The following is a 71,129-nucleotide window of genomic DNA, read 5'->3' as shown; positions in this document are numbered from 1 at the left end:
CCCTGGAGAGGCAGTGACTAGACAACAGATTTGGTTGAGAATCTGAAAAGTGATCTTTGATCTGTATCTAAGTTGCTTAATCCAGTCTTCTGTCAGGCCTGAATGCGTGCTGTGTTCCACTCCTCTCATCCCCTCATCCCTTCTTGATGTTTATCTCTGTCTCCTCTCCACTTCTCACCTTCTTCTTCAGCCTCTTTACCTCCTCACTCTGTGGGCTCTTTAATTTGAAGCCACCATTTCTTTCCTCCAACCTTTTCTTCCCTCTGACACTCCTTAACCTCCACCTTTCCCTGCTGCTGTCAGACACTGCACAGGAAGCCAGGGGCAGATGCCTGCGGCTCTGTCCCCCGACAGAGCTACTTTCTCTGAGATATACAGTTTGGTATGCTCCTTGTGAGATATATGATGAGATGTAATGCCATATTGGCCTGCGAGGCTCCAAATTATACAAGCAGCCAACAGGGAGGGCTGTTAGCTGACAGATGGCTGAAGCGTGAACCTGCATTCAAGTCAGTGGAGGCTCCAGGCTTAAGGCTCCACATGCTTACATGTGATAAACAGAAGATGTGTGTATGAGTGTTTTTGTGCTTCTGCCTTTACACACACTGGGTGATGTGTAATGTAACTCAGCAGTTCTACATGCATGTTTTGAAGAGTGTAGTGCAGTGCATATGTGAGCATGTGTGCGAGTGTCTTCGGGTGTTTGCCGGGCACAGAATCAGCAGAATGCCACCAGAATGAAAATAAGTGTGGCTTTGCCATGGCAACAGAGGAATGCCAGAGGAATGCGGTAGCAGCAGAATTAAAGCTCAGCGCTCATCACAGCAGGAGGAGAAGAACGGAGGACCTGATTAAACACCACCGTCTCTCCTCCTGGAGCCCTCAGCCTCCACCCTTTTCATCTTCCATTTCAGTCTACTGTGAGATGCTACAAAGTGAAGTCAGCTCAGACGCCCGCACAATCATGTACAGTTGGCACACAGCTACTAACAAGCAGGAACGAATTTATGCTGATGTTTTTTTTCCTTCCTTTTATTTTTGCACACTCATGCAGTTTGCAGGGGCACAAACACAGACGCTAGAAATACAGCTGAAGCCCGAGCAGTGACGCATCACACGCCTGAGTGCTGCTGTGTATCAAGGTACATGTCAATTTGATAAGTGATTCACAGTTTAAACTTGTCTCCTGGTTGCATCACAGAAATCTTTGATTGATTCCTTGGCTTGATACCGTGTAACTACACACACACACACACACAGCGACTCACATGATGCAGTGATTGATAGCTTTCCGTGTACTGCACAGTAGTTGGGCTAATTGCTAGAGTGTGAACTTAGTAGCCGGGTTCTGGTTCCGTCCCTTGTGTTCCAAAGCACACAGGGCTAATCCCTTTTCCTTTTTTCTGTTATTTTAGGGTCAGTGGGGAGGTCCGCACCTCTTCTTTTTTTTCACTGAGGCAGCAGAAACACGCAGGGGATGTGGAGGACACAGGGTTGAATGTCATCTCAGGTCAGTAGATTCCTAAAGCAAAGGTCTCGACCTTTTTCCTGTATGACCATCCCTTTAAAAAAACATCCATTTAAAGCTTTTCACGTCACAAATATAGATTTACTTACAGGCTTTTATCCTGTTGACACAAAAGATAGATAGTAGTTCATTCTTTTTTATGTTTCATCAGCCATACTCTTTTTTCTGTCCAATACTGTCTTTTTTTTTTTTTTTTTACTTAAGACCATGAAAGGAACGGGCCCCCCCTGAGGCCAGTCCAATGATATTAGTTTGTCCAATGATATTAGCTGGAAGAAATTAACAATGCCGTCAAATTAAAAAAGATCACTCTGTGACCTTGCAAAGACAATTATAGCTGCTCATTCTGGTCATGCTGATGAGTTTCTCGTAGGTTCATCATCATAAGCTAAATAAAGTGGGGCTGAGATCAAACGACCAACGCTTCTTTAATATAATTCATTTTGACGTCCATGACGTAGTGACCGTGGAGAGTCAGCAAGGGGTAAGCCAAACAATGTCCAACCCAACACGCAGCTCTCCATTTCCATTTTCTTATAGCTGGTCCTGTCAAAAAAATTATCTATATCAATTACTTTTATTATGTCTGTTTTTAGCGAGGCGCAGTTTGAATTTTCTGGTAATTACACGTAGCACTGTTTCATCTTCCCGCTTCATCTGTCCTGCAGAAACCAATACTAAAGTTCTGTTGCTAATAATGGAGTTCTCACTGGCACCGCAATCGCTTGTCTCAAAATGGCTTAATATGAATGATATATAATTCATCACATCCCTATTCCACCTCTCAGCAGCACGCATGCATAAAGAGACAGTATTTCTGGAAATTGTAAGGTATTCTTATGATGATTTCATATCCTCAGCTTGCCACCTATCTCTCTCTCTCTTTCTTTTTTGATGCACCCTGTAATTTCACTTGTGATGTGAGAATGATCAAGTTGTGATAATGGCACGGTTTCATTTCATATAAGACAGGAAGACTCATTATGGGGCTTGACATGTTTTGCTCGACAGGGGGAGAAAAATGCTTCCTGTTATCTCAGTTGTCAGTCTTACATTCCCGTTTCATCATCACCTCCATCTTGATTTTCATTAGCACTGGAGCATGAGTGTCGCAGAACTCAGTAAAGCATCACTAAGTATAACACACGGACACCTGTCTTAGATGAGAGGTTGTGCTGAGCAGCTTCAAACATAGATTTGCCATCATCAGCAAAAGAAATGCAAGGAGGTACAATTATTAAGATTGGTGGTTTAAAAGAAGTTTAAAACCACTCGAACTAAAACTATTGTGAAGAAATAACTATAGCTATGATACTATTTTTTGCAGAGAGGTGGCATGCTAGCTTCTGTCGCCAAAGGATGTGTAGCATCCGTTTTTGAAGTGTAAACTGGTGGATTTGCTTGCTGTGTGAAGTTCTACACAGACAATGTTTAAGTAGAGTTTGCCATGGTTGCCATGGTGACGAGTCCTGTCCTATTTAGGATATGATTTGCAGCCAGAAAAGGAACAACAAATTGGGAGTGAGACCGCCCTTTAGGCCGCTTCAGATCATCCACGTCCATGTTGGTATATTCTCGAAAAATGTTGGACTTGTCACAGTGTTAGCTTAAAACCTGCAGTTGCACCGTTTCCATCCCTCCAAACTCAAGCTTAATGCAGACTTTCAGGGATATGTAGCCCATTACCCCTGATGCCCCTTTGTGGGTCATCTACTATAACCACGTGTTCAATTATTAACTGAATATGCTGCTTAACTGTGAGGATGTGTTGAGCATCGTAATGTAAATTATACCTTTGAGAAGACATTAATGGTGAAAAAGCAGGGAAATTAGAGTCATCATCAGAGTTATTGTAAATCTATAAAGAAAACTCAAACCTTGGCAAAAACTCTGTTAAAGATTGAGAAAGATGAAAAGATGCGATTAAATGAAATCTCACTGGAGCTGAGAGTGCCCATTTGAAGGCTGGATTTTGTTTTTTATCACAGCATCAATGGTGCACCTATAACATCAAGGAAAGATTAAACAGGGAGGCAACATAGCCAGCAGCATCTGAGCCTCCTTATTTCTGCCGAATGTCCTCTGAATCAAAGCCAAGTCTTTTCTCTGTGGGGTTTACAATAACATGAATCGTGGCCTTAATAACCTGCACAGGTCAGCACAAGCACATAACACTCCTCTATCCCTCTCTTTCTCTCTCCCGACCCATTTCTCAGCTTCTCTCCCCGGAGCATTAACACAGACAACGGACCTTGGTTAGGTCATGGCCAACACGGACCTCATTTGTCACAGAGGATGAACAACTATGAAGCTGGATTGTTAATTATGGGAGTAAAATAAAGACATATGAGGTATGAACACAGACTCTCACACACAGCCTGCACCTTGCACACTAGTATGCCAGCATGCAAACACACACACACAGAAAGAGCTGGCTGCACATCATTGACCAGACACACGCACACACACAGTTGCACCATTACGAGCTGTATAAAGATATATGAATCGGTGTGTTCAGCCCTAAGATGAGATGAGGAATTCTTAACCAAATGAGCTCCCTGGATTTTTTTCTTGCATGTTTGTCTATATTAGAAGTCCTAAAGTTGTTCAAATGAAGGCTGCTGCAGTGGAACTAATGCCTCATCCGGACTTAAAGCCGGTGTGAACCAAAATCTAGGTGCTTCAACAAATGGGTTCAAGTCTGTGTTAAAACAACAGTGCAGAACTTGGAAACATGCAGCTTTGTTCCTGCAGTCAGTCCCACTGATGGTATAGGCCTGTGAGACAGTAGTAAAGCATCATCTCTCAGCGATAGACGGCGTTCCGCTACCGAACCCCAATTTTAGCTGCAAATTTAAACAAAGACTTTGACAGCTGCCACATGAATAAGTTACATTATATAACCACTATTGGCAGTTTAATCTTAAGGTGGGACTTTTGTCTCAATGTGTCTGATGAGAGGATGAGAGAGACTGAAATAAAAAGGGTCAACTCACTATAAATGCAGCAAAATGATATGAAATAAAGCAACTTATTTGTCATTAAAAGACAACAAAACAAAACAAAATCAGCAGTAAAGGTTTAATGTGAGTATCTTCATCGCTTTGCTAGCCCACACAAATAACCTTAATTTTTAACCAATGCATCTCAGTTGAAATTGGAAATGGTGTCTCGTATCTACAGCAGTGATTGCAGACATGAGTGGAAATAGAAGTGACAGTCGTGTAGCAGAAAAACAACAGTACCACAGGGTGGATGCAGACTCAGGACTCCTGGGGAAGGTCTGCTGGTCCTACCTCCTCATCCAGGTTTTTGCAGTTATAGATTGAGAAATGGCTTATTTATGTATGTGTGCATTAAAAAGTAATATAGCTGGATGATTCGTATCAGTATGCATAAAAACAATAGATTACAAGACAAGAATAATTAAGTATTGGGATGGGACTATATTGCATAATGAAATCTGGGTAACTGTCCTCCAGGATGAACATAGTGGCCAAATTTATAACCGCTCTGATACCTGTTACGTCAACAAATCAGGTTAGGTTAGGCCGTCTGGAGGTTTTGTGGGCAGTGTGGGTTGAGATGGAGCCTGGATTGTCTCAGTTCTTCCCTGCTCACAAGGATGTAACAGGCATACTGACAAATGGTCGGACAGGAAGGGCCAGCCGGAGCCACAGACTGACTGGCAGACTGATTGACAGCCAGTCAAGAAACCAGTCAGATACCAACTGACTGACTCGCTGAATGGCTGACTAAAGGCCAGTAAAAGAGCAGCAGTCAGACAGAGAGTAAGTGTTTTGAACGTCACCCAGGAAGAGTAAATAGCTGTCCTGGTGACACAGCGGGCTGGTGGCACGGGTGGAGGCGAAATGGAGGGAAAGAGATGGGGCGTAAAGAGAACAGGGTGCAATACTGAGGGGTGCTGAGGCGGTGAAATGAGGGGTTTGAACTGCTGATGTAAGCGTGGACACACTCTCTTTGTCTTTCTTTCCCTTGCACTCACACACACACTCACACACACACACACACACACACACACACTGCGCTGACAAGCTGTTTCTACCCATGGGAAGTCATTCAGGGTTCAGAGGTCCAAATGAAAACGAATAAGAGCGGCTGGACGTATTGCTCTTCTTCTCTCTGCTTCTTTCTTGTTGCAGTCGTGATCAAGCAGTTTCTTCCATTTGCTGCTCTCCTTCTTTCCTTCATCGCCCTTTTTCTTCAGTCACCCTCGGCTCTGTGTTTCACACATCCTCCCTTTTAAATATTAACGGCTACAGTGTGAGGAGTGCCACTGTACGATGCTCGGCGCTCAGCGTTCAGAGGAGCAATTCTATATTCATTTTAATCAGCATTCAAAGAGCAAAGAATTCTCTATTCATTCTAATCTGTCTTGAGCATTTTAATAAGGACCCTTCTTTAGGACCTGTGCTGGATTCCTTCAAAGCGTGACTCTCTCTGGGTGAAAGTCTGCATTTGTTGGCATCTGTAATTGGTGTTTTTTTCGTTGGGGACCGCGTGCGTCGTGTGACAGTGGTGATGCTTGAATATTCCATTTTATCAGGCGCCGGTTGATGCTTTTAAGGGCGGAGAATGTATTTAATCATGAATTTGACACAGCAGAGCAGCTCTTTCATCTCAGATCAATTAACAATGGGATCCACACAAAGATGGGAAAGTTTACGACTGACTGATACTCCAGCCCATAAATATACATGCATATCACAAAGGAAACCCCAAATCACTGATGCTCATGCAAATATTCTTAAGAGGGTTGTATTTTATTTTCTGTGTGTGTCAAGGTTGTACACCAAAAAAAATCACACAGCAATATCTGGCTTAATAAAATATGAATCTGAGGTGTCCTGAGAAAATGTTGCAGTTTCTTTCATGAATCTGTCTTTTTTTTGACCCTTTGATTTGTGGCCTTCAGTAGGTGAGAACACACTGGAGGAGTAAAAGTTCTACAGTCTGTTTTTTTTTTTTTGAACTTCATGTCTTCATGTTTCTTCCAAGTAGGTAGTTTACGAGGTAAGAAAAAAAAGCATTAGTGCAGCCATACCCCATAGGAACAAGTAGAAGGCTTTAGTTATTGACAGTTTTGCAAAAGTGGGTATACATTTAAGCATACAGCTGTAGAGAGGAAAATACATCTGGGGCTCCAGTATAGAAATATATGAAATCTTTACTTCTAAGTGTAAATAGATGACTGAAAAGTCAGCAGTTTGTTGGATAGATGTTTGAGATTTTTTGCAAACCAAAGTCAAGGTCTGTTCACAGGCTGTTTCCAGGACTTTTACCTGGTCTTCAGTGTTTGTTGTTGGAAAAATTGTTGGCCAGCTTTTGGAGGACTTTTGATACAGGTTGATATTTCAGTCCTTAAGAAAATGGAAAACATGTTTCCTGTCACCATGGTAACAAAACAGGCATGTCATGTTTATTGTTATAAAGCAAAACCATGTTGAGAAAATTGCTCTCAGGCCCCCCCCATGAACAGCAAAATACATGCTTATTTACATACATGCTCATAGATTAGGAACCAACAGGAACAATGTCTACAGATACATTACTCTATAACTTGAGTAACTTGGCTTTCAAACATAAACTGAGGAGTAGACATCTTCACTGACACAGCCTGTGATGGGGCGGCCCTGGCACTGACTCTGGAGGGACGGTTATCTGTGTTACTCATTTGCCTCGTGCAGAGAGGGATGCACTGCTCTGCAAATCAGTCGTTTCACACATGTCTTCCTTACCTGTTGCATCCATACATTTATACTAACAATCGTTCACTTGCACACACACATTCTTATAGAGATAGATAGAGAAATGAATCCCATACAGAGGTTCTCTATCATGTATACACATGCTCATACACACAGCGCAGTGAAAATCCAACTGTCCACACCAAGTGTTTGAGTGGAGCGTTACGGCTGCTCGGGGTGTTTACCTGTGTGGTCCTGGCCCTTAGACTCAAACAGAGGCTACACAGCCAACAATCTGCAGCCAAACAGAACCTTCCACCCCCCGAGTGAAAGCCAGGTGTCAGGTGACTATCCCAGTGTGTTCTGGGTGTTGAGATTTTACTTAATTCTTTAGCAGGAGAAGGAGAAGTATCCACTCCTTTTTTCTCTCTACACCAGGTTTCTGAGAAGAAACACCAGAAGAGTGGCATAGGGAGGACATGAAGGGTGTCCTGGGTGAAGGTTTGTTGTGAGTTGGTGCCATCCACAGCCCCACCTACCTCCTAATGTGGACTTTTGTATCTTTATACCTAGAAATGGCAGATTTGTGTGTGTTTGATTGCATGACTATTTCACATAAGGTGATGAAATTGTGTCGAAAGCGCACTGCTAACAAGCCCTCCTAAGGACTCCTTGTTGTTTTAAAGTAGTATTCTAGAAAGAGTCAAATGAGCTAATGGGAGATGCTATCATCCAAACATTGCTAACAGGGTCAACAGGCTGTAGCAGGTGACGTTCACATAAGAGTGCTGTTATGTAGTTCTGGTTGCACAAAAGCATTTATATTATTGTATGCATTTAGCAGCTGTTAAACCTTGCTCCAGTTTGTAATATTCAGCTGTCAGTCACAGCTCAGTTGAAAACAGGTTTATTTGTTCTAATTTTATGCACTTGTCTTCACATTTTTTAAGCAGGTGTCACTTCAGTTTTGCCCTTGAAGCTTTAGAGGTATGTGCATAAAACAAAGTGCTTCATGTTTTTATTGATCACAACAGGAATCATTTTCTTAGACTATTTTGGAAATGAGTTCATGTTTTGTGTTGACTTTGAAGTCTTTCAGCGTGTTGTCATGTTTTTTTTTCTGTCTCGATCTTGATTGACCACTCTGTAAAAAGGAGTTTATGTTGCAGTGAAAGTGGGCTGTCACTCATCCAGGCTCTAATTCAAACACACGACTGGCTGCCTACGCTCAGCACGCATAGCTGCAACCTCACAACGACCCAGGGAAGGTGTTAGTGTGTGTGTGTGTGTGTGTGTTACAAGATAAAGTGATGGATACCGAGTTGTCTAAAAGCCCTGCTGGGAGTCATCGGAGCGCTCAGCCATGTGATGCTCTTAGTACCACTTCTAACAACAAATATACACACACATGCTGTAGACAAACATGTAAACACAAGATCAGAAACAGACCTCACATCATCTGTGGACACTGTGCAGCTCTGTTACTACAATCCTCATCACCCACCCTCCTCTTATTTAACAATGAGGGGGTAGATTTCAACTAATGGCTGACTCATTCAGATTTTCTGCCATGCGTAACATTAACGTTCATACTTAGAAGTCACTTCGCTGTAATGTGTATTTAATGCGTGCTGCCATAAGACTGTCCTCCGTGTTCAGCAACGTGCCCTTTTATGAATTTTCAGTTGTTTTTTTTACTCAGGTGCAAAAAGCTTGAGCTTTTTTTGTGAAAGCAGTGACAAGTTGAGATGTAGTGTCCTGACAACATCCTTCTTAGAGACTTTCATTTGATGGCGTGTTAGAGTAAAGTGAAGAGAGAGAGAGGAATTGTGGGAGGGTGATTCAATGCACAGAAGATGTCGTGAGGTAGATATGGTACAGATAACTTTTCCCCACAAAAGAAAATGGGGACACGCTTCACAGATACGTCTGAGTGATGGATTGAATGATTATATTTCCAACCTTTCACAGCTGAGAATTAACGTGTCCGACGGATGACCTCGCAGTGCCGCGATTGGATGTTTTTGGCACAGGAGGTGAGAATGGAATCTGTGAACAAACAGGTTTCTCATTGGCCTGACAGCACCATTAGGACCTGTCCGGTAAATGCCTTCTGTGGGAGCGTTTGGACGCAAACAAGCATCTGTGCGCTGATTTCCATTCATAAGCAGCACAGTTTCTAAACAGCCATATGCTGCTGAGCCCCCCCTGCAGCAGACTGTGTGTTGTTGACTGAAGCCACCTTACACTGCTTTGAGGCCAGTGCTTGCATACACGCTCTTTCATACGTGTTTGTGTAGTGTATTCGGAAGCCTGCATATATTCCACTTCACCCATTTTTTTTTCTGCAGCCGATTAAAAATGAATGAGAACTTTATTTAGTCTGAGGCAATTCACTCTGCCAGTCAACCGTGGTGCTTGAATGAATGAGCTGTGTGCATGCATGTGTGTGTATGTGTGTGTGTGTGTGTGTGTGTGTGTGTCTGCGGTTAGGTTCCTCCTGAGCTCATGGGGGTGATGAGACAAGTGGATGAGAGGGGTTACCACTGGGTTAAACCAGTCTACTGTCAGGTCAGCCAGAGTTCAGCAGCACAGAGACTGGAAGAGCAGCAGCAGCGCAGCTCAGGTAGACGGGACGATCGCTGTGGTTTCAGACAGATGAGACCACTGAGGTGGAATTCCCCCATAGTGACAGAGAGTTAGACGAGAGCAGATACTGAGGTTTAGGAGATCGCAATTAAAACCACGGGAAATCTAATCCATTGGAAATGAAAGCTACAGATAAGAGCTCCCTTCAGGAAGGAGGAAAACAAAGTGACACCTTACTGTAACAGTGTGACATTACTCTTCACCATGGGAACGTAGTCAGACTTACTGCTCTGCCTTTTGGCCTTAATGAGACATTTTTCCTGTCAGTTCCTCTCTGTCTCAGATTTTAATTTCTGAAATGGAGATCAAGAAAAGAGCCAGCAGTAGTAAATTTAACACTGACACAGCTAGAGGTAAAATAAATGTGCTCATCTGTACTGAGCAGTCTGGGTAGACTTCCTGGAGCCTGGGATTATAAATTAAAAGGGAATAAATTACTAGTTTGTAATCTCACCCTTTGGGGAAGTTACTTATTTAATCGTTGTCTTTATGTCCTCATGAAAAAATGCTGTTGATTCCACATTCGATCTGATAGGAGGCAGTTTTAGGATGTGTGGGTCTAGAAGTCAGGGGTTCGAATCCCCTGACACCACAAACTGTTTTGTTTTCACCTGCGGTTGGACTTAGCCATAAAACTACTGGTTAAGGCAAATAAATAACAATAATTTTACCATTGTCGCTAATTGTGTGTTTTCAGAGACTTAAATATCAACCTCAGGTTATGTTTTCCTGGTTGACAACAGACTGCTTCCATGGTATAGTGATTGGCATAGCTGTAAGTACTGTAAAGCAGTGATCTGTTCAGTTCAGTCCAACATCTCAGTCCTTTGTGTGCTGGTAAAAGTAGGCAGCTCGCTGTGTGCCAGTCCTATATGTTTCTGCAGGAAGTCATGGAGCCTGTCTCACACACATCAACCAAGCAGCTGCTGATTCTGAAAAGTTGCTGTTGATTAAACTTCCCTAACAGGAAGCGAAATACTTTTCAAAAGATTCAAAACGTTTTTATTTTTTTGTTTTTTTGTTCTGGTGGTGTCTCATCAGCATCCACATTCTGTTCTGAAATGTATTTGTGTTACACATCAAGAGCAGAAGGCTGCCTCTCATTTAAAATGCAGCAGTCACACAAAGCCAAAAAGCAAACTGAAAACTTTTTGTGTTTTCTCAGACTTAGGAGTAATTACTGTACAGTGTGTGTGTGTGTGCGCTGAATCTGTGGCTGCTCACTGTCTTTGGGTTGATTGTTCTTTATTTAGCATGTCAGTCTAACCTATTCCTTTAAAATGACACGTTCTATATAAACGAAATAACCTTGACTTGATTATTTTAAAGTCTTGTTTTGAGGATCCTTTGTGCAGTGCGCAGTGAGGCGGTAACTTTTTTTATTTTTTCTGCTCGTGTAGATATTTTTGGATCCATTTTCCAGTAGAAGACGCAAAACATGCTTTAGATTAGTGAGTAAATTGGGTCATAACTACCCTCATTTCCATTCACAGCTCTGTTATTATAATAATTGGTGTACTCTGTGATTGATTCCAACATCATGTCAGCAATTTTTACGCCTATATAAGACATCCTGCAGCCATTCCAGCATTTAAGCATCCATACGTCTGTGCTGCATTTTCTCTTAACTGAAAGGATGGCTGATTGGCTGCACCTGTGCCTGGTGTTTCGGGGGACTGAAGCATTAGCTATTGATTTCAATCTTCTTTTTTGTGCAGCCGGAAGAATATTGTTGACTCTCTGTGTTCAGGTACCCTTCTCAGTTTTTAAACATGCACCACAGATGAGATGCCCCCCCCCCCCCATCCCCTTTCCTGTAAGTGCTGTCATTTTTATCTTTTGAAAATTAACAATAGGCAATCTTGTATGCTAGTTTTTATTCATCACTGTGACAGTAATGGCTACGCACATGTCGCCCGCGTTATGAGGACAGTCAGCCGCTGTGAGGACAGAGATGGACGAACAGGAAGAGAAGATCAGAGAGGTGAGTGGAGACAGGCATCCAGAAGGATATAGCTTGATGGATAGAGGGCATAGAACAATGAAATATGCATCAGGGCTCTCGTGAAATTTTAATCCAGACTGTTGACTGGAGGTTGACCCCGTTGTGACCCAACACTTGGGGAGGAGTGAAAATATCCACTGAGGGAGACCGGAGGGTTGCTGCGGGTGCAGGAGCAAGGGCGCTGAAATTGTGAGGAAGAAGGGGAGTAATGAGGCCGGCTGGAGGTGTAGACGGGTAATTTCATCTGTCTGAGTGCCTGAGTGTCTGAGAGTCCCCTAACTACATAAGAAGCTCAGAAAATCTGCTACGGCTTCGGAAGGATTTTTTTTAAAAGGAAAAAAACATGTTTTTAATAATATACGCCAACAGTGAATCCGCTACAGCGCTCAGTAAAAACCTTGTACGGGTGCACACTCTGAAAGATTTTGGCGTGTTAAAGGTGAAATCCTGGTAGAAAATCACACAGATTCTTCTTTTCTAATAGAATAGTTCAAAGGGAGCACAAACACTTCTCTCCCACAGCACTAACACTTTAATCTGTTATAATATAAAAGGGAAAAAAGCCTCTATGCACACACACACACACAAAGGCTTTATCCCTTTGTGCATATAAGAAGCAGAGCATCTGACCACATCCCCAGGACATCAGTCTGTCAATAAAATAACCAAAATATGTTGATATTTGCATAAATTGATTGAACCGCACAGGATGATAGGGCTGACTTATGCAAATTCAGTTTTTATTTTCTATTTGCCTTTTTTTTTTTATTCAATAACTCGCTGCTGATGCTTGAACTCGGGTGCTTGTTGTCCCTTGGTATTCATTATCGCCGTTTCACTGGTTGTTTGCGCTTCTACAAACATTTTGTGTTTGCAGGTGTAAAGAGCAGAGCGCAGATCTGTGCAGCAATTATCAGCTCAGTTCTTCAACCGCAAATGGATATTTGTAAAAAGATGAAACTAAAAAGTGTTCGAGGTCCCATTTCATTACGTCGCAATCTTGTTTTTTGTAAATTCAGTTGGTTTAGAAAATGAGTTCTCTAAGTTCTCTAAAAACTTGATTTTCAGATCTTCTGGTTAGAACTGATTAAAATTCAAATTTTAAAAACCTAAAGTTTTAATTTGTCAAAGTAAAAAAGTGAAATTTTATTTACTTTCTTCAGTTGTGATCACTAACTGGAACTAACACACAAAATGCAAAATGTGACTACAAATTATTGAATAACTATAAACTTTAGCAACTGCAACCTGATTTAGGTATAACTTTAAAAAAATCAAGTTCAATAATTATTTAATTATTTATACCTTTTTACTTTTTTTTTTTAAAGAACTGATTTTTATTCTTCAAATGTGTGTTGTATAAATACCACACTTCTGGCATAGTTTAGCATTGCTGCCCTAAGGTTAGCTCCACCACTCGGCTGTTTCCGTCCTCATAATGATGTGGATTTATTTCTACCTCCACCTTCAGATTTCCTGCAAAATTTCCTCTTGTGATTTGCTGTTTGTTCATAAACATCTGTGTGCCTCCTTCAGTTTGTGTGCGTGCGTGCTTCCTATAGCTTTAACCACTCCCTCAACCTCCTGTGCACCGGCCCGTAGCCTCATTAATAACCTCTGCGTTTGCTGAATGGGGCCCGGGCGATCTATTGCGGTCTATTGCGGTGTTGTTTTTGTTTGGCCCTGGTCACAGTGATTCCTGGGAGATGGCAGCATCATAAATCTACAGCTTATTCATGGAGCTAACCTGACCTTTACAGCAACGCAGAGAACAGAGGGAGAGGCAGACAGAAGGAGGGAGAACAGCAGAAAAAGGTCCGGGTGAGGAAACGGAAAAGGGAGGGAGAGTGGGAGGTTAGAGGGTTTAAAGGTAGAGCTGAGGGGATGAGAATGATAAGGAAGGAGGAGGAAGGAGGGGGGACAAGAGGAGGGGAGGGTGGCCGAAGAGCAAAGCACAGCTGAGGAATGAAGGACAGAGGAGGCTGTGGGAGATGTGAACGATAGAAGAGGGGGAAAGAAATTCAGTGGAGAATAGGAGAGTGAAGCGAGAGAGACAATGGCAGTCAAAGGATGGAAGTGGTGGGACCGAGAGGTTATTACAGGATGAAAGCAATCAATGAGTGTGAAGGGACAGAGAGAAGGAGAGAGATGGAGAATTGCATTCTGGAAGTGTGTGTGTCTGAGTAAATGGAGCCCATCTCTGCTCCGTCACCTGTCGAGTCTTTAATAAAGTCTCTGTGTCGGGGGTTTCGTTGACTCCCAGATGGCACCTCATCCCTCTACATGAGCTGTCTCACACATGACCAACAACACTATATACTGTGTTTGAAAGCACATCATGTATGTAGCGTGTGTGAAGGAGGTCTGCACTGCATTAGAAGCCTCTTTTACATGAAGTCCTTTATGGAAGTGTTTGAAGCAAAACTCTGAATTAGAGTCAAGTACGTATTTTATCTCACACACATGCAACACTGAGTAGAATGCTTGTATCAGAGTGATTATTCCAACATTTAGTGCAAATGTGGTTAATGGCAGCTCGCCCACAGCAGAATGTGGGGGTGAACAGGTCAATATTTCAGTCCTTGAATAGAGCATGTGTGCATATTTTTCTGGCCACATCTCTGCCTGTTCATGGGGTCAGAACTCGTTACAATGGTTTGTTTTCCATCTACAATCTGTTTTACTATTATGAATATCACCTGTAGTTTTTTTCTTTATGTCAAAATGAGCCCTGAATAAAAACTTAATGGTGGGTGAAAACTAAACCACTCACGGTATCAGCGGGATTCTAACCTCAGACTCCATATGTTTTCTGAGCATAAACAGAATGTTGATGCATGAGGGTGGGTGGGTTCTACTGACCAATCAGAGCAGCTGATTTTTACAGAAACAGATCCATATGCCACTTGACAATATAAAAATAACAGCCACAGATTTTACAATATTTTTACTGAAAATATTTCTATAAGTCTAAATTAAAAAGTCTTCTAGGTTACGTCCTCTATTTAGCACTTTTACTTAATTGAGCAAATGTGATTACTTCACCCCAAAACTTTTTTCATTTCATTCAGCTGTAATGGACCCTTTTTTCTTTATTGGGTTTCTTCTTAATTTTCTTGTATAACAAACCATACAAATGAACTTGCTAAGTAATTTATTCACACCACCTGAATATCTAAAAAGGTGAAACAGCGTGACCTAATATTTTTCAATAGCAATAGCATCCCTTTAAAGCGCTCACACACACACACACACATAATTTGAAGACGAACCTACTCTGTTATCATGTCTCATTATTATCCAAATGATATGCTAACCATTTGTACCTAATTGCTTTGGCAATATTATTTCTGAACTTTCATTCCAGTTGAGCTCATTAAACTGAAATTGCACAGAGATAGAGGTTGATTTGTGAGCCAGCAGCGTGGTGGACTGATAAAGCCATTCCTATGGAAACTGCTCCCCTCATTGGTATTCTGCACCTGTCTGCCACACAGACCCATCATAGATCCAGCAAGTAAAAAAGGACCAGCAGTGACCAGCAGCACTGTAGACCCAACACACACACACACAGTCTTTAACATTCTACAGATGAAACACCACTACTTACTGTAAGCCAATTAGCTGCTACACTATTAAGTGGTTTGTGCATTTAATGTGTGGACGTAACCGGTGGCTGTTCCCCAAGAAAATGGACCCTGCTGTTTGTTTTCAGGTGGTGTTTATGTGGAGAAAGACCCCGGTCAGGTCTGAGAATTATTCTCCCTCAGGCTGTTGTCTTGGGAATTTGGCTGTAATTTCAGTGAAATTAAACAATTTGGAAACTGAAATGAGATCTCAGCAGACTGCCAGGAAAAATCAATTGGCTGTGGTAAGCAGAAATGATATATACACACACATGCATGAATTAAGGCACCCATACAAAAAAAGCAGGTACACACACTTTAATAACAAAAGTATCCTTCAGGCTTTTTTGGAGAAAATGCCAGAAAAACATCACGGACAAACAAGGCATGTGATCTAAAAGTACCTACGAGTTTGTTAAATGAATGAAAAACAGCACTTAAAGGTGTAGTTCAACTTTTTGGGACATACTAGTTTATGTTAGATGGCATCTGGGCTTGCTGGGGATTAACACAACATGTCTCAACTCATTTGTTCCTTGCTTGTAACATGTGATGCACTAGTGCATGGTGTAATCGTTGCTGAGTGTCTCTCCTTCTCATTGGTCACTGTGGAAGGTGAGCTAGAATGGTGAACATTGCATCACACAGCTGCTGTTAGTAGTAGTATGCAGATCTATATAAACACATCCTCGTGAAAAAACATCACATATAAGCCAGCCAGATCTGGCACATGGTCGGGTTTCTGCTAACATAACATATTATTGTATTAGCCAAAGTCAGCTGAACATTGGACCAATAAAAAAAGTCTGAGTAAGAATGATGAAGTGATGATCCAACAAGGTGGACTTTTACTCAGGATTCCAAGGTTCAAGCCCCCCTGACACCATGACTGTTTTGTTTTTTCTATTGCTGTTAACTTTTGGCTAGATTAAGATTAAGAAATCTTAAATTGCACAGATACAGTAGCAGTAAAATATAAGTCTAATGTTAGGCATTAAAAACATGCTAAGGGCACATTTTACAAGAAAAACCGCTCCATTGCACAGTCGCCATTTTCAGTATGTCGCAGGGACAAGTCCACAACTTCATGAACACGTAGTTTCAAAGACTGAAATATTGACATGTTATGATTTCATGGTGAGGATGGGCCAAATCTACTGTGTTGGTACATGATGGCATGGTTTACAATGGGAAACATGGGCTAAACAAAGTTTTAGCCTCCACGACTAAAAAGTGCCGCCTGAATTGACTGTTGCAATAGCACCCTGAATGGTTCTTCATCCAAAGACTTTAATAAACTTCACTACATCCAGAACTTCACTGCCTGCCTCCTCATCTCTCTGCCCTAAAATAGCAAAAGGGCTGTTTATAGCTTAGGAGTTTTAGCTAATTATAAAGAAACTTTACTAAAGGAAGTGATCACCTGCTCTCTGTAACTGTTCTCTTTGCCTCCTTATTGTTTTTCTTCTGCTCATTTTACTCCCCCATTCTCCCTTCTCTCCCTTGTCTCATTCACCCTCTATCTTCACCTGTCCTCCGTGCTCCCCTATCCTCCTGCCTTCCTGTCATCTCTCTCGTTTCTCTCCTCAAATCTTCATCAGTCTGTCTTCCCCTTCCGTCTTGTCTCGCCTCTCCTCCATCTCTTCAAAGTCGTCTCAGTCTTTGCTGTCATTGCGCCGAGAATTACACATCGCTCAAAGCCGTAACATCTGACAAAATGTTGTACACTGACATTGTCGGTGGTAACACACAATGTGATAGGGAAGGTTCACTCAAGCGGCCATGCTATCATCCCAGCAGACGCACACACACAGACTGTACCTACACTTTGACAGTTGTAGATACATCCAATTTACCTCGTAGTGGCCTCCCGAAGGGACGGCGACAACTGAACAGTTCGTAACTCAAAATAACGAACACAAGTGAGCGTGCAATGCATCACACACACACACTTTTCCTCTTCTTCTCTCCCTCCCACTCTGCATTAAGTGCATTCGAGTGGCTGGTAACAGTAGCAGCATCAGGCTTTTATCGCTGTAATTTGCAGCCATACATCAGAGTGACAGTGGCCGGGGCAGGACGGTGTCGGCCCGCTCACAGACACTAAACTGCACTCACTACTGACACACGCCAAGGGCAGCCTCATAATCTAGACGTATGAATTAAACAACACAACTTTGATGTTGCAGATCACAATGCATCATTCATTCGCATCCACAGTGAGACACAAAAGTGAAGGATACTGTTCATCTGCAGCCGCGAGGATAAGATAAGGGATGCCAGGGATAAGTGATGCAGTAGTCATGGCTGGACTTCAATCAGTGAAAATATATACAGCAAGCTATTTATGCAGTGGCTCACATCTGCATTCAAAGGGAAATGGCCAAAGGGAGGTGCTGAGAGAGAGAGAGAGAGAGAGAGAGGGATGGTGATACAGAGGGATGGAGAAGAGGATGAGAGGGGATAAAATGTCATAGCTGGGGTTGATGGACGGGGAAGGTCCATCCACTCCATCTCTGAGTATACGGAGGGATAGAGATGAAGAGGAAAAGAAGGGATGAAAAGGGAGCAGAGAGAGATCGCTGCAAGGTAAAGAGAGGGACTGTATTAGAGAGAATGTGAGCAGAGGGAGCAGCAGGACCAGAGAGTGTGGAAAGAGAGGGAAAGTCGAGGGATTAGGGAGGCACAGAAATGAGGGGAGACGTTATAATGGTTTGCCGGTACAGGAGAAAGAGTGAGGAAAATGTACAGGTTGATGAAGGTGAAGAGGTACATGTGGATTTGAACAGCTGTCTGGGGAACTGGAGAATGGGAGGATAGAGGGGCAGAGAGGGAGTTTGGTAAAGGTTAAGAGGGATTTTGTTAGATCTGTTTTTTTTATTCCATCCTGACTGATTTTAATGGGGTGTTAGAGTCGCCGTGAGGTTACCTAGGCAACTGAAATGTGGTGTTGGACCGGTGGTGGGACGATATCTGAGCAGATGGGGGAATCATCCAGAGGGGCCCGTGTTTGTGCAGTTACACACCAGTATGTGTCTGTGGAGGCATTCAGGTGTGAGGCTTGTTGTTGAGTTCGACTGCGAGTATGTGTGTGAGGAAAAGTGTGTAGTCCTCTCTGAGGGGGCCGGTTTCAGCCTCTGCTGGCTCAGTCACACCTGCCCCTGTGACGGGTACACTTCGAAGAGAGTTCAGTCATGGAAGGAAACTTTTGTAAACTTGGACACACAAGTCTGCGCTGTTGACCAACTAAAAAACTGGCTTCACAGTGTTGAAGTTTGAGGGAACATTCAATTGAAGCAAAACATCAAACAAACACTGTAATCATCACCCTGTCATGACACTCCCAGCAGCTGCTTCTGACTGGAGCTTTGTAAAGCATTTATTTATTTCTATGGATACAAAATAGAATTCATCCAACAACCAACCTGCATGATGTTCTGTTGGATAAGACTTTTTTTCTTTAGATTTTGATTATTTAGTTATTTGTGGTGGATTCAAACCACTGTTATATTTATGTTTTTCAAATCAGAGGATGTGTCTAATTTACTAGTTACTCATAAATAAATTATTTCCTTTCAATATTTTATAGTTTCTTCATTTTAACGTCACCAAATATATACATCATTCCATTCACAACTGGGTTCAGTCTCAGCATGTCGCCCATTAATTGATGAGTTTTGGGGACATAACAGACAGAGAACATCTGGATTTTCTCACTGATCAGGAGGTCTCAAGTTGTAGCAAACAGCAACTATCCTATAAGATTAGGATTAAGAAGCAGAGATAATGTGAATATGTGTGTGTGTGTGTGTGTGTGTAGTGTTGTTCCTTGAACTGCTGTGTGTGTGTATAAGTATGTGTTTTTCCCTGTCTGTGCAGGAATGTACCTTGTTTTTCATTGTACCTGTGTGTGTGTGTGTGTGTGTGTGTGTGTGTGTGTGCATGTGCAGCCATGAATCTGTCTGTCTGTGTAGCTGTGCTTGCACTATATGACAGTGCGTGAATCACCAGAAGCAGCAGAGCCATAAAGCCCAGAGCTGTTAGGCAAGATGGCTCCTGGAATGATCACAGGGCGGCTGTACTTCTATTTCCCGGGCAGCTATCAGTGTGGGAAGCTGAGGAGCTGCTGTCGCTGTGTTTGCAGGGACCTGAGGGTTAGCCAGTATATAGTCACGTCTGACAGCACAGCCAATGACCATAACGTCAGCGACAATGATTGAACACATGAAATATGTGCTCTTTGTCCGTGGTATTGGACAGGGTGGAGGTTAGAGGTAGGGTCAGGGTAAGGGTTAAGGCAAGAGGAAAATTGCCTGTTTGGAAAGAAAGCCCGCCTCACCGGCTCTGCCTCCATCTTTTATTAGTCAGTGTTGAGAGCTTGCCTCAGCGACAAACAAGAGATTTGTCAGATCTGATTTCTTCTCCGCAGCAGAACTTTGCCAGTTACCCCAACACAACACAGTAATATGGAGACATTAATAATGCATATGTGCCCACTGCCAGGGCGGATCTATATAATTGCACCAGACAAAACATTCTTCTGATTCTCACTAATGCAGCATAATTTTGAATAATAAGATAAGCTCATTTGGTGTTGGGAGTTGGGATCAAAATGCTAAGCAAAGAAAACTGGTTAGTGGTGAGGTTAAGCTAAGTTTTTCTTCATCTTAACCCAGAAAAATTATACATTTTTAATACTATGCAGCTCTTTAATACACAGAAAATCAAACCACAAACTCCATGCAGTGATGCAGCCCATTTAGATGGATGAAAGAAGGGAAAAAGCTCATTTTTTTCTGTGTTAATGAATTTACTTTTCACCCATTCATGCAGTGTTTACATTGCCTCCAATGTCACCCGCCGCTGCCATTAGAATATGGATGCTGCCATTGTTTTGCATGTTTTTACCATTTATATTAGTTATATGACATTTTGAGCCAATGTGGGCTTTTGTCATTTACCTTCTGCTTCAGCTGGAGAGACTAAATGGAAGCTCCGCAGAACATTGAATGAGAAATAACAACATTATTATTGTTAAGTGTTTCATAAGTAGTTTTGCAGGCAAGCACATCCATCAGAGCTGCAGGGGTGGGTGGATGGAGGCAGGAAGCTGGGGATGCAGGAGCCTGGTATGGGGGGGGGGGGGTGGCTGCACTGTGGTTTGGTGGTTGTTACTGCCTATATCTGACTGCTGATGACTCCAGATAGCAGAGCACAGTACAGAAGCTCACTAGTGCCATCAACAGGTGCAGGGGGGCAATGCTGCTCAATAGCCGGCATCCACTGAGGTGATATTCATCGAGCTCTTTTGGGGTGTAATGGTGAAGATTTATCAGAAATATGATCTGGTCATAAAGTGAAAGATGCCACCGTCTCTACAGGGTCTGGAGAAGGATATATGAGGCTTGGGGATTAAGGTGAAGATGAGGCTGGCTGGTGTCCAACCTATTCTCTGCCAAGGTTAGACTATCCTCTGGCCTTTAAAACCCTGTCAGCCATGCTTCCTCTCTCTCTCTCTCTCTCTCTCTCTCTCTCTCTCATATACACACACAGTTTGTCCTTATTCTGCCCAGAAGTAAGGTCAAGGTTAGACTTCAAAATCACTGCCCCACTTCATGTCACCCACTCTTTCTACCTGTTTCTTTAGACCTACACACACACACACACACACATACTTATGCATACCAGACCCGCAACAAACTAAACACACTACACAGCTGAGATTTTCCTCCATAAATAAGCATGGTCCATCCATCACAGGGGCCTCAGTGGGCCCTGCTTGCCCTCTGGCTAGTTCAGCCCAGCAGCAGCACACTGGGGGACAGACAAAGAAGGTCATCCCAAACCTCCACAAGGAGAGGAGTAATAATAATCATCATCTCTCTGAGTGATTCTGTGTGGATTCCTTGTTGGTTGGTGTGAGCAAAGTAAATGGCCTACAGCGCTTTTAAGGGAGCGCTCTCTCTCTCTTTTTGCTCTCTCAGTCCCTCACTTCTTCATATAGATTTTCCGTCTTTGACCAAGGCTGACTGAAACAGAATGAGTGGAAAGGCTTCAGCGTGTGTTGCATGTTTCTGAACAGTCAATGCAGACGAGGAGATGGAGCTCATGCTGCAGGGTGCAGATACAGATTCTCCCCTGTCTGATAGAGCCACTGGGGAATTCCCAAGAGCTAAACCGGGTGTGTTAATGAGTTACAGGAGAGTCTGTGCGTCTGTTTAGATGTCCATCCACAAGTTTGCCACAAGAGTGCTCGCAGTTCTGAAACTGAAAGTTAATGCAAATTAGAGCTCAAGTTAAAATCTGAAATACAACACTACCTATTTTCTTCAGTAAAACAACACTTTCTTTCTGGTTCTGCTCACTGAGGTAATTGCTGAGACAGCCAGCAAAAGCACTCCCATCATCACAAAGGCTGGAAACAAAGTTTAATCACACTGTCAAGTGTGAAACGGAAAAAAATGCACCTAAAACACTGCACTACAGCGACAAGGAGTATGACCGAGCCTGTGGTGGCATCAGAAGGAGGAATCAAGTCTCAGATACTAAATAGAAAAAAAAAAGCTTGTCGTTCAGATTACAGTCTAAAAGAAGAAGGCGAACGACTGTGAGGATACATGCTATAGCTTTGGAAAGTCCAAGGCTTGTGTTCAAAAATAGTTACAGAAGCACAGAGAAAACAAAAATACCAATCTGTCCACGAGTAGAGAGCCAGAATCCATGTCCGTGAGCTGCTGTTCTGATGTAACAGTCAATTATATGACCCATCCAATGAGAGCTTACCTGCAGGCACGTGTCATACGCACAGTGTTGGATACTTATTCCCCCTCAGAGTCAGAAGAGGGAGGCAAACATTTTCTGTTGAGGCTTTAATTTTTTTTCTCATTTTTTAAAACAACAGTGAAGTTGGGTGGCACTCACCTCACAGCAAAGAAGAGTCTGGGTTCGACTCTTCCTCGTAACATGTGTGGGGTTTCTCCGGGTGCTCTGGCTTCCTCCCACATACCAAAGACAGGCACGTTAGCTTAATCTGGGACTCTAAATGGGCTGTAGATGTGAGTGTTTGTTTGTCTCTCTGTGGTCTATGTGGAAGCTGAAGCCAGTTTGTCCTTTAAAGCTGCTCTGTGTGGAGCACAGCACACCATCACAAACCTCTCACCTCCCAGATCTGACCAGAGGACACCGAGTCCTGAGATGAATTGCCTGAAAGTACGACATGTCAGTTTCTCCCAGACTGAATTTGCTTCAAACTGGATAGTTTCGCTCACACTAAAATCCAGCAAACTGCTACCTGTGTTGTGTTGTTTGCAGCATGTATTCACACTTACTCTTTGACACAAGTAGGTTGCACCTCGCAACATCACGACCAAACTGTTGTGTTAAAACTGACAGAAGTGGTTCACCGTCATCACACCTTTTTTGTCCCCACAGACTAATTAGGAAGTAATTGCTGTCAATTTAGTTGAGGAATTTATGCAACATGACACATTGCAACAGCGCTCAGGGGTCTCATGTATCCTCATCTTGATCAAAAACCTAATGTGCCGCCCTGCTTATTTATGGGGGGCTCTTAACCTTTAAAACTGCAGGGAATGAGCCCAGGAACATCCAGAGACCTCGGGGATTTATGTCCCCTAGTAAAATAAGATTAGTCTCAACCTCTCTCGAGCACTCTCCCCTTCGGTTCAGTGTGATGTTGTAATTTGTTCAGCTGATAGAGAAGATTAAGGAGAAACCACCATTTAAATAAAAAAATTATATTGATTATCCTGTTATGGTTTCACTTCAGTCATTCCAGTGACTTAAAATGTATTTTACTCCTCAAGGACACGGGAGCCTTCTTTTCTTTGTATTCTATTTTATTAATATTTTAATCTTATCTTATTTTTATCTTATCTTAAATAAACACCCGCCCCCTCAACCCCTTCCTGTGAACACCTGTTTGTAAGATGAACACCCCCCCCCCCCCCCCCCCATTAGTGTGCAGCGCTAAACAGATGTTTGGAAAAGCTGCTTGTGACTCTTGCTGTTAACACCCTCAATATGACGTGCCATTATCTAACATTTTTATATAATATTTAATCATTTTCTTTGCAGCTGTCCTTCTCTTCTTGGTAATGACTTTGTTGTTTAACTTGTAAAGATCTCAGATATGGTATTTTTTTCGGTTAAGTGAATAATTATGTGTAAAAGCTCTAAGAAAAAAGAGGAGAAGCTTGTTGCAGATTCAAATCGAATGTGTTTAATGTGCCCGACAATATGTCCGCCCATTAGCATATACATAAGCATGTGTCCAGTCGGCCGGCTGAAAAGATGTTCTCTTATTATATTCCACCACCAACATGATATTTCCTTTTTTCTACCTCATATGGTAGAACATAATGTAGGAATGGATGTGAGCCTCCCACAATACATGGACGCTCGCTGTGATGAAAAGCATCTTCCTCCCAACCAGAGAGTGCTTTGAAGATGACTCACCTTTTAATCTTTGTGTATTACTGACACACGTTCTGTATCATCTAAAAAAAAAATTCCCTTTAAAGTGCAGAGTTGGACCTACTTTTTGTCGGCTTATACATTCTACTGAATGGGTTTATGGGGTGTAAAAAAATATCTAGATTAAAAGCTGTTTAAGGTATTATTGTGGGATTGTTCTGAGAGAAAACTGTTAAATGTTAAAATAATATAAATGAATGGTAGCCAAAGGCTGTCAGAGTCTGAGGATCTATTAAAAATAAAATAAAAGAGTCTTCTATTGAAGGTGGAGAATGTTACTCAGAAGACAATTTTTTTCACTTTTCTTAAAAATCTAACAGAAGGGTGGCTTTATAATGTTTTTAATTTTACAATTCAAATTAGCCATTATTTTTGTCATGAGAGTTAATTCACCAGTAAATTAGATTCTTTTGTGTCCTTAAAGAGAATCCTTGGGTAGCCAAAAGTCCTTTAACTCCACATTTTCATTCAGCAGCCCGAGCTCCTGGATATATGCACAGGAAGCACTAAAAAGGCACTTTATAATGGTTCAAGGATACTTAGCCTTGAAGAACCTAATGTATGCTTTGCTGCCAGTGCAGAGAGGACGGCGGGTCGAAGCACTGAAGGAGAGCAGAACGCAGTGTGAACATGCAGAGTGTATTTACAGTGGAATAGATGGCAGATGAGATGAGGTCTGGTTTTAATAGAGCAGAGACCTGCTCTCACAGCCAGCTGCCTTCAGAGGCCTCAGAGGAGAGGTGCCAAGGAGAGGTGAGGAGCAGTGTGTGTGTGTGTGTGTGTGTGTATGAGTAAGGTGAGTGTTTTTTAACAAGTACATGCAGACACCGGAACCTTGCAAGAATAGAAAACTTGGCTAAATAGTCACCTGTGAGGACTTTAAACAGGATCTCATTAGGGAAAATCTGATTTTAAGGGTAAAAGGTAACAGACTGAGGCTGCAGCCAGAGCTGCATGTGTGTGTAGGGGCATCTTGGTGTGTGTGCATGTGTTGACCTATGCTACTTTTGGGGACACACATCTGACTTCAGCCCAGTTAATTGGGGACAGCATGCAGAAGTGAGGACAAAAGTGTCTTCTCCAACCCTCAAGTCGCTGATTTCTTTTCATTGTAAAGGTTAAGGGAAATGTAATGGATTTAGTGTGTTCATTCAGTTTGATTTATACTACTTTTGAGGACAAACCCAAAATCTGTACTGGGGTCATAAATTGTGAACATTATGTTTATTTTGGGGTCATCAGGTCTGGGAGACATTGGGTTTTGTCTTCCTATGCAAATTCCTCAAAACTTATGCTACTTGTGGGGACAGACACCTGACTCAACACCCATTCAAAACACAAGTCTTGTCTTCCATTAGATAAATATAGATTTTTCTAGTTTCCAGTTTAGGCAAGGAATTCTGCATAAAATGTATCTAACTTAATAAACACATTGGTTTAATAACTGCTATTTTTGGGGAGTGGTTAATTTAATGCAAGTTAATTAACAACTAGGATGTCCCCAAACATAAGTATATTTTTATCCATTGTGTGTGTTTATGCAGATGGCAGCATAAGACGTGACCCCCCCCCCCCCCCCCCCAAACAATGGTAGCATAAGTTGACACAGCCTTCAGGAGTCTGAAGGCTTTTGTTTACTTTGTTCCAGCAGCCAGTGTTGGTTTCTTTGACCATGACAACAATGGCTCCAACTCTTCTGAAGTAGGCTATTAGTTAGTGTTGTTAGTTCTCCCCTACAACAACCAGTAACTCCACAGCTCGCTAATTAGCATCACGTTTGTTCATTTTTTTTTGCAAAAACTCAAGTGCACAAAAGACAATTTGCCACTTTATTAGGTGTTGTGGGTCTAACTCGGTGTTGGCTGGGAGCACTAACTTCCTGGAGTTTCCACTGGTTGCATGGCAACTGGTACATATTAATGAGTTAATTAGTGATTTTTAAGAGGTGGTGGTGGGAGGATTGTGTTACCTTTAGAGAGAGTAACAGCACATCCACTTTACCTACAATCACTGTGCTACCAGTGGAGTGTTGCCAAAACCTTGAACTATTCCTTTAGCACAAACCTCAATCATGCACTAAAAATGTTGCCTGGGAACAAAATCAGGAATGACGTTTTTGGCAAACAAAGATAAGTTCACAGGATCATAATGTGCATGTGTTGTTGTTTAACAAACTGATGATATGATATGTGCAAACATCTGCAGCCACCCATAGGAGACAGACCATAATCACACATGTTTCTTAAATGGAATTCATAAACGAGCATTCTGTTCCTCTACACACACACACACACACACAGCTGGATCCTCTCCCTTTTAAAGCTCTCTTTGGTCAAACGGGCCTTCACAGCTGTGTGATGATGACATGATACATCCAGTAACCTCCATCATGTTGTACAAACACACACCCAGACACACACTTACTCACGATTGCTCTCTGTGCCTCCACACCCTTTCTCTTCCTCTCCAACAGCAGTCTGACAGCTGTGGAGCAGCTTGCCAGCAGTGTCACACAGACAGAAAGCTTTTAACACTGAGAGGTGTGTAATATTCATAAGGAGTGCTCCACTTACTGTGTAATAGACGTTGGCGAGTGTGAGTGTGAGCAACACTGATCTGGTCCTTAGTGATGTGGTCTAATTTAATATTAATGCCAGTTGTGTGAGATAGCTTCTTACCCTGTTGTTCATTCTGCTCCATTTCTCACATGCAATGCGCTCCCACGTTACAGCAGAGACATTCGCTGGTATCCCACCTCAGGGTGCTGCATTCGCTACAATGGAGAGTCTTGGGTGCACTTGTTTTTGGGGCTTTTGTTCCTCCATACACACACACACACACACACACACACACACAACTTTTCCACAGTGTAGATGTAGAGCAGTGATAGATTGGCTTGGCACAAAAGCAAAGCCCACAATCGTTTTTGCTAACCAATTTAGCAGCGATTATCTGAGGACACAGGCACAGAAAAAAAAGTTCTTTGTTTTAAGTCGTAGTTTAAAAGTTCACTTTGCTGCATTTTTTTGTAATTGGTCCCTTTATGTTCATAGTCCCCAATTACAAGTGAACCAAAGCTTGTAAACAGGAGTCACAAATAGTTCAGCTTTATCGAGCCGCTCTGCTAATCTACCATCCTGAAAGTTTGGAGATTTAGGTGATGCAGGGTCGTCCAAACGAGTTCTTATAACTTCAGTAAAGCATGAAGTAACACTGGAGCACACATGAAGAGGCAGCTGAATATGCACACCACTACGTCCTTGGTTCAACTGGTTGTGTCTTCTAAGAACAGGTAAACGCTGACTCTCACATGAACTGATGGGTCATAAATTAAAGGAAAAGCTTGAATAAATCAGTAGATGTAGAGTAAATGTAGATGTTTCTCAGAAGGTCACTGGATGGTTGAATGAGTGTGGAAATGACTGCATTCAATGGCAGCTGGTATTAACCTGTGTGGTTGCACTACCTCACAAGGGAGGAAGCATGTAATGTTAGTAGGACAGTGAAAAATGATGTAAGTGACATAGACTAAGGTGACCTTTGTCATGAAAGTTATTGTTAAACTGTGAAACTACAGGTCTGTATTCTACCAACAATCTGGACTTATTTTCATCGACATCAAACTCTCAGGTACAAAGAAGGAAAATGAGAAAGTAGCAGATTAATAACAGAGGGAACAGGAGTCCTCCCTTCAGCCAGAAGCTGAGCACAAACACTGACTTGCACTCAGTCCAACACTCAAATCTGGTGATTTGTCTCACCCAAAACAAAGTTCACCTTGTGCTCCCTCTCTTGGAAGACAACCAGTGTTCCATCTTGTTGCAGTTATTTCATCCCACCTGAGTTTGGATCTCATTATACTCACCTGAGTGAATCACATTAAAGCAACAAACACTCCAGAAATTGAATCCAAACATGCTTGTGAACGTGGAGTGAATTAGTTTCCCCGTCTGTCGCCGTCTCTCGTTGTCACATCTTCTGTTCGCCACGTCCTCTTCCACCATTCCTCCACCCTTCTCTTTGCCTCCTGACCGAGCTCCTTCCCTTTCTTCCTCGCCATTTCCCATCTCTGTGTAACTAATGGTCCTTTAAACGCGGCTCCAGCTGTCGCAGCGTTGGGACTAAATCACAACAATCATGAGTTATTATCAGCGGCGTGCTGACTGATTGTGCTAATGTCTGCGCTGATCGTATTAATGCAAGCACTGATTGGAAAACATCCATCATAATATTTCTGGCAATGAAGAAGTAATAACTGGCATTATCCTGATAATGAAAGAGACCGTTAGGCTGAAGATTAAAACTAAACAGTGATAACAAGGGACTTCATATTTGGGAATTACTGAGAGCAGAAGGAGAAATTGCTGCTCCTCGTTCTCAAGATGTCCTTGCGTCTTTGCCTTTTACCTTTCATCCCATTTACTAATCACTAAGTATCTCGTTTTGCTTCCTGTGCATCGTTCTCTTGTCTTCTTCTCCTTTTCCTCCATCTCACACTGTTTGCTCCTCATTTCGTCCGTTATTTTTTCTGCTTCCCTCATTAACCCTCCTAATTCCTCCTCTTCCCCTTGTGTGTCCTTCTTATTTAACATCCCAACAGCTTATTCTCCCTTTCCTGGACGGTTTGTTTAGATTGCTCATTCTTCATCCCATTTGTAGAAATCCTCCCTGCTCCTTCCTCATTTTGTCTGCTTATTCTCTAACAATCCACCTGTTTTTTTTCCCCTTCTCCCTGATCCTCGACGTCTCTTGTTTGACAGCCAACCTGCTTTACCTCCTCATCCTCCAGGGCTCTCATTTGTGTGTGTGTGTTTCTTTTTCTATATCCCCACCTCCATAGCAGTAAAGAGGAGGCCTGTCCATTTATGAGAAAGAGACTGGAGGGGAGGTGTGGGAGGGAGTTTCAAGAGTTTTAATGAGCCAGCGCTCACACTTATGACAGGAGGGGCAAGTGATGGAAAATTAATCTGTTTGAGAGAGGAAGAGAGAGAGAAGCTGCGTGTGTGTGTGTGTGTGTGTACTTGAGGGAATTTTTAAGAATGTGTGTTATCCTGTGAGAATTCACTGGCTCACCAAGCAGAGACATTTTTAACTTTTACAATCAATATGAGTGGGTGTGTGTATACGTAACGTGTGTGTGTGTGTGAGAGAGAGAGAGAGAGAGAGAGAGAGAGAGAGAGAGTGTGTGTTATACTGATGAATGGCCCAGCTCTTAATGTTCTCAACCACTCTGTGGACTAACTAGACTATTTAATCACCCTCTCTCATCCCCCGCCTTCTCCTTTCTGTTTTTGCCTCTCTGCCAAAGCTCAGTGTACTGCTGAGGTTAGACAACACTTATTGTACAATACATTACTCCTGTGAGTGTGTGTGCATGTGTGTGTGGGAGAAAAGAGAGTGTGTGAGCATTAGCACAGCATCAGTCAGTGTCCAGCCTGCTGGCTCATACACCTGTCGGCTCGTTATGGAGCGCAGCAACAGACAGAGGTGGCAAACGGAGCATAAATCTAACACACACACACATACACACACTCCCACGCAAACACACCTACACAAATCCTTGTTATACTTGTGTTGACTTACACTCGCTCTCTAACTTCGCTTAACTTCTGCTGTCACCACTAATTGCCCGACTGCAGCCATTAACCTGAACTTTCACGTTTAACAGTGACACTTAAAATAACCCTTTTTCCTAATGAGGTTTAGAAAGGGCTGGTTACAAATTACTCTTCTACCCAGATTTTATAAGTTAGTGACATCACACACACGCACACACACACACACACAGAGCTACACCTTGAGGACTGCAGGACCTGTAAATGGATGTGGGTGTTGGCACGCGATTTGCGATGTCTTTGAGTTGTGTGTGTGCATGTGTGAATCATGTCCGTCCGTGCATGTGTGTGTCTGTGTGTGTGTGTGTGTATGCCTATAGCAGTAATGAGCACTGGGCTATGGGATGCCCAAAGGCAAGGTTCCCTAACAGGGTCAGACTCAAGGACGTCTGGCAGTGATCCACACACCCACCTACTGTACACACATGCACAAAGCATATTGGACCGGCAGACTGCAAGCTGATCCAGCACCATTAAACACTGTGAGGAAACAACATGCTTTTGGTACATCGCACCCACCCGTTGTGTTTTCTTCCACACAAACACACACACACAGTAAAACACCCTCTATTCGTCCCCAAACGAACGAGAGAGATTCACGCTCTGCTAGCAAAGACTCTCAGAGTGTAAGTTATTAATGAGAGCATGTCCTAACAGCATTACAGAGCTACTGCCCCATAGAGGAGAGGAGAGGAGAGGAGAGGAGAGGAGAGGAGAGGAGAGGAGAGGAGAGGAGAGGAGAGGAGAGGAGAGGAGAGGAGAGGAGAGGAGAGGAGAGGAGAGGTAACAAAATGAAGAGAGAACGGGACACAAAATGAGGAGTGGAAATTTGGAAACAAAGAGTCAGGAAAGATGTAGGAGTTGAGGAGATGTGCAAAAAAAGTAGGAGAAAACTGCAGAGGGGAACGGCTGACATGAGGCACAGGAGAGGGAACTTGGAAGAAAAATTAGAGGAAAGATGAGCAGTAATGCAGTAAAGTATGAGCAGCTATGGAGGAATGGTGAGCAGAACATAGGACGGTGGAAAAGAAGAGGACAGGACAGGATGCAAACACTCAACACTCTGAGAGCTGAGCGACCTGTGGTGTTATTAGCCAAGTCACATAGGTGGACCGCTGTGGAGACAGTGCCACCTAGTGGTTGGTATCTAATACTCTCTCACCTACACACACTACCATGCATAAACATCCTGCTCCCTGCTGCTTCACACTCAAACAATCTGCCGCTCGCGGTCATTTTTCACCCAGCTTGTGCGTCATTACAGATGCAACATGGGCCGTCACACAAACCGAGCGCAAAAACATATTTAGAATTGATAGCCAGTCTCTTGAGGCTGTTTGAGTGTGTGTGTGTGTCTGTGTTTGTGCTTGTTGGCTCTGCTTGGGTTTTATTGTGCAAGTGATCTCGGGAAGCATTGTGGGAGCAGAGCGATAAGCCTGGTGTCACTGGCGTCTAATCATACTCCGTGTTCCTTATCGACTCCAGGCTCATGAGACTGAATGAACTGTGGAGAGAGAGACTGAAAGAGAAGAGGAAGAGGAGGATACTGTGGGAATTAAGAGTAGAGGGAGAAGTGGGGTGCAAGAGGGTGGAGTAAGGTGGAGAGAGAAGGAGACAGGAGGGAGGAAAGGGAGGAAGAAGTGGAGATTTAAGGGTCTGCTGCACTAAAAGCATATGAGGAACTTGTGCCAAGCCCCACGTCCTGAGTCACCTCGCCACCCACACAGCACAAACCCACCTTGTGTAAAAGGATCCACCATCCCAATACAACTTCCCACCGTGTGTGTGGATGTGTGAGAACGAGACTTGTGTGTGTGTGTGTATGTGTGTGTGTGTGTTGGGGTTATCAAGAGTGCTAAGGATGGGTGGTAATTGAATAATGACAGTAACGCCTCTGATGGATTACCTGTCACTCTCCACCCTTCTCTCCCTCCATCACTGTCATCCCTTCCTTCTCTGTCGTTCTCGCCTCGCAACCTGCGGTCAAAGTGTCTCCAACTCGTGGCGTCACCCGTGCCAGTGCAGATAAAGACAGCCCTGCAAACACGCACCATGTCAACCACTGCATGCACACTCTTTATTGCCATTTTGGCATTTACAAGAAGTTGAAGATGTAGCAGATCCTTCAAATTAAAGATGAAACACTGCAGCTTCAGCTGCACTTTAAACAACATGGCTTTTATATGAGGTTTGCTGTTTGGTTTATTGATCTGTTAGTGATGCATGTGAGCAATCTGTAAATGCTGCAGCCTCTTCATCTCTGGCTGAGAAACTCTAACTGTAAGCTGTACAACTTGTGCTTATTCCGAGAACCAGTGATGCTTCAGACAATCGAGGAAGAAGAGATGAAGCGGCTGCAGCATCACATCAGGTCTGACAGATGCAATGCATTCTGGTACATGTAGGCCTCACAGTAGTGTGTTTTCCAAGTTGTCAGCTTAGAAAACTCAATATTGGCTATATTGGAATTTATTTTATTTATCAATTTCTTTAAAGTTCCAATTATTTGTTATTAATTTTGAGTAAACTTTGTCCTCTTTTGGAGCTCTCTGTTATCTCTTATTCTGTTTCTATGCGTGCAACATTAATTATCACTTTCCACCACTGTCTCACACTTTCTCCTCTTTCACGCCTTCACCAGGTATAGAGAAAAGTTATTTCAGTAGTTTTTATTACAGTAAAAATGGACAGCATCTGCCATCTGTCATTGCTAAATGGTGCTCGTCCACCCTGCAGACTTCATGTTATATAAATACACCAGCTGGGATGGTCAGTGCAAGTCTTATTGGAAGTTTGTTGTATATATGGGGACCACCTGCATATGATGTGTCCACCTGGGTGGTGCTTTTTTTTGCAGCCTGAGTGAGCACCTGACTCTCAGGTCTTTGTGACCCAGAAAAAGCTTAATTTCTCGCCGTAATACCTTCCCTTTGTCCATTCTCAAAAGGCAGAGGGCAGGCAGACAATTTCAGAGCGGAGGATGTGTGATTGAGCCAGAGAGATAATATCAGGCATAATTCATTTCCACACAGATATCATATAGCTGTCTTGGGATAATTAGAATTCAGAAAGGAAAGAGAGGATTATTTTCTTTATCATCATTCATTTAATTGGTTGAAAAAAAGAAGATGGTTTGCAGCTCTACACATTCAGGCAGCAAGGAGTATTTACACTGAGACAACAAACAGCACCAATGACGATGAGCATGACACACAGATGGCAAAGTGAAGGCTGTCTCTGCATCTGGGCAAAAAAAAAAAAAAAAGTTTGAAGAGAAAAAGCTTCATCTGCACGTTTATAGCTGAGCTCAGTGGAAGAGTACAGTACATGATTCAGTAGGTCAAGTAAGGCTTATGAAGCCTTTGCTGCTCGATTGTTTTATTATTAACATGAAAATAAATGTATAATATAGAAACAACCCTTTAAATGCATAAAAAAACAGGAGCAGGAGAGACATAGAGAAAAAAACTTTAGGTGATGCACACAAATGAGGAAAATAATCTTTTAAAGGTCAACCCGAGCCATAATCCCTTCACTTTCTGTATAATGTTACAATACACTGAGAGCTGGCGCGGTCCAGTCCACCATACCAGCCTGTGAGAAAGCACTGATCCAGAGCAGCAAGCTATACAAGCCATGGGAACGCAGCTATCCTACCACAACACACATACACAGTACCACGTCATCGTACACACACAGACACACATATACACTTTCTCTCACTAACTCACAAACAGTATAATATGCCAGACTGCCAATTAGGGCAATAATGGCTGTGGGAATAAAAGTATATACCCACACACACACACACATACAGTAACTGAGACTTCTAAGCTCAAAGTTAATAGCACCCAGTTGTTCAGTGCCAGAGACGGACCCTGTGGGAGGGAGGCGGGAGGGTGAGGCTTACACTAATGCAACAAGCCAAGAAGGATGCAATTTCCCGACAAACATACGGGGTAGGACTTTGTGTCCTAAATCAATTTTGAGATGGATATGTTAAATGTTTATGTGCTAATTCCGCTTAAATCCTGATCAAAATCCTGCATTAAAGAGAGATGATCTGTCAATAAAACAAGAGCCACAGCAGTCATTAACTGGCACATCTACTCAACTGTTGTTTATTCCTACCCTGTTCCTTTATATTTCAACCCTTTCTTCTCTAAAAAACTCAATTTCAAGGATGTTTTTGATGGTTTTTAATAGCTGATTAGTTCCTCTCAGCATTGTCCTACCCTGCCAGCAAGCATTATTGAGGACATAATAGGTTGGAGGAAGGCAAGGATATAATAATAAGAGATTAGCTGGTGAAATGCAGGGAGTAAACAAACATAAAAAGCAAAGCAAAGAGGAGGAGAGACAGTGAGACAGGGGGGACACAGATGGCAGGGAGGGAAGGCAGAACTGGAGGATGGAGACAGCAGGATGGGGTGGAAGTTGATGTGCTGGATGTCTTCCTCCTCTTCCCTCAGCAGAAGCCTGTTGGTGGGAAAATGTAATAATGAGAACAGCTGCAGTGGATACACACACACAAAGCAGAAAACACTCCTCCAGCCACTTAGCCGCCCACTCTTCATCGGCAAATCCACACAAACACACGTTTACTCAGAGCCACCGTCACTCTTACCCTCACACTCGAAGGCCTGCAGCATGGTGGTGTAAGAGACGCCCAGCCAAGAGGTGTAGCTACCCAGAACTCTCTGCAGGTGGTGGGTGGCATCACTGAACAGCAGATTGGATTGGCCGTAGCCTGCTGAGCTGAACAGGCTGAAGCCCTCGGTGGAGTTGCCAAACACATTCTGAAGGGGAGAGAACGTGTGTGACAGCGTTTAATGCATAAGGGCATGCATGGATGTGTGTTGGCGTGTTCTGTGTTGTGTCATGTGAGATTGTGTGTATGTGCAGCCCGAGGATCCGCACAGGACATATCAGTCATCCCCGTGTCTCCCACGCATCCAGTAAGGAAGAGGAATGACAGTTCAGCCTATACATGCAGAACACAGCCTCCAAAAAGACATGGGATTAATCTACCACACACACACACACACACACATGTCCACACCCACCTGCAAGCGTTCCAGGTATTTCCAGACGCGGCACTTGTCCTCCATGCGCACCACCACAGCATTTGCAGGGACGGCTGCCAAATGGCATCGCTCAAAGTCTTCCAGAGACGCCTCAGTTCCATCTGGACACAGCAGTTTTAGGTCCTCCAGCTCCAGATCCAGAGCCCAGGACTCCTGGTTCTTACCTAAGTAGGAGAGGAGGGGACAGAGGGAAATGAAGGGGTTACATAAATTGATTGATTCCATCTCCTTATCTCTTTGTATAAGGCAATTTAGCCAACAAAAAAAAAAACAGCCACCGTTTGTTAAAAGCCGGCACGACCCACCTGCCAACACCCCTAAACCCAGATGATCAGCACATTTTGTGGTTTTATTTGAATATAGAGGGACATACCAATGACAGAACCAGACTATTAGTTCCAGTTTCCAGTTTTTATGCTAAGCTAAGCTATCCAGCTGCTAGAGGTAGCTTTATTAAGCAGGTTCTAGTCAAGGAATTTCTTCTCTTAACTGACAGTTAATGTTTATTGCCTGTTCCCATTAGAATTATGACAACTTATAAATCGGCATTCATCCTTCACAACAAGTTCAGGTTCAAACAAACTGAATAAAACTTGATTTATAAATGAGGATAGAGCACCTTGAAGCTGCATCGTCCCTCAATAACCACAGAGACCTTCTGTGTTTTCTTGACCTCTGTTAATTGCTCTGACTCTGGACATTTCTGAAGCATATGATAAAGCATGCTTCGTTAAACAGTTACAGCGCTTGCAGAGCTGGCATCAAACTGCTCCTTCTCAGCTGTACCAGCTCAGAGTCTTTGTACCGTGACGGCGATAATGATCACCATTAATTTTGGATGTTGCCCAAAGCAGAGGAGCAGATGCAGCAAACAGAGAATTAGGACACTTCATGGCTGGACAAAAAAAAAATGCCTGCACCGCTGTTTGTCCATCTTTTCTGCACTGTAGGATATTTGTTTCGCTCTCTCACTCTCGTGTTATCTTATAATGATAATGTAATCATAATGTTGCTTTTTATCTCTGTCTCACAAGCATATTAACCATTATCAGAACATTTCTGTTATCGGTTCATTGTATGCTGGATTGGTTGTGAAACACTGACATCCAGTGTCCTGACAGGGAATAGCACCGTATGCTGCTGTTTAATCGCTGCAATTCTAAAATTATATTATTCTGTAACCCGTGATTCATCCTCTGACATGGAAGACATTTTAGACACTGACCGTCCAGATTTTCATAGATCGTTGTGTGTTTGACAAAAGCCACGTCGCCGAGGTTCTCAGCCACACACCTGAAAGAAGAGGCACACACACAAAAAGGGTTTTCATCTAAAAATAGACCAAAGCATGGAATAAAGGGAAAATCAGTCTGATAACGTGTGACTGGAGACTGAAAGTAAACTCCCTCTGCCACCTATTGTTGCACCTAAAAACTTAAAAACTGTTAAATCACCCCCTGTAGCCTTCTTATTCCCATCTCAAGCACACTTACTATTATACCAAAGGCTGATTAGCACAGCACAGCAACACACAGCGATGCCATTGTCTACCATTATAACATGCAGGCAATGAGTGGAAATGACATTAAAAAGCAATTACAGCGAGCAGGAATGAACCATTCTAATGTTTTGAACTGGCTGCATTTAGTTTTTATGTTTTCTTAATACAATATTTTGCATGTTTATTATGGTGAGTGTTGTACCTCAGCGCCCCTGATTCCCCATAATGCCTTTCTCTCAGGTTGTTGGCACAGATGTGTCTGTCGTTCTCGTCTCCTATACAGGCCTCGCAGAGGTTCTTTGGATTGTTCCCTCTGGGGTCGTGCTGTGGGTCCTTAACACCCGGCACACAGCTGTAGCCGAAGAAGTTCCCCACAGCTGGCAATGGAAACAAAGAACAATAAGTCAGTGGAAAAGGAGAAAGAGACTAAAGAACATTTGCTTCCCTTCATTGCTCCCCCTTCTCCCTTTAATCCTCTCATATAACTTCCAACCACACACCTATGTATCCACCCCCACCCTCCACTTCTGTCCTGCTCAGCCTTACCTCTGGGAAAGTTGCACTGCTCTCCCACATTGATTTGGGATGTGTTGACCAGGTAGCCAATGGGAACAGTCCACCCCACCGTGGTACGTATGCCCGGGTGGCAGGAGCTGCGCTCATGCATCTCCAGCAGGGACAGGTCGGAGGAGGAGCGACGGGCCAGGGCCACCACGTAGTAGCTGATACCATCTGAGAGGAATTCATTTTTAGATCAGGAGTTAGAAAATTGTTGCACTTATGCACATTATATGTTCTCATTTGGACTTCAGTTGTGCAGAGTTTAAACACTTACCTACACCGTTGTGAGACTCTCCTGCAGCAAGTTCTAGGCCTTGGCAGAGACCAGCAGCATAGATCTCATCTGCAAACATGGAGGCTGCATCTGCTGTCCCATTCTGGAACAAAAAACACATTTATGCTTTTACATGTGGCAACACAATCTATTTAAGGACTTTGTGTTTCACCCTGTATCATATCACTATATTTCCGCAACGGAAGATCATGTGTTATAATGTAAAAATAATACATATCCCCAGTTTGTTAATCTACCTTGATTTTGTCCATACAATCCCTGGTGCTCAGACCGCGGACACATTCCAGTGTTCCTCTTATATGCCTGGCTGTTGCATTCCCGGCCAGATCCAAACATTTCTGCTCCTCAGCATCAGACAGTACACACCAGGAGACTGAGTGAAACAGAGGGAAGAGTTACTAAAATATCCCTTTTACAGGACAAGGATTTCTTCTACATTTTAAAACACTTCAAACATTTTAGCATCACTGATGCACCTACCTGTTGTTTTTGGGTTGGAGGCACAGCTGACAGACAGAAGATGGAGAAGGAAGAGGAAAGCTACATGCAGTCTTCTCTCTGGACAGTCCATGTCGTCTCTGGTCGGAAACCTGCGTGGGACTAACTCGCTAATCCAGCAGGGATGAAGAGCAGGTGGAATTCATTGAAAAAAAAGTGACTCAGCTGCCCCCTCCCTCTCTTATAACCTGATTTTGTGACACAGGTAAAAAAGGCAGGAGAAAGAAGAAAACATCACATTATTCCTGTGTCTCCGCCTCTTAAGTTTAAGTCACTCAGTAGATAATCCTTCCTCCATCTCATGATAGCAGTATAGCATTTCCCCCTCCAATTATCCACTGAGACTTATCCCCAACGGAGAGGATAGTGGTAGACACATGTAGGCTCAGAGCACTTCGGGTCATCTGGCACAGAGCATTGACCAGGGGTCTTTAATTAAAAAAAGCTGCAGACAATGTGTCTCTGTGCTGGAGCTGTGTTCGTGGAGAATAGATACTGGCTGGGTCCTGCTCCGACTCACTGGAGACTAAAGCTCCAGGTAAGCAAGAATAAACAGCACTGGCTATTGTTCGTGGCCACAGGACCCAGCGAAGGGAAAACATATTGGCTACTTGATACAATTCTCCCTTTTCTCTCTCTCTCGCTCTCTCTTTGCACACACAAACTCATTGACATTTTTCCCAACAGCAACTAAGCCAACCAGGAATTAAAGAACTCTAAACAGGTGAGAAGTGACATGAATTTACTTCTTTATCCACCTTTTAGTTGGAGTGTTATGCAATTTCAGATCTACATGACTGCCCAGGAGATGAAGGGTCATATTGGTTTTCATGCAGCTCTTTACAGAGGTCTTTTTTTAGGGAGGAGCGTGGGGTATCTGATCCTCAGTATGCTTGAGTGAAGGCACAGGGAAGCACAGAGGGACTTTTCAAATCAAGAAATCACATATACTCGCAGTGAAACGTGGACTTTGAGACAGTGAGAGGAAACGGGGTTCATCAATAGAACCTGTTGAACTAAGGTGGTAACATACCCAGATACTGGATACATTGAAACCTGTGTTCAGCCGACTTTTCTCTTATTTATTTAATCTTTCAAAGGAACGGTGTGCACTGGCCATTATCTCTAAGAATGTGAGAGTGTACGCTGGTTGAAAAATATCCTTTTCCAGACAGAGAGCTTCATTTTTACCTTCACAGCATCACAGTTTTTCTCACACTCATCCACACACATGTTTATAGCTGATGGGCTGCTGTAGTAAGAAGAAACATGCAGTAGAGTTGCAGTAGTGTTGCTCAAGGGCACTTCAGTTTGAGACTTTAATATTTGTCTGTTATGGTCAATGAAAACGCCTTCTTGTTTCCTGGTCTCTGTGGAGCTGTATTTGTGTCATTAGCGAGTGAACGCTCACCCACACAGACTGAACTCTCAGATAACTGATTTTTCAGAGCTAAAATTATACGATAGTTCATGGCTTCTCCCCTGAGGCTGTTACAGTGAGTCATACAGTTTGCATTTGGACTGGATGCACTCATGCTGCCTCTTTCCTTTACTAGGTCTGAATTTAGGCTTCTCAAGCAAGACTCATAGAGCAATTCAATGTTCATATTTATAGCAATGCAGCAAACACTGAAACCTGCTTGTTTCTGTATGTATGTATTCTGAGTATTCAAATGTTCTGATAAATGTATATGTACTATGTAGTAAGTATTATAGGCTATATAATTTCATTTCAAGAATTTCCTTCGGGATTAATAAAGTTTTATCTTATCTTATCTTATCTTATCTTATCTTATAATCATAAATACAATACAAAACAACTTTGAGTAACTTATAAGATAAGTTAATCCTTTATTAGTCCCCCAAAGGAGAAATTCACAGTTTTACAGCAGCCAAGAAAGATAGAAACACAAATTGTAAAAAGAAAAATGCTTCTAAAATGAATGCTTGTTATGATAACAGAATAAAGTGACTGAAATGTTATTGGACATCTGTTTATTTATACTTGATGACCATTTATACAGTATGTAAAACATGATAATAAAATAACACAAAACATTGGCTGCTCTGCAGGGTTGATAGGGTTTTTGATATTTTCTGCTCTACCTAAATTTGTTATTTTGAGTTTTATATTATTAGTAGTGGTGGTAGAATTTAGATATATACTCAACTAAAATACATATTATTTTATATATTAAAGTTATATATATTATATATAATTATTTCATAAAATTGTTGTTTTTATAAATATATAAAATAATTGTAGTGAATCATGTTATTTATCTATTTAGGCCCCTGTTTATCTTCCAACCTGTTGGAGGACTCTTCCGCCCCACAATGCACCTGGATGATAATGTTGTGGTGACGTCACGTGTAGCTGGAAGGGAAAACAGCCAGTGGGTGGGCTGGGCTGTGGTCCTGCACTCGGCTATTGTACACCGCAATTCACGCCGATACGCGTGTTTAACCTCGATATACAGATTCACGGACCTCACAGAATGAGTTAGAAGCCGTACTTCCTGTGTGCCAGGTAGGTTTATGTTTTTTTTGTGGGTAGTTATCTCCCTGCTGCCAGATTCCGCTTTGTGCTGCACGCCTAGCTTAGCTTGCAGGGCTAACAGCAGCAGCAGCAGTAGCAGCGGCAGCAGCAGCATCAGGGTCGGGCTGCCGCCTGCCTGACTGGCGCCTCCGAGGCGCCTGTAAGCGGCCAATAAAACCGCTTGTTAATGGCCTGTTAGCCACAGCAAACAACCAGGCCTCATTCTGCGAGGCTTGCAAAGAAGGAATTGCTGATATATTTGCACGTCTATTCACTGAAAACCTGAAGCAGTGACTTTGAAATTCAGGGTGTTAGCTAGCGGAATGTTGTAGTTTGTGGTCCACGCCGCATTCACCGTTAGCATGCAGAGGATCAGATGTTATCTTTCGAAGCAATCATTCTGTAATTCAGCTAAGTAAAAACTTTCCCAATTATGTTATCGTGTTAGGGTAAATGAGTAATTTTGGATGATTCCTGTGATATTGCTGCAGTTTAAATCTGGATGCTGATAATAATAATAATGTATATTTAGGGACTGATAAAGAAACAGAAAAGTCATTAGAATGTTACTGTATTTCTCAAGCCTTTGCAGGCTCATCAGAAAACATAGCAGTTGGGGGGGTATAATTATCCACTTTGCAGGATTGTACTCATTTGAACTCTCTGTGGCTCCTCTTGTCCTCCTCTGTCAGTGCACTGAAACATGGGTCTGTGCAGTGTCCACGTCCTTCTGCTGCTCTTGCTGCAGGCTCTGCAGACATCAGCTGAGGGCTCAGGTACTGTATGTATGCTGTTGTCTTTACACTTGCTGTTGAAGAGTTTGCAGATGCTTTTACAGTTGTCTGTTCAAGCCAAAATGCTACAAGCATCACACTGTAGTAATACTGGCTGCTATTCGTTTTTGTTGAAAAATGTGTCTGTCAAAGCACCAGAAGAAATGTTTCAGTGTTGTGTTTATTCTGTCCAAAAGTCCACATTTCATTTACAGTTATGTGTGACAAGGAACAGATTTTTAAAGCTGAAAAGTCAGAACCACCAGGTTTTGAATGGAAGCTATCCAAGATAAATACTATTATTATTATAATACTTTTTTTCCTGTTCCTCCAGACGACTCATTAATTTGTCCTTGTAGCTAAACACTGGAAAGCAGTTGTCTAGAAATGGTTTCAGCGTATTTATTTTTCCAAGGCATGTTCAAATAAGTGACCTTATACATTTTTAGGGGCCAGTAGAATGTAGAACTGTCAGTACTGTTGTATTGTGTTAAAAGCATTGCTTATATTACAAATATGTAATTATCATTTCTTGCTACTACAGACATAATTTGCACAGTGATAGTCCTGTCCCCTGGGGGATAAGTGTGAGGGAGACCGGGAAGCCCACTGTCTGTCCGTCTGTCTCTCTGTCTTTTAATGTGACTTCACAGTTTGAATGTTTTGCAAGTATACGTGAGAAAGTTGTTGAGACAGAAGTCTCTCCGTTGGCTGTCTTGTTTTACACACATCCACAGTGTGGTTAACTCCCATCCTGTCGTTCGCAGATGGACAGTTGGTGTGCCTGTGTGATGGCCCAAAATGCCTTCAGGCCACCCAGTGCCATGGTACACAGTGCTTCTCCTCTGTCAAAGTGGGCAGCAGCGGGGTTGTGTTTGAGCGTGGCTGTCTTAAAGGGCTGGAGAAAATCCATCTGCAGTGCTTCACAACTCCGACCTTTCAGCAGGCCATCCACTGCTGCTCCCAGGACAGATGCAACAGCAACACCACCAGGAGCATGCTGACGGCTCTGCTTCCATCAGGTGGATAGCAGCTCATAAGATGAAAAGTCAATTAAATAATGGTGTCCTGTTGCTCCTTATTCAGACATTTTTTCACTGTAACTGTTCCCTGTCTGTCCTTGCCTACAGCCCCAGAAGGTGAGCCAGTTCGGTATCGTGTGGAGACCTTGGCTCTCTTCGTATTGGGCCCTGTGGTGGTTCTGGCACTGCTGTCAGTCGTGTCAGTATTTGCCTGCAGGAGGCTCCACCACGGCCGCCTGCAAAGGCTGCAGGAGTTTGACACTGAGCAGGGTGCCATTGATGGACTTATCACGTCTAATGTGGGAGATAGCACTTTAGCGGTAAGAATAAGTGTGTGTGCATGGGTGTAACATCATGCCTCTACACACAATGTCTCTTTTAACCTCTTAACCTTTCCATAGCTTTTTATATGAGGATATTAAAGTCTGCCCCTTTTCTCTTCATCTTCAGGACCTGTTGGATCACTCATGTACGTCAGGCAGCGGCTCGGGTCTTCCCTTCTTAGTCCAAAGAACTGTGGCCAGGCAAATCAGCCTATTGGAGTGTGTAGGTAGGTGTGGCATGCAGGCTGGGGTTAGATCAGAGTTATATTGATCATACTCATGTCAGATACAAAAATGTAGACCATAAGACAGAGGAGCAGGAGAGAATAGAAGTCTGCCCGGCCATTTATCCATCTCTACATGCACACTGTTGCCATCCTTTGTGCTCAGTTTCCTTTTCCTCTTCATTCTTTAGACAACAGCGTTTGTGTTCTAGGCTGAAACCTGCTTTAAGATATCAAAATCTGACAGTGATGCCAAATGGATGATGTGCAGATAATGAGTCACAACACTTTCACTTTATTTGAGGAAACTCACAGTCAGTAGTTCATTTGCCCATCCATTTGTGTGTGTTGGTGACCATGTTGTAATGAATTCTGTCACTTGGTGATGCAAGCTTACTCACTCTGGTGGCAACACTGGCAGGTTTTGATTTGAGTGTTCAAATAAAAGTATGTAGGTCACATGTCTTGAGATCCTGTTTTGTACTGCAGCAACATACAGAACAGTTTGTACCAGTTAGGAATTGGAAATATGTGCAGCATTGTGCAAGTGGAGGCATCAGATGACACAAATCAAACTGGCACTTCTTCTATTAGCTGTAAAAAAAAATAATGCTGTCCTCTTCAGATTTCCATTTTCCATTTTCTGACTTTCATTTCTTGTTTGCAGGCAAAGGGAGGTATGGAGAAGTGTGGCGAGGCCAGTGGCAGGGTGAGAACGTGGCTGTGAAAATCTTCTCCTCAAGAGATGAGAAGTCCTGGTTCAGAGAGACAGAGATCTACAATACCGTGCTGCTGAGACATGAAAACATACTGGGTGAGCCACTTGCACCGAATGTTAGCTCATGGGTGATAAACTAATCTAAAAATGTTACTTTAAGTCCTTATTGGTCCTCTGCAGGCTAAATTAGTATCATTTTTAAACCACTTCGGTCCCTTCAGGGTTTATGGCATCTGACATGACTTCCAGAAACTCCAGCACTCAGCTGTGGCTCATCACCCATTACCATGAAAATGGCTCGCTTTATGACTACTTGCAACGAGTGGCTGTAGAGACGTCGGAGGGCTTAGCGATGGCGGCATCCATAGCGTGTGGCTTGGTGCACCTGCACACAGAGATCCTGGGCACAGAGGGGAAACCAGCCATCGCACACCGCGACCTTAAGAGCAAAAACATCCTCGTCACAAAGGATCTACGCTGCTGCATCGCAGACCTGGGTCAGTCTACTGCTTACCTGTTGTACTTTTAGTCATTCCTCCAATTTTTGTTTTTGCAGGCTTCGAACATGATTGTGGTACTATTAGATTCAAGAAGTTTATTGTCATATACAAAATCCCAACAGTCTTACTTTGAAAGTTCCCTTCACATGACTAAAATACACCACTGAACTACGGTAAACTAAGATAAAGGAAGACGTCCTTATCTTATTGTATTGTATTGTAAAAATCACACCTTTTAAATGGAGCTCTGGAGGCCTTTTATTTTTAATGTTTCTCACAAAAACGCTCAAGATTTAACAAACATATTGAAGTTGAAGGTTTTTTTAGAGTGCATGTGACTGTTTCTATTTCAGGAAAATGCTTTTCATGCCGTGCTGTATTTTCTGTGTGTAACCGCATGTTACAGGACTGGCTGTGACACACTCCCAGGCAGACAACCTGCTAGATGTGGGCAACAATCCGAAGGTTGGCACCAAACGCTACATGGCACCTGAAGTGCTGGACGAGACCATTCAGACAGACTGCTTTGATGCCTACAAGAGAGTGGACATATGGGCCTTTGGACTGGTGCTGTGGGAAATAGCAAGACGCACATACAGCAACGGTGAGTCTCAAACACATTAAAAGCAGAGTCTCAAAGTCTGGCTTTCAATATCTACATTTTATTTTAGTAGCAATATTCCATCTATAAATCTATACCAAATATTCAGCTGGATGGACGATGTTCACTGAGGTTCATATTGTTGTCTTGCCACAGCTCCTGCTTATGCTAGTTTTTGTCATACTTATTCCACATTCAGGTATCGTAGAAGAGTACAAGCCTCCATTTTATGATCAGGTGCCAAATGACCCCAGCTTTGAGGACATGAGGAAAGTAGTATGTGTGGAGCAGCAGAGGCCTTTCATTCCTAATCGCTGGTTCTCAGATCCTGTGAGTAATGATCTTTCACTTTGTAATATTAAAATTTGTTATCAAGACGCAACCTTAAAAATAATGACAGCCATTGTTTTTTTTTTTACACACACAAATGTTAGTAACAGTGCATTTATAATGGAGATCTTTTTAGTTTTTTATTCAAAAAGCATCAACCATGAGAATTGAACATTACTTCTTTCTAGTGCAACACATTACATTGGATCCTTAGTGTTTTCACAGTAAATGTAGGAGTTCCATTCACCTGTGTTTTTTGACATGGTACAAACTTAAATATATGTACACACTTAAAGCTAAAAGGCAAGGATTAATTAGAAAAAAAAATGTGTCAAAAGAGGAAGAGATGAATATGAAAACAAATCTTAATAAAAGTAATAAGGAGACTGTCTTGTTCCAATTAAAGATCATCATGTGAGCAATTATTTACACCAGTGAATGAAAACGTTATTATTTTTGCCATTTTATAAACAGATAGTTAGAGATTCTGGATTCAGGTTTGTAAAATCCCTTAGTTTTTATGGGCTTGTCATCAGGTGTTGAGGGTTTCCTGCTACAGCTCCTACCCAGTATGGCCTTATACATCTGAAGGCTCTTGCCGTCACATTGATTGTGGACTTTCCTCTCCCAGTGGAGGCTGTCACTGCAGGACTCTTCTTTATTATTCTGTTTCTTTTCCCCCTTCAGACTCTCTCTGCTTTGGTGAAACTGATGAAGGAGTGCTGGTACCAGAACCCTTCTGCCAGGCTTACAGCACTACGCATCAAGAAGACCCTGGACAAGATCCACAGCTCTCTGGAGAAGGGCAAAGAGTCATGAGAGGGTGAGAAGTTTCAGAGGCTTGATGTTAGAGGTCAGCTTCAACCAGTCCAAATAAGGAGAGGGGGTGAGCAGGAGGATGGACAAAGGACAAGAGGAAAGAGTTTTTCAACTGTCATCCAGCCTCATCCTTCTCTCGCTCTTACTTTTCTCTTCCTTTCTCTGTGGTTGCCTTCCACTGACATCCCTCTGTTTGACTTGAAGCCCACAACGACCTTTGAACTCGTCGTGTCTGAATACGCCAGCTTTTGCTATGGGACACAGACCAGTTGCCAGAGTGCCCCCATGAACCTGAACTGTAGACTGTTACAGAGTGTGACTGGATGGCATATTTAGAATCCCAACGCTTTAATGCCCAATTTAAGACTGCTCTGGGTTTGGCCTTCACACACACACACACACACACACACTACATACTGAGTGTCTCTTGCAATTCAAACTTCTGATCTCCAGCCAGCGTTTTTGGCATGCTGCTCAGAGACAATCAGAAATACTTCACTCATTTAGCTTTATAACATGCCAACTATCACCACAAACACACAATATCTTCACTTACAAAAGGAAAAGAGCCAATAGAATCAACATTATTTATAAAACTTTTTGAAAATAGATATTTATGTTTTGACTCACCACTGCTCCCACACTACTAGGGATATGTAAAGCCGGATTTACACCACACGCAAAGCTGCAGTGTAGCGACACCCACTGTGAAACGCTTCCATTATAGTCAATGAGAGTATTTACACCAGCCACGTAGCTAATGATACGCGGCAGTTCTATTTTGGAGATGTGTCGCGCCAAAGATGCGTTTATTTGCACCAGCTACATCGAGCAGACAGGAAGTCAGGCCCCAGAATAAAAGAGTTTCCTGTAGATTTTCAAAATAAAATGCTGTGAGACTGAACTCTGGCTGATTTAACATCGCTACTGACAGAGAAACACAGCCATGTACGAGGAGAGATTCAGTTTGAAAAGTAGAGAGATGGTATTTTATATGTTTAACATGCTTTTTATGAGGACAACATCAGAAAGGAAAACGCAGGGAGAGAAACAGCAGCTGTTCAGAGTGGAGGGTGAGAAGCTGCTCTGTAACCCAGCCTGATACAGGACAATAATTACTATGCGACTTTGTGAATCTCACAAGAGTGGAGGCAGTGCTACACAAACGCTGTGCTTCTGAAATGTTCCAGGTGTAAATTGATGTTGTGAGAAAGACGTGCGTATTATGTCCGCAAAACGCTACGCTTTCGCGTGAGGTGTAAATCCGGGGTAGGACTGACTGTATATGAAACTGACTGTATGCATTTACTCTACTGGACTATCTTTACCCTAACTGTCATTTTTGGACATCGAGTAGGAAATTATTTGTTGCTAAGTAGTGGAAAAGGGCAGAAATATTCTTGTTGTATGGGGGAAAAAACACTATGGTTAATTGTGGGGCTTGATGGCGTAGAGACACAGTACGTACCCGCCAATAGGAATTAGTCTGCATCTTAAAATAGGAATATGAAAGAAGCTGATCCTCTCTGTGGCATATTTCATAAACTGACTGTGGCTGATTATAAAATGTCTTCTGTGCCAGCAGAGAGGAATCAAGAAAGACTCGTTTGTGGTAAAGGTAATGTTTCTGTTACTGGAGGTGAAATCTTTATGTAGCGAGCTGGGCCTCCATTTACGCCTCATCTCCAGTCATGCCACAATATACAAGTTGCCTGAATAATTAAAAAAAAAGAAACACTCCATCTTTGTTTGGAAACTGTTGTACTGATGTTTAATTTCAAACTAAAAAGTTGCCTAAGTGTACAAAGGAATTTGTTCACAAATGCTGGCTTTGTTTTGGAAAAATGTTGCTTTGTCTTTTTTATATGTAATAAAACATTTACTGCACTCTTGCCTAATGATTGGCCAACATGTTTTAGTGTATTCATAACAACTGCTGCATGTCACATTTGTGTCTATGACCTTATATATATATATAATTCACTTTCCACATTCCATGTGAAAAGCCAGATGACCCCCCTCAGGTAATTTTTAAAAAAGAAAGAAAAGAATTTTTCCGCCTGTAAGTGTAAACATTTACTAAATACAGCCCTTTGAAATGTTAGTTTCAATTTGCTTTCGGCCAAGTTTAAGCTTTTACTGCATGGCCTCTGCATGTAGGAATCTGGTGTTTGCTGCATAGACCTAACTAGACTAACTATTCGAGATAAGGAAAATGTGATTACATTTTCTGATTCTATGGGAAAAGTTTGCACTACGCAGCAAACACCAGATTCCTACCTGCAACAGAGGCCGTGCAGTAAAAGCTTAAACCAAAAAAAATCGACCAAAAACAAAGAAAAACAACTAAAATTTGGCTGTATTTTGCAAATGGTTACACTTACAGACCTAAAAATCTGGATTTCTCCATAATATTGATAGCTGTGAATCTTTTTAAAAGTATCTAATGGGGCTCATCTGGCAGCCCTGGATGATTTCACACAGAATGACCCAAAAGCTTACAGTACATCCAAATCACTGTACTGACTGTCACTCTCTGTCTGCCCTCTAGTGGCAATAAGTTCAACTCAGCTATACTGAAAATAAATTCTGTGCATAAAGAAGCGATTTAAAACGTGAAACTTCATCTGACGGCATAAACCTGACGCTGACATTTCTGTACACGTAGTTGAGGTAACTTTAATTCCGCAGCTTGTTGAATGCCTTGTGCACATGAAAATGAAAGTACCTACCGAAGTTTGGAAACATGTCAGACGTCTCGTGGTGTTGGCGTCTTGCTTGATAGTTGTGCTTCTTGGGTGAAACTGGTACGTCTGCGCCAAATGTTTGACATGTGGCAATGAACACCCCAGAGAGCCGTTCATTTCACATCATCTGGTAAAGTCTTGTATGGGTTGAGGATGCCTTTGGGGTCCAGCATGGCTTTGATGTTTCCCATAAGGCCCACAGCCTGGCTCGGTTTGCTATAATAGATGTAGTTCCTCTTCTTCAGACCCAGTCCGTGCTCTGCGCTAATGCTGCCCCTACAGCTGGCCGTCCACTCATAGACAAATGGCTCGATGGCAGCCAAAAGGGCAGGGTCTTTAGTGGAAGAAGTGATGTTGAGGTGCAGGTTTCCATCACCTACAAAGAATGAGATGGAAATTCTCAGAAAATATTTATTTGCCTAAAGCATAAAGATACCATTAAATAAAACCTCTTACCTACGTGTCCGTATCCCACCACGCTCTTGGCACGGCCCCCCAGGTGCTGCCTCATGTCAATCACCAGCTGATAGATCTGCTCCAATGGAAGCGAGATGTCGTATTTGTAGGTGAAGCCGTCATGAGTCAGTGCCTCTGTGACTCGTTCACGCATCGACCACAGGGCCTGAGAGGATGAAAATCAGATTATTTAATCATTATTCAGTACATGTCTGGTTTCATGAATCTAAAAGAACATGATCAACATATCACATACAATTGCCAAATTGTTTCCCTCTTCTCGTCATTTTAGTTTAAGCTTGCTTTACAACATCAACAACCTGTCATGTTTGTTCTGTGTAATATGTGCCGTTTGCTGCATCTTTGATCCTCTCTCTCTCTCTCTTTCATCCTCTGTTCTGTCTAACTCATCTTCTCCTCTACCCACTCGGGGTACTGGATTAAATTTGACTTTATAAATGCACAAGAATAACATCCACTTACCTTGATTTTTGACTCTTCTGTTGCTACAGTTCCATCACTAACCAGTGATGATGCCATTGCCTCCTCCAGAAAGTTGTGGAGTTTTTCAGCATCATGTTTTGGGTCAGATCCAGACGTTTCTATGACGATGTAGAATGGGCAATCTGCCAAACAGAGTGAATGAGCTGATCTGTCTGCTCTTGTTTAGCTCAGTAATTAAGTATGTGTGTATTTATAATATATATATATATATATATAAATATACCAGAGATGGGGTTGGGAAGTTTAAGATGTGTATTCAGCAGCCTCATACATTCACTGTCCAGGAACTCGAAGGCAGACAGAATCTCTCCCAGCATGCCTCTGCAGAGCTGAAAGGCCTTTAGCAGCTGCTCGTAGGTTTCACAGCCTAAAGCAAAGACACACACAAGGATCAAATATTTACTATTTTTGAACTTTTTTTTTCTTTTTTTTAGACTTTTAGAAGCAAGGAGGAAATCCTACCCAGAAAAACCACATTAACAGATTTGGGTTTCCGTGGACAAAGGATGGAGACTGCAGTGATTACCCCCAGTGTGCCCTCTGACCCAATGAAGAGCTGCTTGAGGTCATATCCTGTGTTATCTTTCCTCAGGCTGGCCAAGCAGTCCAGCACCTGTCCATCTGCCAACACCTAAATATCACATATTATCAGAATCACATATTTAACCTTCATGATCTGAAGTTTATTAAATCTGTGCTCCACTCACCACTTCCAGACCCAGCACTGTCCCGTGTAAAGATCCATATCTCAGCAGCCGGAGACCACCAGCATTAGTTGCCACATTGCCTCCAATTTGGCAACTGCCTTTTGCTCCAAGATCCAATGGCATAATATAGTCTCTCTCCTCCAGGTAGAGGGACAAATTCTCTAAGACACAGCCAGCCTGACAGGTCAGAATACCTGAAAGAATGTGGACAGTCCCCTTAAGAATAATGCCACTAGAAAACAGTGTCTTGTTTTGGATGCTATTTACCAGAGATGCTGTCAAAACTAAGGATGTTGTTCATAAGTGAGGTGGAGAGGATGATCTCGTCATAAACCGGCACACTGCCACCAACCAGCCCAGTATTACCACCTTGAGGGTTTACTGCCAGGTTCCGACTATTACAATACCTACAGAGAGACAACAAAACATCATCCGAGTGATGAGCACATAAACAACTCATTTGGTTTTGTTTATTTAATAGTTGTTTTACCTGATAATTTGAGATACTTCCTCTGTTTTCTGAGGTCTCAGCAACACTTCACTTGACCCTGCAGGAGAAAAAAAATCTAGTATAACTAATCATATAATTAAGTAAAATATATTGAAGCTCTTACCTTTCATAGACTTGAGCCAGTCCACATTACTGGACTCCACCAAGTCAGGATCAGTGATGGTTCTACCTGGTAGAATCTTCCTAAAAAAGGCTAAATCTTCCTCAGTTACTCTGGAGAAAGGCAGTCGCTCTGGGGCTCCAGCAGCAGGTGGTGACTTAGGCCCATCTGTCCCTACATGCAGCTTACGAGTGGAGGCCACAAACTGTCCTGAGCTGCAGCAGATGGCATTGAGGTCTACAGGCGAAAGCCTGGCTGCAAAAGACAGAGTTCTGTGAGGGCGCAGGTGCCTCAGAGGTGTCCTCAGCAGCAGTATTCTTCGGAAAATCCCTACCATGGCTGGAGAGATCACATGCACAAGTGGGCAAAAGGCTGCAGAATTAGTTTTTTGCTTTCACATATTATATATTAAAATAGTATAGCACTGACGTGTTAAGAGGATTCTTAAATTTATCTCAATACAGCAATAAAAACAAAACAAAACAAACAAGTACAGTTTTTCAGTCTGAAGCTAACTTGTTATATAAATACTGTTTTAAGGCATCGACCTAACAAACTATTAATTTCGAATAACAACGTGTTCTGCTGTTTAACCACAACACTAAATTCTAATGACTAACACCTGATGTAGCTGCAATCAGTTAGCATGGCTAGGATGGTTAGCACACTGATTGACAAGACGCTAGCGAACATTATCTTTATTTACTCACTGAAAATGTTCATTAAACAGCCCGCATCTCTTCGTCCATGTGTCTTTGTTAGCGTTGCATATGAGCGAGACTTCTGTCAAGGGCAGCTCAATGACTTTAAGACAGCACGGTCAGTGTTTAAAACTAGCACGCTAGTAAGAACAACAAAGAAACTGCGGAAGTGAAAAGTCACGGGGTTGCGAATGGACCAATCACAACTCCGCGTTCCAACTACGTGCAGCTCCTGCAGCTACCATTGGCCAGACGATATGTCGGTACCACTCGGGGTGGCAAAGGTTGCTTATACTTTTTGAAACGCTACAAGTTTGTAGTCAACATTTTGGTATGATAACCCTATTAAAATCATAGCTAAATTGTAGTTTCAGCTGTTAAAGTTACATTCCACCGATAAAAAAAAATGCATTTTTGACACTGGTGCATATCTTGGTATTGGCCCTTGTTAAGGTCATATTTCAATAATTTGTACTATTATGTTCACTATCATATTAAAGGTGACACACTAAGCTTTTATTCATTTTTATTTATAGGAAGGTCACAGAGTCTTCCTTTTGAAAAGTTTTTTGCCACCTTGTGTAGTACTGACATCTCGTCTGACCCCTCGACTTAATTGGTCGCAAACCAAACCTCTATAAACAAATCTTTATGTAATATTCTTAATGTATTATTCACCGTAAAATTTCGAGAATACATTGGTTGAAATTTAATTTAATTTAATTTTAAATAATCAACGCTATTTTTCAAATTACCTTGTTGCCTGAATGAAAGTATGCAGAGGAAACAGGCCTTTTGACATCTGAAGTCAGTCTGAAAAAAGGGTGTCATATCAGAATAAATCAGAACTACAATGTTGTGAAAAAAGGAAACACTGAAGAAGAACTCATAAAAATCTATTTATTTGCAGCTCAGACAAAATGTTTTCATCAGTTAATCATGCATTCTGTAAAGTACACTGCATGCAACTACATCTTTTCTCAGGTCTGAACAGCCTTAGCTTACAACAATACATAACTTATCCCTCTCATCGTAATTAAAATAAGTTTCGATTTACACTTTGACTGGAGCAAACACTGTTTATTCTCAGAACCAGTCTCTGCTGAAGGACAACACCAGTGGAACACTATGAAGAATGAGGAACCATGACAGAAAATGGCAAAACTGAGAGTTTGTTAGGACTGAATGAACATGCCAACGGACAACACTTATAATCTCTAAAGACTATTGAAGAACTGATGTCTTGTTAGAACACACAGGCCATCCAGCTGCTGTAAGAAGAAACCCGCACCTGCCGTCTAACTATGTACATCATGCAGTTTTCTCATGCTACCTGCATAAAACACTGAACACAGAAGCAAATTTAATTAAAAAAATGTGTGATGTGGATCTAGAAATGTTTTTAGCACCTTTTCTCCACATGTGTGTTAATCAGTAAAATCTTGGTTGTTGCTCCTTGACGCCTCTAGGAAAAGATCTCACATTACAGATGTGCATAGTGCCTTTAGGGAGAGTCCACTCTGAGCTGCTGCTGGTCGTATTCCGATATGAGCTTCTTAATATGTGCCAGTTTGTTGTGTAAATATTCACAGCGACCCTTGTCCTGGTTGTAGTTGGAGTCGGACCAAAGAGACAAAAATAAAACTTTATTATGATGAGTGCAAATAACAGGGAGCATGCAAATATTTTTTTAAAAAGTCATTAAGTTCATAAACCAACAACTGATGAGACAGACTGAGACAGACAGACTGCTGACAGTGAGTCCAAAAGTCCTTTAGGATCCATTGTTTGTCCTCCACTGCTGCTTCGTCTTTATGAGCCGTTCACTCAGATGGCTGAGATCTTGACTTGTCGCTGGGTGTTTTGCTGGATAAGTGCGATATCCTGGGCTTCTTACTGACCAGAGGGTCAGTATATTCCTCAGGCAGGGAACGTTTCGGACGGCGTGCTGACCTGGGCCTCAGGGACAGCGAGGAGGTCCTGTTGTGGCTGATACTGACAAATCATCAGTCAAGTTAACTACTTCATTCTAACAGGTTAAGCTGGTAAGTAGTGATTAGGCACAAACCAGCCATGTTTGAAATATGTATTGATAACAGATGCACAAACTGCTTCAAAATAATAATGAAGCAAACATTTAAAGTAACTTTGTCCTTCAAATGTTCTTATCTTAAGGTCACAGAGCAGTGCATATCAACATTAAAATTAAACAGGACAAAGAAGTTCAGAAAAAAGTTACATCAGTTATTTCAAGTTGTGTCTGTGCAAATTAACCTGTGACTGGAATATGTCACACACTAGTGCATGTTTTCACTCATCCTGTAGAACAGCAGCAAAAAAACATCACAAACAAACCGGTGAGAGTACGCCGCACACAAAAATGCGTCATCATGACGAGGCACTAATCGCCGTAATCGGTAAGTGGCAAATATTTATAGGTGACAGTTTTTCTGGCGATTAATTACACACGATATGATTTTGCACGAGCCTATAGCTTCATCTAGTCAGATCAGATCAGCAAATTATATAATGTACCAAGAGTGCGCCATAGAGGAGAAACAACACAACCTGCTGAAGATCTCTGAAAGCTAGTAAGAAACAGTGTCAGTACAGACTTTCGTGAAACAAGCTGCTTTTCCTCTGATGTGTAGCCTGGCCAGTCCTTCTGCAGCTCCTTATACAGACTGTCCTTCAGAACATAAGTGTTGTCTCTGCTGTTCAGCTGGCCAACCTGTAAATAAACAGAGGCTTCATCTTCAGAGCTGAGAATTACATCACTTCATTCGTGAGTTTTCAGAAACAATTTTACCTCAGTCAGTACAGAGTTCAGCTGATCTGTGTCTTTTGCCGTCAGTCCATCCCTCTGCAGCCTCAGGATCAACTCTGGCCTCTTGTACGGCCTCAGAGCCAGCAGGTGTGCTACCCTCTCCCTGAGGGGTCTGTCTTGCACCACTCCAGCGCTCTTCCTGCTTGATGTGCAGGCACTGTTCCTCGGGCTGGATACAGCAACACCCTTCTTGATCTTGTGAATGAGGGACTGGGGTTTGGGTTTGGGTTTGGGTTTGGGTGCAATATGGATGACTGTGTAATTTTTCTGGATATTATCAGCACAGTACAAATTTATCTTCAGGCCAGTCTTATCCCTCAGCTGGAGTTATCTGTTGTGTAACCACGTTTTCTATCACTTCCTACCCTGGTAGCGTCCTCCATGTTTGATGAGGATGGCTCTTCGTTGGCGCGTCTTCTCCTCAGCCTGAGCCATGCTCTGACGAGCCTTATCATACGAGTCATCCGTAGCATTGACTGTCATCTTCTTCTGAATCACCCCACCCCGCTCCTCGGTAGGACTGAAGAGGAGGGAGGAAAACAAGGAGAGACAGAGCTTTCAAGACTCCTTCTACATGTTTCAAATAAAAGACTGATGACTGATGTTGATAATACAAAATCAGCTTGACTCAAGAACAGACTTATCAAAATATTCCTAAACTTTTCACAGATCCTGACATTTAATTCACTCCTGTGCATTTCTAGGTTTTCTTTGGGATTTAAAGACAGAGACAGCAGGAAGTGGAGACATTTTAAAACATTAAAAGCTCATTCAGTTGGCCAGTTAACTCAAATGAACAAAAAAAATCAAACATGTAATCACCATCCATACTTCTGAACCTCTACTCTTATTGTGAGCTAACTTTTTTTATCTATAGGGTAAAACGGTTATATCTTGAATATGTGTTGCATTTTACCCAGCTGAGCTGAGCTCTGGGTAAAAATTTGACGCAGTCAAAGCTTCCGTGTGGATTATCACGGGCAACATTAGTCACGCCAAACGTGAAAGTCTTCACTTCATCTTGCTTCTCCGACAAAGTGATGGTGATTCTCTGTAACATGACAAGAGACACAAAAAATAAGTACTTCATAATCTACAAAATGCATGAGCATTAATAAGTAAATTACTTTTTTTTATTACCCCTTGATTTCCACTAAAGCAGATGGTGGGACCGGTGGATAAACCCTGCAGGAAAAACACAACACATTTGCATGAGTCTTGGAAAAACAACATATAGACACAGACATACACATCTGATAACAGACCAGCACAGATGACTAAAACAGAGGATGGTCTGTGGTCTGTACTGTTTGTCTCCACCTTCACTCTGGTTTATTGGCTGCTTTTTGCTCAGTAAACTGTTGTTTCAGCACTTCCCGACCTATATTTACCTAACAAACCTACACAGCTCCCAGGTATGCTGTTTATCAATGAAACATAATGAAATAACTTTGTATGGTTTGGTGTGGCACTAGTACAAACTAAGCTGATGCCACACCTCGACTGAATGAAGGTAACCAACTAAAACAGTACAACTGCATATGAGAAAATAGATTTGATGCTTGCCTTCATACACAGGACTTTAGGAAACAGTTTTGTTATGTGCAGGTGAAACTAAGTCTATCTCTGCTCAACTAAGCTCAATACAATCGCTGCACCTTAAACTCTGCACACGATTGTGATTGGTCTGCTTAGCTTAAAGCCTGGCAGGATGGATTGTTGTGTGAGCTCACAAGAATTCACCCGTCTGTGCCTGAAGCGGTGTCACTTAGGCGTGTCTATATCACTTACATGTCTAATTTCTCTTTTGGTTTAACATTTATAAAGAAATTAGCTTAACAGTAGCTGCTCCTTGCACACTGATGTCAGTGTTTTGGTCATCTGGTTCATCCAGATAATGGATAACCAGGCCAACGTTGCCTTTTCTGTGTACCAGACTTCTTCTACAATCCAAGTAGAAACTTGAAACTGGAGATAAATTTTATTTTGATTACAAAATGTTTGTTCGCTCAAAAATGACTGGTCAAGACAACTCAGACAAACAGGAAACCATTCATTTCTGTTTAACTGGTTTCTAACGATTTAGAATCTGTCCATCTGTCCTAACGTGGAGGGGAACTCTGTGTCTGTTTAGGAGAAAAAATGAAACACTCCCATCTGTTTAAATCCCTAACTCTGACCCTCCTCCTCCTCTTACTACAACCAGCCGTCTCCCCCCACAGCCTCATTTCTTCTCTCCTGGACTGATCAGCATTCATAATACTAACCTTGTAACAACAACAACAACAACAGCCCGGGGACGATGCTGGTGAACTTCAGAGGCCCCACACAACCCCGCTTCTTAGCCTCATCTTATGCCTTCCTTTCAAAGTAACGTTTTTAGCAAAGAAGTGAAACAACAAAAATGCTCAATATTTGGAGGAAATGACCCACCTCGCAGTTCTGAAAGGTTTCAATGGCTCTTGCTGCGCTGTCAGTGAGTTTAACGTGTAGAACAGAGATGTTTTCTTCTGGGCAAAGTTTACCGCTGGACAGTGCGTAACACTGGTTCTCCTTCAGCCCCGACATCCCGCCCAAATATCATCACGTAAGCCCCACATACACTCCTCCATCCTTCTTTGAAATTCTGCTGGGGCAGAACTAAGACCAAATGGAATCCTAACCCACTGGTATAACCCCCAAGGCGTGATGAATGCTGTAAGTGGCTGGCTTTCTTCATCTAGGAACCCCTGATGATATGCCTTTCCCTGGTCCAGTACTGTAAACCAGGAGCTACCTGTGAGGCTGTCCAGCATATCTTGTATCCTAGGGATTGGATGTCTGTATGTCTGTACTTCCTGGTGTAAGGGTTTAGGCACACTGATGTATGTCTTCTGAACTGGTGTCTGATCTTTAAGATTAATATGCATGCGGAGGGTGGGGATACAGACTACATCATTTTCATCACGGGCAAAAGCCTGACACTGCTCCCTGAGCATCTCTCTCACTATAGACTGCTGGTGGTGGTGGTCTAACACTACAGGAGGGTCCCAAACCTCGCCCATGTCTCTGGGGGGAATGTCAGCATCACAAACCATTTTGTCTGCTTCGTGTGTTTGTTTCCCCGAAGGGTCTATGGCTGCTGAGTACATTGCCCTTATAGCCTCTATGTGCCCAAGGATGACACATGGACTTAAAGTGACACTATGACCTGTAGTGTTAGTGACCGACACTGGGACTATAGCAGAGTTGCCCCTCTTGACCTTAAACAGTACCTCCTGGATATGCAGTCCTTCAGGTAGGTTTGTGTTGACAACAGGACAGAACAACATTGCAGTGTCCTCATCAACATGAATGCGTGCACGGCAACGGATAGTGGTGATTTCCCCAGGGCCTAACATAACCCTATTCCTGCCTGTTTTTACCTGTGTCTCCTCATTAGCTGTTTGATATGTATGCATCAACTGGATAAAAGTTTTTGCAGTTCCAAAATCAATATCAAAAGCACTACTCACTATGTTAGCCGTGTGGTCACTGTTGATAGTTCCCCGTTGTTTCACTTGCTCATTAATCAACTCCTCTATTACATTAAAACCGATGATAGGGTCCTGAGCTACATTTGGGTCACTAGAGACCAAGACAGGAACAAGTACGTAAGCTAGAGCTGGACACTCCTGCACCAGTCAGTTTAAACTCTACAGGGACCCACCCTATGAATGGTATTTCTGTCTGGTTAGCAGCAAGCCCATTTAGTGGTTCTGGTCCTAAGAGTTCATCAATTCCTCTGATAGTGGTATGAGGTAAGTGCTCAGCTCTCCATTTTTCATTTATGACTGTGGCCTGTGCACCTGTGTCCCAAAGAGCTATAACTGGCACATTTTCAAAGGTGCAGCTCACTAGTTTACGTCTACCAATCAGTTTGATTAGTATTTTTCCTTGTTTATCTGAGAAAGCGTCAAAGTTACCTCTGTGTGACGGCCAACACTGTTCTTCCTCTATCTCATCCAAATATTGTTCCGTACACAGGAGTTTGTGCTCCTGCCAGTGCTGTATTTGGCATGTTTTAGAACAGTAAGTGGCAAGTGAACAACCTGTACAGGTTTGGAGTGGTACGTCGTGACGCTCCTCCAGTCGGCAGTGATGGCAGCGGCGGGACTCTGGATTTGGTGGCGGGGTCACTGCTGGTCCCATGGCAGTGGCCCTTCGATGTTTCCCTGCAGCAGATGTGAAGCTCGGCATCCTCTGGAGATGTGGCCAGCCTGGCCACATTTGAAGCAGTGGGTGCAGCAGTCTCCCTCGCCGTTATTCTGGCAGGCCCTACAGCCTTTCCTCCTCCAGCTGCCTACACCGTCTGCTGTCCTCTTGAAGGTCTGTGACTTTCTAGTGTTGAGGGTGGCAAGCACCATTTGCTTCACCTCTGCTACCTCAGTCTTAAGTTCTTTCACTAAGGCATGCATTTCAGGTGGGGCAGGGGCCACCTTGGTGTTTTCCTTAGCTGGAGCTGGATGCTGAACTGGAGGGACCTGGGAGCTGCCGCGTGGCTCATTTGGGGTTAGCAACTCATTGATTTTAGGTGGCTTTGTGCTGTTTCTCTTTAATTTGTTGAGTCTTTCTGCCTCTAGGTTGGCTGCTTCATTTAGTCTCTCAATCAGTGTTTCATCAGCCACATCAGGATTGTCAAGAAATGGTTTAATCTGGAACTTAATGTTGTCATTTAACAGCCCTGTGTCCACTGTCCTCAAAAACTTTTTCTTGACCAGGTGTGCACTGTAGTGCTCCTCTTCTTTTCCTCTAGATGCGTACAGGAGCCTGTCTTTAAGCTCAATGGCCCTGAATAAAAAATCTTGAGCTGATTCTTTTGGGCCCTGATTGATGTTAATCAGCTTTTGGTACAGGTCTGATGTGTCATCTTCTTCATCAGCAGCTGCTGCAGGTAGTCTCTTCTCTATAATGTCCTTTCAGTATTGTCTTTAATTGAGAAAGCGTCAAATCAGATTTAATTTCAAGCATGTCACGCAGTTTGAGCCCCGGGCTTATGGCCCTTATCACTGCTTCAATAATTTCTGACTCACTGTGGCCTTTACGTAGTCCGTTTTCCATCTGGTGGAGCAGGTTAGTATATGACAACCTGTCGCGCTGCCCACCTTCACCTATTTGGCCACAGATGCGAAACTCCCTCCGTATCGTCACTTCAGGCACTTTTGGTGGCAGTTGATTTGGAACAGAGCTCGGAGCAGCATCCGTAATCTTAAGTTTCTCTCCCAGCGCTTTGACTTCGCCTAGGAGCTCATCATATTTCTCCCTCATCTCAAAGAGGCGGAAACATTCCGGCCGGTCCAAAGGATCACCTGTAGCGCCCTTTCCTCCGATAAATGACAACAGCTCTCTAATAAACTGCGCAGCCTCTTCTGGCAAGTTACTTTGCTCAACACCGTCCAGCGTGCGCTCGATCACTTTCATCAGCCTCCGCCGGCTCCTTGACTCATCCTCCTCCGTAATATCACTGCATTTCAGAAAATTACAGACCTCCACAAGTCCTTCCCACTTTAACTGACAGAGTGTAGTGGTAACTTGGTCTCTTAAGGCTTCTAACTCCATTGTTAGTACGATCCGTTTCTTTTTCGTTTTGTCTAGGTTCGTTGTTGGAGAGAAGTCTCTCTTCCACGGCGGCCGGCACTGACAAAAGTCCGCTACTTACGAAAAAAACTTCTCTCCTGGCTGGCTCGCCAAAATATGTTGCAGCTTTAGATCAAGAATGACCACTGAGCTGTCCTCTTATAGGAAACAAAGGTTTCATTCTTCCTTCTTAGTCAATTATACACAGAATTGTGGTAGCTCCTCACACCAGCGATCCGTCAGCTGCCGGGGGGCCGGTAAAACTCAGAGCCAACGTTCCAAACAGGACACTGACGCATTCAATGTAAGCACTGCCACACTAATAACAAATATTCTAAATGAAAACAAAACACATTCACTAGAAGAAATAAATAAGTAGACATAGGGGGTGCTTGTAAACTGCACAACAACCTCAAACTTAACAACAACACATAAGTCATTAGATCCCTCACACTAGGCTACTGCTGCAAGGTTTTAACATGTGAATATGGAACTATTGAGAACATTCATTCAAAATTAAGAAAAGTAATTAAAATGTAATTAGTTAAATTACTTTGATAAAGTAATTGAAATAGTTATACTACTATTACATTTTAACAGGGTAACTTGTAATTGTAACCAATTACATTTCTATAGTAATCTTCCCAACACTGTCTATTGATGTAGGGTAAAAACTAGGGTTAGGGTTAGGAAGGTCACAGACCCCCTATACAAAACCCTACGACTTTGAATCATGTTATGTGTTCAACACAACGCAGGAGAAGACACACGGAATGTTGGCTCTGCTCACATTTTATTTAGCCTAATGTGAGCACCTTCAGTACTATGCTGTATTACAGCTGTATAGATGTCGCTGTGGACTGACACATACCCGTAGATCCATCTTCAAGTTAGACTGTTTAGATGTCGACTGCATCTTAACTGCTGGCAAACACTCCTTGCACTGCACAGTAATGTGGCCTTTATCTGCGGTTTGGGTCAAATGTCTTCTGAATCTCCAACACATGAACACACTCTTCATCGCCATTGTTCCTATCTGACAAATCGCGAAATCACGACAAATTCTCTGAACAGAGCAGTCTCTGCTGAAGGATGACACCAGTGGAATACTATGAAGAATGAGGAACCATGACAGAAAATGGCAAAACTGAGAGTTTGTTAGGGCTGAACGAACATGCCAACGGACAACACTTATAATCTCTAAAGACTATTGAAGAACTGATGTCTTGTTAGAACAAACATAGAGCAGATTGAAGCAAGGCGTCTGGACTTGTGGAGTTTTCTAGAAGACGTTTCGCTGCTCATCCAAGCAGCTTCATCAGTTCTAACTGTTTGGTGGGGAAACATGGTTTATATGTGGATATGTGGGTGGGTCTGGGTAAAAACTTAAAAACTGAAAAAACAATAGCACTAAATGTTTCCATACTTACCTGTGATGTTCTGGCTGACTGGGCCAGGTGTGTCTAACGACTGGCTAACGACTATGAAACTGCCGGAGGGGGACTGGTTGACAGCCCTTTGTTCTTGCTGTGAGTATGTGCAAAATTCCTGGGAATGGATGGAATCACTGCATTGTATGTGGTAGAAAGATGATGTCTGAGGCCACCACCTCTGTTAAGGGAAGGTTTTTCCAGCTTAACATAGATGGCTTCCTTGACTCCTCATACCACCTTTCCTCCCTGTCTAAAATGTGAACATTGTTGTCCTCAAAGGAGTGTCCTTTGTCTTTGAGGTGGAGGTGAACAGCTGAGTCTTGTCCTGAAGAGGTGGCTCTCCTGTGCTGAGCCATTCTTCTGTGGAGTGGTTGTTTAGTTTCTCCAATGTACAGATCAGAGCATTCCTCACTGCACTGGACTGCATATATCACATTGCTGTGTTTCTCCCTGGGAATCTTGTCCTTCGGGTGAACCAGTCTCTGTCTCAGTGTTGTCATCGGTTTGAAATGGACCGGGATGTCATGGTTGTTGAAGATCCTGCGGAGTTTCTCTGATACTCCTGACACATATGGAATGGAGATGTTCTTTCTCCGCCTGGTGTTGTCCTTCTTCTTGTTGTTGGGGGGTTTTGTTTTTGTGGCTTTGATGAGTGCCCACTTCGGGTAGCCACATGTTTGCAGGGCCTTCCTGATGTGGTGTTGCTCCTTCTTCTTCCCCTCTGAGCTGGTTGGTACAGTTTGTGCTCTGTGCTGCAGGGTCCTGATGACTCCCAGTTTGTGTTCCAGTGGGTGGTGTGGATCAAACAACAGGTACTGGTCCGCCTATGCAGCGGCCTGGGAGTAGTCCAGCAGCCTTATGCCATTAAGCTCAAACAAGGGGCTGTGCCTGTTTCCTTGAAGACTCCCAGAAGGATCCCTCTACCACTGGTGGACAAGGTCAGAGAGGAGCTCCGGCGTATGGAAGCTTTAGGCAATGGGGAAGCTGAGCGGGCGGTTCAGACTGTGAAGAATCTTTTGAAGAAGGCAGAAGACCCTTATTTGGCTCTGTTAGCCTATTGAGACACACCACTCCAAAATGGATACAGCCCAGCTGCTTATGGGTCGCCGTCTCCGTTCTACGGTGCCATCCCATCATTCTCAGCTGACACCGGCACTGCCGGACTGCATCAAGTTGGCTCAAAAGGAAAAAGAGAAGGGGATTTTAGATGCTGAAAATTACAACAGGTGGCACCGCACCAAAAGTCTCTCAGACCTGTCGCCAGGTGAACAGGTATGGGTGACTAATGCAAAGACACCAGGGACTGTGCTGGGGTTAATTACTGTTGTAATTACTGACCTGCGGAGGGCGCTAGCCACTTGTAGGACATGTTGAGAGGAGAGAGAATAAAAAGGTTATCTTGGAAGTACAGTTGGTGACTCACGCATGGTTTTTGTTGAGAGGACACGACATACTGTACTTGGGCTAATCTGAAGGTTACATGAAGTTTGGAGCTCTGTAGCAATTGACTGTGCAGAAAGTCAGCGACCTCTTTGCACTCTGCGCTTCAGCATCCACTGACCCCTCTCCCTCAGTTTACGTGGCCTACCACTTCCTGGCTGAGTTTCTGGTGTTCCCAATCTCTTCCATTTCATAATGATAGAGCTGACAGTTGAGTGGGAATATTTAGGAGCAAGGAAAGTTCACAACTGGATTTGTTGCACAGGTGGCATCCTATGACAGTTCTACTGAGCTCCTGAGAACGGCCCATTCTTTCACAAACGTTTATATTTATACACCTGTGGCCAGGCCAAGTGATAGGACACCTGATTCTGATCATTTGATGGCTGAGCGAATACTTTTGGTAATGTAGTGTATCTTGGTATTGGCCCTTGTTAAGGACATTTCAATAATTTATAGTATTATGTTCAGTATCATTTTAAAGGTGACACACTGAGCTTTTTATTCAAGCTCTTTTATAAATACTTTTGACAAGTACAGAGAACACTGGTGTCAGGGGATTGTGAGATGGAGGACACAAATGCAGACTTAGTCGGAGGTGAAAGAAAACTCAGTGTTTTAATACAGGCTAGGTTCGGTACACAGAAGTTCAGTCTGCGAGGCAGAGGTAACACAAAGGGCAAAGGCAAAAACCGGTGGTCAAAGTCCAAAGCAGTGATCGGTACACAGGAGTTCAGTCTGCGAGGCAGAGGTAACACAAAGGGCAAAGGCAATCAAGTAATATACATCTTTTTTTTTCAGGGCAACCTGGGCTTTCATAATATCCAGGCTATAGTGGTGTCTTCTGACTGTAATAAAAATTCTAGCACCAGAAATAGAAATACAAAAATAAAGCGAAAAATAACATTCATACATACCTTTGAAAACACACATAAAACTGTAATAAACAACTCCCCAGACATTATGAACATACTGTTTAGGGTGTTAGTGATAAGTGTGTGAAATCTTGAATATGTGTTGCATTTTACCCAGAGCTGAGCTGTTTGATGCAGTCAAAGCTTCCGTGTGGATTATCACGGGCAACATTAGTCACGCCAAACGTGAAAGTCTTCACTTCATCTTGCTTCTCCGACAAAGTGATGGTGATTCTCTGTAACATGACAAGAGACACAAAAAATAAGTACTTCATAATCTACAAAATGCATGAGCATTAATAAGTAAATTACTTTTTTTTATTACCCCTTGATTTCCACTAAAGCAGATGGTGGGACCGGTGGATAAACCCTGCAGGAAAAACACAACACATTTGCATGAGTCTTGGAAAAACAACATATAGACACAGACATACACATCTGATAACAGACCAGCACAGATGACTAAAACAGAGGATGGTCTGTGGTCTGTACTGTTTGTCTCCACCTTCACTCTGGTTTATTGGCTGCTTTTTGCTCAGTAAACTGTTGTTTCAGCACTTCCCGACCTATATTTACCTAACAAACCTACACAGCTCCCAGGTATGCTGTTTATCAATGAAACATAATGAAATAACTTTGTATGGTTTGGTGTGGCACTAGTACAAACTAAGCTGATGCCACACCTCGACTGAATGAAGGTAACCAACTAAAACAGTACAACTGCATATGAGAAAATAGATTTGATGCTTGCCTTCATACACAGGACTTTAGGAAACAGTTTTGTTATGTGCAGGTGAAACTAAGTCTATCTCTGCTCAACTAAGCTCAATACAATCGCTGCACCTTAAACTCTGCACACGATTGTGATTGGTCTGCTTAGCTTAAAGCCTGGCAGGATGGATTGTTGTGTGAGCTCACAAGAATTCACCCGTCTGTGCCTGAAGCGGTGTCACTTAGGCGTGTCTATATCACTTACATGTCTAATTTCTCTTTTGGTTTAACATTTATAAAGAAATTAGCTTAACAGTAGCTGCTCCTTGCACACTGATGTCAGTGTTTTGGTCATCTGGTTCATCCAGATAATGGATAACCAGGCCAACGTTGCCTTTTCTGTGTACCAGACTTCTTCTACAATCCAAGTAGAAACTTGAAACTGGAGATAAATTTTATTTTGATTACAAAATGTTTGTTCGCTCAAAAATGACTGGTCAAGACAACTCAGACAAACAGGAAACCATTCATTTCTGTTTAACTGGTTTCTAACGATTTAGAATCTGTCCATCTGTCCTAACGTGGAGGGGAACTCTGTGTCTGTTTAGGAGAAAAAATGAAACACTCCCATCTGTTTAAATCCCTAACTCTGACCCTCCTCCTCCTCTTACTACAACCAGCCGTCTCCCCCCACAGCCTCATTTCTTCTCTCCTGGACTGATCAGCATTCATAATACTAACCTTGTAACAACAACAACAACAACAGCCCGGGGACGATGCTGGTGAACTTCAGAGGCCCCACACAACCCCGCTTCTTAGCCTCATCTTATGCCTTCCTTTCAAAGTAACGTTTTTAGCAAAGAAGTGAAACAACAAAAATGCTCAATATTTGGAGGAAATGACCCACCTCGCAGTTCTGAAAGGTTTCAATGGCTCTTGCTGCGCTGTCAGTGAGTTTAACGTGTAGAACAGAGATGTTTTCTTCGGGGCAAAGTTTACCGCTGGACAGTGCGTAACACTGGTTCTCCTTCAGCCCCGACATCCCGCCCAAATATCATCACGTAAGCCCCACATACACTCCTCCATCCTTCTTTGAAATTCTGCTGGGGCAGAACTAAGACCAAATGGAATCCTAACCCACTGGTATAACCCCCAAGGCGTGATGAATGCTGTAAGTGGCTGGCTTTCTTCATCTAGGAACCCCTGATGATATGCCTTTCCCTGGTCCAGTACTGTAAACCAGGAGCTACCTGTGAGGCTGTCCAGCATATCTTGTATCCTAGGGATTGGATGTCTGTATGTCTGTACTTCCTGGTGTAAGGGTTTAGGCACACTGATGTATGTCTTCTGAACTGGTGTCTGATCTTTAAGATTAATATGCATGCGGAGGGTGGGGATACAGACTACATCATTTTCATCACGGGCAAAAGCCTGACACTGCTCCCTGAGCATCTCTCTCACTATAGACTGCTGGTGGTGGTGGTCTAACACTACAGGAGGGTCCCAAACCTCGCCCATGTCTCTGGGGGGAATGTCAGCATCACAAACCATTTTGTCTGCTTCGTGTGTTTGTTTCCCCGAAGGGTCTATGGCTGCTGAGTACATTGCCCTTATAGCCTCTATGTGCCCAAGGATGACACATGGACTTAAAGTGACACTATGACCTGTAGTGTTAGTGACCGACACTGGGACTATAGCAGAGTTGCCCCTCTTGACCTTAAACAGTACCTCCTGGATATGCAGTCCTTCAGGTAGGTTTGTGTTGACAACAGGACAGAACAACATTGCAGTGTCCTCATCAACATGAATGCGTGCACGGCAACGGATAGTGGTGATTTCCCCAGGGCCTAACATAACCCTATTCCTGCCTGTTTTTACCTGTGTCTCCTCATTAGCTGTTTGATATGTATGCATCAACTGGATAAAAGTTTTTGCAGTTCCAAAATCAATATCAAAAGCACTACTCACTATGTTAGCCGTGTGGTCACTGTTGATAGTTCCCCGTTGTTTCACTTGCTCATTAATCAACTCCTCTATTACATTAAAACCGATGATAGGGTCCTGAGCTACATTTGGGTCACTAGAGACCAAGACAGGAACAAGTACGTAAGCTAGAGCTGGACACTCCTGCACCAGTCAGTTTAAACTCTACAGGGACCCACCCTATGAATGGTATTTCTGTCTGGTTAGCAGCAAGCCCATTTAGTGGTTCTGGTCCTAAGAGTTCATCAATTCCTCTGATAGTGGTATGAGGTAAGTGCTCAGCTCTCCATTTTTCATTTATGACTGTGGCCTGTGCACCTGTGTCCCAAAGAGCTATAACTGGCACATTTTCAAAGGTGCAGCTCACTAGTTTACGTCTACCAATCAGTTTGATTAGTATTTTTCCTTGTTTATCTGAGAAAGCGTCAAAGTTACCTCTGTGTGACGGCCAACACTGTTCTTCCTCTTTCTCATCCAAATATTGTTCCGTACACAGGAGTTTGTGCTCCTGCCAGTGCTGTATTTGGCATGTTTTAGAACAGTAAGTGGCAAGTGAACAACCTGTACAGGTTTGGAGTGGTACGTCGTGACGCTCCTCCAGTCGGCAGTGATGGCAGCGGCGGGACTCTGGATTTGGTGGCGGGGTCACTGCTGGTCCCATGGCAGTGGCCCTTCGATGTTTCCCTGCAGCAGATGTGAAGCTCGGCATCCTCTGGAGATGTGGCCAGCCTGGCCACATTTGAAGCAGTGGGTGCAGCAGTCTCCCTCGCCGTTATTCTGGCAGGCCCTACAGCCTTTCCTCCTCCAGCTGCCTACACCGTCTGCTGTCCTCTTGAAGGTCTGTGACTTTCTAGTGTTGAGGGTGGCAAGCACCATTTGCTTCACCTCTGCTACCTCAGTCTTAAGTTCTTTCACTAAGGCATGCATTTCAGGTGGGGCAGGGGCCACCTTGGTGTTTTCCTTAGCTGGAGCTGGATGCTGAACTGGAGGGACCTGGGAGCTGCCGCGTGGCTCATTTGGGGTTAGCAACTCATTGATTTTAGGTGGCTTTGTGCTGTTTCTCTTTAATTTGTTGAGTCTTTCTGCCTCTAGGTTGGCTGCTTCATTTAGTCTCTCAATCAGTGTTTCATCAGCCACATCAGGATTGTCAAGAAATGGTTTAATCTGGAACTTAATGTTGTCATTTAACAGCCCTGTGTCCACTGTCCTCAAAAACTTTTTCTTGACCAGGTGTGCACTGTAGTGCTCCTCTTCTTTTCCTCTAGATGCGTACAGGAGCCTGTCTTTAAGCTCAATGGCCCTGAATAAAAAATCTTGAGCTGATTCTTTTGGGCCCTGATTGATGTTAATCAGCTTTTGGTACAGGTCTGATGTGTCATCTTCTTCATCAGCAGCTGCTGCAGGTAGTCTCTTCTCTATAATGTCCTTTCAGTATTGTCTTTAATTGAGAAAGCGTCAAATCAGATTTAATTTCAAGCATGTCACGCAGTTTGAGCCCCGGGCTTATGGCCCTTATCACTGCTTCAATAATTTCTGACTCACTGTGGCCTTTACGTAGTCCGTTTTCCATCTGGTGGAGCAGGTTAGTATATGACAACCTGTCGCGCTGCCCACCTTCACCTATTTGGCCACAGATGCGAAACTCCCTCCGTATCGTCACTTCAGGCACTTTTGGTGGCAGTTGATTTGGAACAGAGCTCGGAGCAGCATCCGTAATCTTAAGTTTCTCTCCCAGCGCTTTGACTTCGCCTCGGAGCTCATCATATTTCTCCCTCATCTCAAAGAGGCGGAAACATTCCGGCCGGTCCAAAGGATCACCTGTAGCGCCCTTTCCTCCGATAAATGACAACAGCTCTCTAATAAACTGCGCAGCCTCTTCTGGCAAGTTACTTTGCTCAACACCGTCCAGCGTGCGCTCGATCACTTTCATCAGCCTCCGCCGGCTCCTTGACTCATCCTCCTCCGTAATATCACTGCATTTCAGAAAATTACAGACCTCCACAAGTCCTTCCCACTTTAACTGACAGAGTGTAGTGGTAACTTGGTCTCTTAAGGCTTCTAACTCCATTGTTAGTACGATCCGTTTTTTTTTCGTTTTGTCTAGGTTCGTTGTTGGAGAGAAGTCTCTCTTCCACGGCGGCCGGCACTGACAAAAGTCCGCTACTTACGAAAAAAACTTCTCTCCTGGCTGGCTCGCCAAAATATGTTGCAGCTTTAGATCAAGAATGACCACTGAGCTGTCCTCTTATAGGAAACAAAGGTTTCATTCTTCCTTCTTAGTCAATTATACACAGAATTGTGGTAGCTCCTCACACCAGCGATCCGTCAGCTGCCGGGGGGCCGGTAAAACTCAGAGCCAACGTTCCAAACAGGACACTGACGCATTCAATGTAAGCACTGCCACACTAATAACAAATATTCTAAATGAAAACAAAACACATTCACTAGAAGAAATAAATAAGTAGACATAGGGGGTGCTTGTAAACTGCACAACAACCTCAAACTTAACAACAACACATAAGTCATTAGATCCCTCACACTAGGCTACTGCTGCAAGGTTTTAACATGTGAATATGGAACTATTGAGAACATTCATTCAAAATTAAGAAAAGTAATTAAAATGTAATTAGTTAAATTACTTTGATAAAGTAATTGAAATAGTTATACTACTATTACATTTTTAACAGGGTAACTTGTAATTGTAACCAATTACATTTCTATAGTAATCTTCCCAACACTGTCTATTGATGTAGGGTAAAAACTAGGGTTAGGGTTAGGAAGGTCACAGACCCCCTATACAAAACCCTACGACTTTGAATCATGTTATGTGTTCAACACAACGCAGGAGAAGACACACGGAATGTTGGCTCTGCTCACATTTTATTTAGCCTAATGTGAGCACCTTCAGTACTATGCTGTATTACAGCTGTATAGATGTCGCTGTGGACTGACACATACCCGTAGATCCATCTTCAAGTTAGACTGTTTAGATGTCGACTGCATCTTAACTGCTGGCAAACACTCCTTGCACTGCACAGTAATGTGGCCTTTATCTGCGGTTTGGGTCAAATGTCTTCTGAATCTCCAACACATGAACACACTCTTCATCGCCATTGTTCCTATCTGACAAATCGCGAAATCACGACAAATTCTCTGAACAGAGCAGTCTCTGCTGAAGGATGACACCAGTGGAATACTATGAAGAATGAGGAACCATGACAGAAAATGGCAAAACTGAGAGTTTGTTAGGGCTGAACGAACATGCCAACGGACAACACTTATAATCTCTAAAGACTATTGAAGAACTGATGTCTTGTTAGAACAAACATAGAGCAGATTGAAGCAAGGCGTCTGGACTTGTGGAGTTTTCTAGAAGACGTTTCGCTGCTCATCCAAGCAGCTTCATCAGTTCTAACTGTTTGGTGGGGAAACATGGTTTATATGTGGATATGTGGGTGGGTCTGGGTAAAAACTTAAAAACTGAAAAAACAATAGCACTAAATGTTTCCATACTTACCTGTGATGTTCTGGCTGACTGGGCCAGGTGTGTCTAACGACTGGCTAACGACTATGAAACTGCCGGAGGGGGACTGGTTGACAGCCCTTTGTTCTTGCTGTGAGTATGTGCAAAATTCCTGGGAATGGATGGAATCACTGCATTGTATGTGGTAGAAAGATGATGTCTGAGGCCACCACCTCTGTTAAGGGAAGGTTTTTCCAGCTTAACATAGATGGCTTCCTTGACTCCTCATACCACCTTTCCTCCCTGTCTAAAATGTGAACATTGTTGTCCTCAAAGGAGTGTCCTTTGTCTTTGAGGTGGAGGTGAACAGCTGAGTCTTGTCCTGAAGAGGTGGCTCTCCTGTGCTGAGCCATTCTTCTGTGGAGTGGTTGTTTAGTTTCTCCAATGTACAGATCAGAGCATTCCTCACTGCACTGGACTGCATATATCACATTGCTGTGTTTCTCCCTGGGAATCTTGTCCTTCGGGTGAACCAGTCTCTGTCTCAGTGTTGTCATCGGTTTGAAATGGACCGGGATGTCATGGTTGTTGAAGATCCTGCGGAGTTTCTCTGATACTCCTGACACATATGGAATGGAGATGTTCTTTCTCCGCCTGGTGTTGTCCTTCTTCTTGTTGTTGGGGGGTTTTGTTTTTGTGGCTTTGATGAGTGCCCACTTCGGGTAGCCACAGGTTTGCAGGGCCTTCCTGATGTGGTGTTGCTCCTTCTTCTTCCCCTCTGAGCTGGTTGGTACAGTTTGTGCTCTGTGCTGCAGGGTCCTGATGACTCCCAGTTTGTGTTCCAGTGGGTGGTGTGGATCAAACAACAGGTACTGGTCCGTGTGTGTGGGTTTCCTGTACACTTCCACATTGAGGCTCCTGTCCTCCTCAATATGTACTGTGCAGTCCAAGAAGGCCAGATTGTTATCCTTGGTGTCCTCCCGAGTGAACTTGATGTTGTTATCCACTGCGTTGATGTGTTCTGTGAACCGTTCCACTTCGTTGGTCTTGATTTTGACCCAGGTGTCATCCACATATCTAAACCAGTGGGTGGGGGTGGTTCCAGGAAAGGAAATCAGGGCTCTTCTCTCCACTTCTTCCATGTAGAGGACCACACACACGTACCAGTACCTGTTGTTTGATTCACACCACCCACTGGAACACAAACTGGGAGTCATCAGGACCCTGCAGCACAGAGCACAAACTGTACCAACCAGCGCAGAGGGGAAGAAGAAGGAGCAACACCACATCAGGAAGGCCCTGCAGACCTGTGGCTACCCGAAGTGGGCACTCATCAAAGCCACAAAAACAAAACCCCCCAACAACAAGAAGAAGGACAACAACCGGCGGAGAAAGAACATCTCCATTCCATATGTGTCAGGAGTATCAGAGAAACTCAGCAGGATCTTCAGCAACCATGACATCCCGGTCCATTTCAAACCGATGACAACACTGAGACAGAAACTGGTTCACCCGAAGGACAAGATTCCCAGGGAGAAACACAGCAATGTGATATATGCAGTCCAGTGCAGTGAGGAATGCTCTGATCTGTACATTGGAGAAACTAAACAACCACTCCA

General features: G+C 43.0%; 4 protein-coding genes, 1 long non-coding RNA gene and 1 pseudogene across 8 annotated transcripts; 1 reads left to right on the top strand and 5 right to left on the bottom strand.

The window, feature by feature from the left end:
• Window positions 1–34,228: 34,228 nt before the first annotated feature.
• On the bottom strand, window positions 34,229–38,619 carry otomp (otolith matrix protein). The gene is given in 11 exon segments (XM_028396011.1): window positions 34,229–34,426; window positions 34,694–34,878; window positions 35,940–36,007; window positions 36,418–36,592; window positions 36,762–36,947; window positions 37,051–37,153; window positions 37,308–37,444; window positions 37,552–37,679; window positions 38,316–38,437; window positions 38,440–38,461; window positions 38,603–38,619. Coding segments are annotated over 11 exon segments (1,341 nt in total).
• Window positions 38,620–39,958: 1,339 nt separating this feature from the next.
• On the top strand, window positions 39,959–47,316 carry acvr1l (activin A receptor, type 1 like). The gene is made up of 10 exons (XM_028394947.1): window positions 39,959–40,099; window positions 40,801–40,884; window positions 41,649–41,903; window positions 42,012–42,223; window positions 42,354–42,453; window positions 43,118–43,264; window positions 43,390–43,665; window positions 44,075–44,272; window positions 44,469–44,599; window positions 45,287–47,316. Exons 2-10 carry the CDS (start codon window positions 40,812–40,814, stop codon window positions 45,416–45,418), a joined length of 1,524 nt encoding a protein of 507 aa, XP_028250748.1. The 5' UTR covers window positions 39,959–40,099; window positions 40,801–40,811; the 3' UTR covers window positions 45,419–47,316.
• On the bottom strand, window positions 45,259–51,310 carry d2hgdh (D-2-hydroxyglutarate dehydrogenase). 4 transcript variants are annotated; one of them, XM_028394943.1, is made up of 11 exons: window positions 51,154–51,310; window positions 50,447–50,782; window positions 50,323–50,398; window positions 50,100–50,239; window positions 49,833–50,026; window positions 49,588–49,756; window positions 49,349–49,492; window positions 49,105–49,247; window positions 48,622–48,787; window positions 48,151–48,541; window positions 45,259–45,394 (listed from the first exon to the last, which is right to left on the bottom strand). In XM_028394943.1, the coding sequence occupies exons 1-10, from the start codon at window positions 51,164–51,166 to the stop codon at window positions 48,279–48,281; spliced, it is 1,644 nt and encodes a 547-aa protein (XP_028250744.1). In that variant the 5' UTR covers window positions 51,167–51,310; the 3' UTR covers window positions 45,259–45,394; window positions 48,151–48,278. The 4 variants fall into 4 exon arrangements, with proteins under 4 accessions (XP_028250744.1, XP_028250745.1, XP_028250746.1 ...); XM_028394944.1 differs by having other exon boundaries at window positions 50,323–50,380; XM_028394945.1 differs by having other exon boundaries at window positions 50,447–50,698.
• Window positions 51,311–52,468: 1,158 nt separating this feature from the next.
• Window positions 52,469–65,106, bottom strand: LOC114427795 (RNA polymerase II elongation factor ELL-like; annotated as a pseudogene).
• Window positions 54,908–58,325, bottom strand: LOC114427432 (uncharacterized). Its single transcript, XR_003669459.1, has 3 exons — window positions 58,042–58,325; window positions 55,112–55,156; window positions 54,908–55,022 (listed from the first exon to the last, which is right to left on the bottom strand). It is a non-coding gene; the product is annotated as an uncharacterized LOC114427432 (long non-coding RNA).
• A 1,586-nt stretch (window positions 65,107–66,692) lies between the features above and the next one.
• On the bottom strand, window positions 66,693–68,178 carry LOC114427792 (uncharacterized). The gene is made up of 2 exons (XM_028396009.1): window positions 67,457–68,178; window positions 66,693–67,425 (listed from the first exon to the last, which is right to left on the bottom strand). The coding sequence occupies exons 1-2, from the start codon at window positions 68,113–68,115 to the stop codon at window positions 66,693–66,695; spliced, it is 1,392 nt and encodes a 463-aa protein (XP_028251810.1). The 5' UTR covers window positions 68,116–68,178.
• Window positions 68,179–71,129: the final 2,951 nt, after the last annotated feature.

Source organism: Parambassis ranga, chromosome 22 (genome assembly GCF_900634625.1).
Source record: "Parambassis ranga chromosome 22, fParRan2.1, whole genome shotgun sequence".
Classification (NCBI taxonomy): domain Eukaryota; kingdom Metazoa; phylum Chordata; class Actinopteri; family Ambassidae; genus Parambassis; species Parambassis ranga.
This window is presented reverse-complemented; position numbering and strand designations above follow the sequence as displayed.

Coding starts and splice junctions, on each gene's coding strand:
- acvr1l (XM_028394947.1), top strand. CDS start 40,812: ATGGGTCTGTGCAGTGTCCACGTCCTTCTGCTGCTCTTGCTGCAGGCT. Junction 40,885..41,648: donor GACATCAGCTGAGGGCTCAG/GTACTGTATGTA, acceptor TGTCGTTCGCAG/ATGGACAGTTGGTGTGCCTG. Junction 43,265..43,389: donor GAGACATGAAAACATACTGG/GTGAGCCACTTG, acceptor CGGTCCCTTCAG/GGTTTATGGCATCTGACATG.
- d2hgdh (XM_028394943.1), bottom strand. Junction 50,240..50,322: donor GAAGTATCTCAAATTATCAG/GTAAAACAACTA, acceptor GTCTCTCTGTAG/GTATTGTAATAGTCGGAACC. Junction 49,757..49,832: donor CAGTGCTGGGTCTGGAAGTG/GTGAGTGGAGCA, acceptor TGTGATATTTAG/GTGTTGGCAGATGGACAGGT.
- LOC114427792 (XM_028396009.1), bottom strand. CDS start 68,115: ATGGAGTTAGAAGCCTTAAGAGACCAAGTTACCACTACACTCTGTCAG. Junction 67,426..67,456: donor AAAGGACATTATAGAGAAGA/GACTACCTGCAG, acceptor TGATGAAGAAGA/TGACACATCAGACCTGTACC.